This window comes from Rhododendron vialii, chromosome 2a (assembly GCF_030253575.1).
Source record: "Rhododendron vialii isolate Sample 1 chromosome 2a, ASM3025357v1".
Lineage (NCBI taxonomy): Eukaryota > Viridiplantae > Streptophyta > Magnoliopsida > Ericales > Ericaceae > Rhododendron > Rhododendron vialii.
In genome coordinates, this window is record NC_080558.1 from 31,986,437 (window position 1) to 32,058,331 (window position 71,895).

Here is a 71,895-nt window from a genome sequence, read left to right on the forward strand (position 1 = left end):
TCTGTCACGTTCAGCGATTTGTCTCTGAAACTCGATTGAGGTCGTTTCCGGTGAAAGACGTGTACGGCGAGTTTTCATTTCTGGTGGCACACGTCTTCATCATCGATTGTTAAGGTAAGAAATGGATTCCATGGAGTAGAGCAGAACCAAAAATGATAATCTCTTACGTATAGTTTGCACGTTGTTGTAAATCCTCTGTATCATGATTTGTTGTTGTGATTTTGTTTTGTAAAATTAGAAGGGAAACCCTTCTGAAGCCGGACTGAAATGTGTGGGAGGTGGGTTTGTAATGCACAAAAAAGAAACTGAGTTTGTAAGGTTTTGGACCTTAAAAATTCCTATTTGTATGAGAAGCATGAGAAGAAATTAAGATTGGGAGTGGTACAAATGTACAATTAGTAAATGAAGTTTTGAATCTCACAACAGTTACATTAATATGGTGCTTAGAGTTGTTTCCCCATTGTATGCATGCTGAGTTCTCAAACAAATATAAGGAAACTGAAAGATTCTCCAATGGCAAGCTGTTTAGGTTGCTATAGTTAAAACGTAGCAACAAGTTCAAAAGCTGGTGTTCCAATGGTATGCTATTTGGCTTGCAATATTTTAGCAATGGCTATACTTGGTGCCAAATTTGGCACTAGGTTTAGCTATTATAGCTAAATCTACTAGTGTCCATCTCACTGTCATAGTAAAAAAAAGTTAGTCCAGCATTGAAGCAACATTGCATTTATTTCTGTTTCACCGTAGGCAGGTTGCTTGCCGTTATTTCTGTTTCACACCTAAACTGTTTTCCTGCACTATTTCTTATTTGTTCATTTACTTTGTCATTGTTCTTTGAACTGCATTCTGCAAGTGTATGAACTATGAAGCACCTACTAGTAAAGCACCTGCATTCTTATGATAGGCTGCTCAATGCTAAATCCTTGGCGTAAAGCACCTTAAAAACTAAGGAGGATGGGTATGGGATTGCAGCCCTACTAGTAATTAGCCTTTACTAGTAAATGGCGGTTGGAAAAGGCTTATTATGCTGAACGGTAGCCCTTGAGCATCAATTTCTTCATTTTGGTTGCTTTAACATGCCAGATTTCAAGGCAGACTAACACTTCTATATCTAACAGTATGGGAGTACGATGAAGGGGTGCAAAAGTGATCTAGTTTTAGAGTTTTAAATGTTTAAAAGAGAAAGTTATTAATAATAATTCCTCTTCTTATCTCAAGTCCATATCACACCTAGGATTAGAAGTGCATCATTATTGTTGTAATAGAGGTTAAAAAGTTTTCACGAGTATCTAAAACATGGTTCTAATTGCATTGGGATATCATGGATCTTTGTAGGAACTTTACAAAACTGATGTATTAACTCTATCAATTATTGTTAATTCTTGTTTGAGCAGTTTGTTTTGATTTTCCGAACTTTTGTACTAATATTCTAGTGCACTAATTTTCTCTGTTTTGTTTTAAGTTTTTTATAGGAGATGGATCCTGAAAATATTCATTTTGACTATGAGGGTTTACACCCGGACTTGGATGATGATGGACGAACTCTACCATCGGAAAGGGAGTCTGTAGGTGAAGCTGCTTCTAACATTGCATCAGCTTCTAGTCCTATGGGCGTAGCAGGTGGTAGCCAATCAGCCCAGTCAGGTGATAAAAGGCGTCGCTCTTGGGTATGGCATCATTTAACCATTGTTAAGAAGTTTAAAGATGCACATGGAATTGATATAGGACCTAGAGCTGTATGTAATTATTGTCCAAAAAATTTTACTTGCGCAAGTGGTGGCGGCGTAGGTCATCTTCAACGACATTTAGAGAACAAACATAAAAAATTTAAACATACCTTAGTTGGCCAAGTCAGTGGTGAATCTGGTGGTATTGATACCGTAGATGGTACATCGAATTTCGTATATTCTCAATCTAGTATGAGAGAGGGATTGGCCCGTTACGTAGTTGCAGCAGAACAACCGTTTACTTTTGGTGATGATATTAGATTTGAATATTTTGTCAAACATTATCTTAATCCTCTTTTTTCGAAAGTTTCTAGAAATACAACCAGAAGTGATTCTTTGAAAGTTTTTAATGAAGTTAGAAAAAATTTGATAAGTGAAATTGCGGAACTTGGTAATTTAATCTCTTTTACTTCTGATATGTGGAGTGGTCGAAATAATCTTGGTTACATTTCTGTGACAGCTCATTATATAGACGCCAATTGGATTTTGAATAAAAAAATTATTGCTTTTCGTTTAATGGAGTATCCTCATAATGCTATGAACATTTTTCAATGTATAATGGGTGTTTTTAGGGAGTTTGAAATTGTTGATAAAGTTTTCAGTATTACTTTTGATAACCATTCCGCTAATACCAGTTCAATTGATTTGTTCAAAACGAATTTGAGTACTCCTCATGCCGGACAATTTTTTCATGTGCGATGTGTATGCCATATAATTAACTTAGTTGTGCAAGATGGTTTGAAACACATAGGACCACAAGTGGAAAAAATTAGAGATGCTATTCTTTTTATTGCTACGTCCCCAGCTAGGCAACAAGAATTTGAAGGATTGTGTGTAAGTTACAACGTTAAACAAAAACAAATCAAAACTGATGTTAAAACTCGTTGGAATTCAACATTTCTTATGTTAAAATCTTGCAGGAATCACGCTGATGTAATTTCTGCTTATGTTAATTCCAAGTACACGCGTCCTGATGGTGGTTTAACTCGAGTTGATTGGAAGATTACTTTTGAGTTTATGAAATTTTTGAAAATATTTTACGTTGCTACCTTAGCTTGCTCAGGTGTTCGTTATCCTACTACTTGTCTTGTACTTAATCATTTGTATAATATGAGTCACAATCTTAAAAATCATAGAACGAAACCAAATTTTGTAGCTGCTTGTAAGTCTATGGAAGATAAATTCAAAAAATATTTTGAGAACATGCCAACAATATTTATTGTAGCTTCTGCAATGGACCCAAGGATTAAGGTAAATGGTGTTGAATTGCTCTTAAAAGGGATTGGTGAGAATTTAGGGATTACATTACCTTCTACTTCTACTGTGACTGCACTGTTGACTTCAATATATGCTTCATATGAGTCTAAATTTGCAAGCACTATTACTACTACTGCTGGTCCATCTTCAAGTATTGATGACCCATGTTCTACAAGTAACAATGAGAATGACCCATCTTGGTTTTTGATTTCAGGGTCGGGTAGAAGTGAAACTTCTTCACGCTCTGAACTTAGTCAATATTTAGAGATAAATTTACTTACCAAAGATGAGTTACAATCATTTGATATCTTAGCTTGGTGGAAAAAAACTGAAAGGACATTTCCTATTCTTTCTATCATGGCACGTGATTTACTAACACCACCTGTGTCTTCAGTGGCTTCCGAATCTGCTTTTAGTGCAGGTAATAGAGTGTTGGATGAGAGGAGGAGCAGACTAGCTCCTGACATTTTGGACTGTCTTATATGCTTAAAAGATTGGGAGGATGCACGTCTTGGAATTCAAAAATGTCATCCTAGAGATGAATTCAGAGCTTATTTTTCGGACTCAGATATAGATGCTGATTAGGGAGAGATGCATTGCTGATGCTGGTAACTTATAAGGTTTTAAATGGCAACTTAATGTTGCCACATCCAGGTGTTATTCTTTATATATCTAAGTGTGTGCTATGATGATATAATCTGATCTGAACCTTTAGTGTTTAGTGTAGCTGTGATGATGTAATCTGAGCTAAATTGGTGTTAAGTGTGGCTATGATGATATAATCTGAGCCTAATTGGTATTTAAGTGTGGCTATGATGATATAATCTGAGCCTTTGGTGTTTAGTGTGGCTATGATGATATAATTTGAGCCAAATTGGTGTTTACTGTGGCTATGATGATATAAGCTGAGCCTAATGGGTGTTTAGTATGGCTATGATGATTCATGATATAATCTGAGCCTAAACTGCAGAAAACAGCATGTCAAACAGCAAGTTTCATAGGTTTTGGTGTTTGGTGGTATGCAAAAATTATGAACATGGGTGTTATCTTATTTGTGGGCAATGATGAATTAAAATTCAATTTATAATTAAGGTGGATACCTTGGCGCCTTGGCGGGGTATCATTAGATGCAGCCATGAGTACCATTCTAATTCCCAAAATATATTTTTTCTGAGCCCAATCATGTTTTCATTACTACCTTGATGCCATGCCTATGTTTGGTTTAGCATGTTGTTCTTCTGCAGTTTTGATGCTATTTTCTGGGCCAAAATGCCTATATTTGAGGTTGTCCTGTGTGTGAAAGGGGCTGTTGTTGCTGCTTGTGTGAAACTGTTGTTGTTGTTGCTGCTGCTGCTGCTGGTAACTTAATGTGCAAGTGCAATGAGTGTGTGCAGCAGCAGGTGTGGTTTTGGGCAGTTTTCAGCTAGTTTGGCAGGTTTAGTTTGTGTTTTTGGGGCATTTTTTACGGTTTGAATGCTACTCTAAGTTTTCTGGCTATGATGCTTAAAAATCTGAGCCGAAATGCCTATATTTGAGGCTGCCTATGTGTGAAAATGGCTGTGTCACATGTGTAGCAGGTTTTACTTTCAGTTTTCTGCTGCTACTGTGTGAAACTGTTGTTGTTGCTGCTTGTGTGAAACTGTTGTTGTTGTTGTTGCTGCTGCTGCTGGTAACTTAATGTGCAAGTGCAATGACTGTGTGCAGCAGCAGGTGTGGTTTTGGGCAGTTTTCAGCTAGTTTGGCAGGTTTAGTTTGTGTATTTGGGGCATTTTTTACGGTTTGAATGCTACTCTGAGTTTTCTGGCTATGATGCTTAAAAATCTGAGCCAAAAGGCCTATATTTGAGGCTGCCTATGTGTGAAAAGGGTTGTCTCACGTGTGTAGCAGGTTTTACTTCCAATTTTCTGCTGCTGCTGTGTGCAACTGTTGTTGTTGTTGCTGCTGCTGTAGTGCTGTGAGTGTGTGCAGCAGTAGGTGTGTGCAGCAGCAGGTGTGTGCAAGTGCAATGAGTGTGTGCAGCAGCAGGTGTGGTTTTGGGCAGTTTTCAGCTAGTTTGGCAGGTTTAGTTTGTGTTTTTGGGGCATTTTTTACGGTTTGAATGCTACTCTGAGTTTTCTGGCTATGATGCTTAAAAATCTGAGCCAAAAGGCCTATATTTGAGGCTGCCTATGTGTGAAAAGGGCTGTGTCACGTGTGTAGCAGGTTTTACTTTCAGTTTTCTGCTGCTGCTGTGTGAAACTGTTGTTGTTATTGCTGCTGTTGTAGTGCTGTGAGTGTGTGCAGCAGCAGGTGTGTGTAGCAGCAGGTGTGTGCAAGTGCAATGAGTGTGTGCAGCAGCAGGTGTGGTTTTGGGCAGTTTTCAGCTAGTTTGGCAGGTTTAGTTTGTGTTTTTGGGGCATTTTTTACGGTTTGAATGCTACTCTGAGTTTTCTGGCTATGATGCTTAAAAATCTGAGCCAAAAGGCCTATATTTGAGGCTGCCTATGTGTGAAAAGGGCTGTGTCACGTGTGTAGCAGGTTTTACTTTCAGTTTTCTGCTGCTACTGTGTGAAACTGATGTTGTTGCTGCTGCTGTAGTGCTGTGAGTGTGTGCAGCAATAGGTGTGTGCAGCAGCAGGTGTGCGCAAGTGCAATGAGTGTGTGCAGCAGCAGGTGTGGTTTTGGGCAGTTTTCAGCTAGTTTGTCAGGTTTAGTTTGTGTTTTTGGGGCATTTTTTACGGTTTGAATGCTACTCTGAGTTTTCTGGCTATGATGCTTAAAAATCTGAGCCAAAAGGCCTATATTTGAGGCTGCCTATGTGTGAAAAGGGCTGTGTCACATGTGTAGCAGGTTTTACTTTCAGTTTTCTGCTGCTGCTGTGTGAAACTGATGTTGTTGCTGCTGCTGTAGTGCTGTGAGTGTGTGCAGCAGCAGGTGTGTCCAAGATCATTCCACCATTCTCTTGTCATGTGGAGTTCAGTTTGAGGCATTCTGAAGTTCAAGCATTCGGAGGCATTTGTCCATGTTGGTTCAAATGAATGCTTTTGGAGCTTTTGATTTGATTTCAAGGTTATTTTGGTTTTTTGCTAGAGTTTCAGTAGGTGTGAGCTTCAATTGTAACAACTTCTAGTGCCCTACTGCCCTTTTGGAGCTTTTGATTTGTTTTCGAGGCTTTGAAGGCCCTTGAAGTCATGTAACTCTCAAGTGGCTTACTTGGTTTTGTTAATGTGTCGCAGTTCTAGTACATTCCAATTAAGACCATTTGTAATGTTATTTTTTTAATTGTTAAATTTTACGTCATTTTGCATTTGACTGATCAGGGTCTAGGGACACCATTATCATTCTTATTGAATGGGTGGAATTGGAACAAAAATAACATTTATATTTGAAAGTCACATTCTCATCATTTTTATCATTCTTAGTGTGGAATTGGAACAAAAATTGGAAGTCACATTCAAATAGACAAGAATAACATCTATATTCAAAGTTTCAAACGGAGCGTAACAACCAACCAAGCTTCCATAGGACCATAGCCATTATCATCCGTATCCTGGGACTATTTCTCATTGATCAACCTATACACGACATTATCATCATCCATCATTGAAGGAATTCATTTAAAACGGTACGATTTAAAACGGCACACTCCGACACGATTAAGTAAACAGGTCGGCACGTCTTGACTCGATTGAAAATGGCATGACAAGACACGATTTAAGAAAACGGGCCAGCACGGTCCGACACGATTTAAGAAAAAGGGCCGGCACGACACGACACGACACGATTTAAAAAAATGGGCCGGCACGACACGACACGATTGGCAAGCGGGCCGGCACGACACGACACGATTTAAGAAAATGGGCCGGCACGACACGACACGATTGGCAAGCGGGCCGGCACGACACGATACGATTTAAGAAAACGGGCCGGCACGACATGGCACGATTGACAAACAGCACGGCACGGCACGACACAATTTTAGCAAAATACTGTAAATTGGCCGGCACGGCACGGCACGAAGCACGATTAGCACGGAGTTAAACGGGCCGTGCCGTGCCATTTGACACCTCTATTGCCATGATCTTCCATGATCTTCTTGCATCTTTTCAAATCCATGGGTGTATATTCTTCCTAGCCAAAAATCTACCTCTCAATTGTCCTTTTATGTTTGTTTAAACACCAAATCTTGTACAACCCCTTCTTCCCTCCACCAAATCTTCCATAATCCAACCCAAGGTACAAAAATCTAGCCATGCAAGCCTAGATAGCCCCATGGCTTAACCCATCAAGCTTTCAGTCAAACTTGACAAGTGAAAGAAATCAAAGATGTAGAAAGAGAGAGAGAGAGAGAGAGATTCGGTTGAGAGAGGGAGAGGAGGAGCCTTGACCTATAAATAGCAAGCCATTCCAAGCTTAAACTCACACCTTCACTCCTTTGCTCTCACTTCTCTCTAGAAACCATTTCATTTTCCAGACAGCTACTGTCCCTTCGCAAATCCTCATTTTTCTCCTGCTTAAAGTAGTTTTTAGAACCAACTCCTTCAGGAAAGTTGTAGAGCACTTCAAGACCTTCAAGTTAGGCCCTAGAACCACCCTAATCGGTCGAGAAACGACAAAGATACTGACATCCGAAGTTTAGTAAAAATCTCGGATTTTCAGTTCCAGACAGCATACTGTCTCTTCCTTTATCACCATTTTTCTCCTACCTAAAGTAGTTTCTAGGATCAACTTCCTTCACAAAAGTTGTAGAGCGCTTCTAGAGCTTCGATTTCGACCCAAGAACGATCGTATTCGGCTAGAGATTGACCGAGTTACTGCCATCCAAAGTTCGGTCCACATTTGCGAGTTTCACCACCTGTAGGATTTTCCAACTAGCTTATTCGGCCCCGACTAGTTTTGGATCAAGGTAGATTAATCTCTACTCATTCTCCCTAGCATAACTTTCCTAATCATTTTCTTTAAAATAGATAAGGTTTACTATCGTTTATAATGATTGGAATGCATGATGAACTTAGCTTTGGCGAATGGAAGTATGAGCATGTTGAATAATCGATATTTACATTAATAAACATATGTTGTTTAGAATTTTCCACAAAGGAAGAAAGTACGAATTTTTTTAAAAGATTGGAATGTTATCGCTTGAACGGAAGTATTCGGAATTTGATCTTTAAAAGCGTTATGTGCATGCTTACGTGAATTGCTTGCATTACTTGTGGTATAATGTTGAGTTGGATGATCTTGTTAGTTTAAAGATTTCAATGAATGATATCGTATGTGAAAAGTCCTACCGCGGAGCCGATGCATGAAAACGAGACACGGAAATCGAGAAAGTAGAAACATGACACCTAGGGTGTGGTTAATGAAGAGATTTGTTTTGAAACCGCAATGCGGCCGGACTTGGTAGCCCATTGTGTGTATGGAAACCCGCGATGTGACCGGACTTGGTAGCCCATCGTGTGGATTGTGAAAACCGCAACGTGGCCGGACTTGGTAGCCCGTTGTGTGACTGAAAACTCGTAATGTGGCCGGACTTGGTAGCCCATTACGTGGATTGTGAAAACCACAATGTGGCCGGACTTGGTAGCCCATTGTGAAGATTGCCAATGCGGCCGGACGTGGTAGCCTCATTGGTAATATGGCTTGGTTATCCGCGGAGAGGAGCCAATGCAAGTTTTGTGTGCCAATGGGAACCCGGTGCGGCGGAACCATTGTGAGGATACTCGGAAACCCGGAACGGCGGAACCGAGGTTGGGTGTGTTGAAAAATGATTTTGGAAATGTTGATCGGTATATGAAAAATGGTGACACGGTCTACGATGAGTCGCGTAGGAGAAACTCAAGAAAATCATGGACACCAACGATAGTTTGAATAGCGAATGTGAATGTGTTATTGTTACTGTCTGTTGTATATAACCTATTGTTTGTAAGTCATGGGTTAGCGGGTATGGGATTGTTCTGTTGAGCTTTTGTAGCTCATGGTGTTACCTTTGGTGACCCTAACATATTATACTGGTGGCGACGCTGGTATAATGTGTCAGACTTTGTAGATGAGCAGGGTAAGCTGTACACCTTGGAGGCTTTTGGAGCCGAAGAGCTGGCAAGGATGGAAGAGCAGGCGGAGCTATAGTTAGGAACCTTAGATACCCTCCCTTGTGTATTAAAAGTACTCATATGAGAATTATGATGTAATAAGAGCCAGACTCTATTTTGAGGTTTCAATGAAATTGTCTTTTTAACGTACCCAAAATTGGGGGCATTACAACTGTCTTGCAATACACTTGACATGGGGAGTACATTTTGGCTTTAGTCCGGGGAACCCTGTTGAGACCCAAACCGACCTTTGCACTTGTACATAACCATAAAACCATCCCAACTAAGACAGGAACCCGTGGTTAGGACTTATGTGATATATCCTATTTATGTGCTTTTCATTTCTATACATACATATCATTCATGCATCATTGCATTTTGCAGGCTAGAGGGTAGGACTCCCTTAGGATTCGGTCAGTCCAGGAGACTTTAAATCCATGGAGTTTAAGATACCTTTGGTGTTTGCCATGCTCGAACGGCTCCCCTGGTCCAGGACTAACCTTAAGTGTGTACGTATTTGGATTCCAGCAATCATATTGCTTTGCCTTGGATGGTCAAGGTAAGGAGATTGGCTCTGGTTCCGAAACATTCAGAATTTAACTTGCCTAACAGCACCTACCCGGATTGTCGAAAATCATTCGGATCACAGTAGGTCTTAGGTCTAGTTTCTAGGAGGCACGAGGAAGGGTAGGCTAAGTATCCGTGATGAGTCATGAGTTTTTCCTCTTGCTTTGTTGCCAGTTCTGAAACATTGGTCGCCTACAAGAAGAAACTGTACCCAATTGGTTTCGCCCCCTCCAAAGACTGGTTCGCAAAGACACCCTAGAAGGCACTCAGTTGTTTGAGGTTCAAGTAGTACAGGAATAGCAACCTTCAACAAAAACACCACAAGAACCGTTAGCAAAAATACCACTTGAAAACCCTTTACTGATGGCTAACCAAGGAGATGGGGTAGAGGAGCTTAAGCAAAACATGGCCACCTTAGATGCTCAGTTTAAACAGTCCATTACCAATGTCAATGCACAGCTCAAGGCTTCCGTCATGTCCATGAAGAATGACATAACCATGGTGATGGAGGCCATGCAAGAAATTAGTGATAAGCTTCAAACCAAACCTCATCCACAACCCGAGCAGCCCAAAGAAGAAACGCCAGCTATGGATCCTAAGCTGGCCGCTCTCGTTGCCAAGATCAGCAAGCTAGAGGAGTCCGTTCAAGAAACCAAGCGACTTGGGAAATGAGAGGTCGACATGAACAAACTAGGCTTATTCCCGAACGCCAAATTGCCAGAAAAGTTCAAAGGTGTGGACTTTGCAAAATTCGACGGCACCGGTGATCCAAAGGCGCACCTTCAGGGGTATGTTGGATCCCTTACCATGCAAGGGATTGAAAAGGAAGCCATGACACAACTATTCCATGAGTCTCTGTCCCGTCCAGCCTGCAATGGTTTCTCACTCTCGAGCCATCTAAGAAAAGGACTTGGGAAGATATTGGGATAGCCTTCGTAGCTCAATATGATTTCAATATGGATCTAAAAATGACCATGAGAGAGCTGGAGAGTACTAAGATGGGCAAGAAAGAAAGTTTTGCTGATTTTGTGAAACGCTGGAGAGCCAAGGCTGCTCAAATGCAAAACAAGCCAGATCTTAAGGAACAGATACAAATCGTAACAAAGAACCTACCAAGTTCCTTTGCCCCATACATGGTTCTTTCCCAGGCTGCACCAAATTTCAAGACTTTCTATGACTCTGGATTAATTGTGGAAGAAGCCTTACAAAATGGTACTTTGGAAAAGAAGGAAACGGGATCGAAGTCCAAAAGAGCGTACTCTGGTAACAGCAATGTCCTCTTCGGGAATACCAATCAGGCCGGAACTTCTTCAGCCGAGCCCGTAGAAGTTAACCAGATCTCTGAAAAACCAAAATCCCAAAATCAAGTCTTTACCTAATTCAGCACCCCCAGGTCTACTTTACTCAAGAAACTCGCAGAAGCCGGGGTAATGAAACCTCTCCCGCCACCACAAACTATTCCACCAAACCTAAACCAAAGTGTTTATTGTGAATTTCATCAGATGCCTGGCCATACCACCGACAACTGCATTCGCCTTCGTCATGAGATCCAAAACCTCATCGACAATAAGGTGATTGAAACCCCTCCTCCAGATAAACCAAATACCGTCTCAAACCCATTACCACAACATAATACCCCTTTTCATATTAGCCAAATCTCCTTAACCCCGGATAAAACCACCCAAGATTTTGACCCAACCCTCTTAATTACCCATGATACCGAACCTAAGTCGATTGTGAAAATTCCCGAGGAAATTGCTCTTTGCTTCCTAAGAGAATGGGAAAATATGTGGGGAGATCTCATTTTTTATTGAGAGGAATTCAAAGCAGTCAGCTTCCAGAGGGATGCTGAACCACCATTCGGGCCTGCATGGGAAGTTGATTGGCAGAATGTTTATGCTGACCCCCTTGATGGGTTTTCTCTATATATGATGTTCGAAGGGCAAAACGATGACTACCAGATCCCTCAAGAAGTTCCAAAGTGGGAATGGGATCCAACCCCGAGTGAGTATCAGCTTTTAAACAAGGATGACCCCCTGGATATGTTTTCTCTACCCGCAATGTTCGCTGAGGAATACCAACCCTAGATGTCAGCCTATGGTTGGCTGGAGCCTGTCCCCCTTTACCCAAATTTTTACAATGAACCTCCAGAACCTGAGGAAGAGGTGGCTAGTAGTGAGTTTAACCCCATGGATTACATTGTGGAAGAAACGGAATCAGAACCCTCGGTCACCTTCCTGAAAGATGTAGATGTCACCATGATGAACTTATGGGAAGACGAACCAGGAGCCAAACCATGGGCCAGCTCCGAAGTTATCAACATAAAAGTAGGAAATGAGGAATGGACTATGAACAGGGCAATAATGGAAGCTGAACAATGGAAACCAGAAGATCTTTGGGAAGATTTGGTTATCGCCGATTTAGCATCCAACCTTCAGGATACCTCCATCGGAACCAAGCGCAAGGCCCCGATCGACTTATGGAGTGAAGAATCAAAGTACCGCCAGATCGATCACTTGATTAGGAGTGGCTGTGTCTATCAACCTCCTAATCTCCAAATTGGAGAGTCCTCTAACCCCGCAACTCCACCAGCCAAAGAGCCCTCAAACCCTTTCACTACCCCGACCAAAAACACTTTCCAACCTTTCGCCCCACCAGCCAAAGAACTTTCCCGTCCGGAGAAAAACCCTAAAGGGATGGTCAAGCAACAACTCGAACAGAGTCAAGCTAAAATGTTTGTTTGGGATGTGCTCGTTCATTCCACTCGACATCGAGAAGGACTCATCCAAGCCCTCTCCCACCTGAAAGTTCCCTCCGGTATAACCCCAGATGAGCTTATGGCACTCATTAAAACCATACCCATCAAGCATGCCATAACCTTTACCGACCGAGATCTGCCTGCCGAAGGGACAGATCACAATAAGCCGCTCCATGTCACTCTAAAATGCCATGGCAAATGGGTCCCAGTGATTTTAATTGACAATGGGTCAGCCATCAACGTTTGCCCACTTCGCGTTGCTTACTGCTTGGGGTACAAAAATAAGGACTTCTCTCCATCAGAGGTCAAGGTCTGAGCATATGACAACACTCGTCGCGATGTGGTTGAAACTCTCATGCTCCCTATGACTTTTGGATCCTATCAAACTGAGGTTGAATTTCATGTGGTAAGTATCCCCGCTTCTTTCAACTTGTTGCTAGGAAGGCCCTGGCTGCATCGACCAGACATTACAGCCGTACCCTCTACCCTTCACCAGAAAATCCGTTTAGGGCTTGAGACCGGAATGCTCACCATTCATGGAGACTCTGGGATCCACACACTTATTGAAGACAATGCCCCACTTTTGGAAATCTAGCACGAGGAAGAAGACATTGCCTTGGGAGGTTTCTTATTGGATACTTCCAATACTGTCTTTTCGGTCAGGATCGATGATGATTTCGTCATTAGCAACGTTGCCATAAAGATAATGAAAAAGATGTCCTACATGCCAAGTCTAGGATTAGGAAAGAACTTGCAAGGGCCTGCGAAGTTTGAGGCCCGCGGAATCCTCATACGCACTACCTGTCTTGGTTATTCACCCTCAAATGACAGTAAGACGAACAAGGGAGACAGACTAGAAGACTATTTCGTTAAAGAAAAAGCAAAGCAGGTTTACCAAGGTCAGCAAGAACCATTTTAGGATAAGGAAACTAATAGTCTGCTGCTATTTGAGATATTCGCCAACGATGTTTGGCCAGAAAGCGAGGAAGAATATAAGGCTGAAAAGGTACCAGGGAAGCCAACTGATTGGATTAAGGTCTTCAACATGAGGAGTCTAGCGGTCCTATTCAAGGAGGACGAACCAATGGGTACAGTCATAGAAGCTGAAGTGTTGATGCTGGGACAGGAGGTCCCCTAAGACCCAACTTCGCTCATCATGGATGCCATAAGAGATTACAAGAATTGGACTTTCATACCAAGTGTAACATGCCAAGGGTCTGACGCTGAGTCCAAATCTGAGTCCGAGTCTTCCAAGTTTGTTGAGTCAGAGTGTATGGTGCCCCAGAGGCATTCGCTAGCAATGAAATAAATGAATCTGATTCCGCTTACTTTCCTGACTTTAGAATAAATTGTGTCGATCCTGATGATGAAGAGATCTATTTCGATAGGGATGTCCCTAAAGAAATCCGTTCCCTAGTCGAAAGGGAAAAAGAAAGGCATGCTCAGCCTATAAAAGAAAAAATTGTTTTAATAAATTTAAGGGACAGGAGGGATTCCCAAATGGTTCAGATTGGTTTCGCGTTGTCTGCCGAAGAGCGTTAAGCTCTCACAAGTTTGTTGAAAGAATTCAAAGATGTTTTCGCATGGTCACATGCGGACATGCCCGGAATCGATCCTGAAATTGTGGAGCACCGGATTCCCTTTTACCCCGATGCAAAACCCGTAAAGCAGAAACTGAGGTGTATGAGACTTGATTGGGTGCTTAAGATAAAGGAAGAAGTCACTAAATAGATCGAGGCAGGGTTTCTAATGGTAACTGAATACCCTCAATGGGTCGCAAACATTGTACCCGTCCCTAAAAAGGATGGTAGGATTAGGGTCTGTGTTGATTTCAGGGATCTCAACAAAGCAAGCCCGAAAGACGACTTCCCATTACCACACATTGATGTACTGGTCGACAACACTGCTGGACATCCCTTGCTTTCCTTCATGGATGGCTTTTTAGGGTACAACTAGATCCTAATGGCCCCAGAAGATCGGGAGAAAACCACGTTTGTCACTAAATGGGGAACCTACTACTATAGAGTGATGCCTTTCGGACTAAAGAACGCTGGATCCACCTATCAGCGAGCCGCCACGACCTTGTTGCATGACATAATCCACAAGGAAGTGGAGGTCTACGTTGATGACATGATCGTTAAGGCCAAGGAACGAGAAGGGCACCTACTTACGCTCAGAAAGTTCTTTGAAAGAATCAGAAAGTACAGGATGCGCCTTAACCCAGCTAAATGCACGTTTGGAGTCACAGCCGGAAAAATGCTCGGATTCATGATTACCACCTGGGGTATCGAGGTTGACCCGACAAAAATCAAGGCGATTCTGGAGATGGAGCCACCACGCTCCGAAAAGGATGTGAGGAGTTTTCTCAGCAAGGTACAGTTTATCAGTTGGTTCATTGCCAAACTAACTTCGACTTGTGAACCAATCTTTCGTCTGCTTAAGAAGGGTGTGCCATTCAAATGGGACGATAAGTGCCAGAAAGCTTTCAAAGCAATCCGAGCTTATTTACGAAGTCCGCCAATGTTGACACCCCCCGTGTCGGGAAAACCTTTGATCCTATACCTGTCAGTCACTCCATCCTTTATGGGGTGTATGCTAGCGTAGGAAGGAGACGATGGGGTTGAAAGGGCTGTCTATTATCTAAGTAAAAAGATGGTGGGATGTGAAAAGCGTTATACTCCGTTGGAGAAAACGTGCTGGGCACTTGTCTGAGGTTCTAAAAAGTTAAGACATTACATGCTAGCCTACCCAGTGAGGCTGATTTCTCGAATGGATCCTCTTAAGTAAGGGTCATCATTTGGCCCGAAGGCTCGTGGCCCACCCTAAGCCGCCCGGCCCATCTAGCTTTTACCCGGCCCGAGCCCGTGAAACGAGCGGGCCAGCCCGGCCCATAGTTTGTAATGGGCAGGCTCTGGCCTATAAATTTTTACTCGGCCCGGCCTCGTGAGCCCGCCCTGTAGCCCCTCCGTGGTACCCGTCCAAAAGCCTGCCCCGGGCCCACCCATTAGCCCTAAATCCACAAAATCCTTTCTTTTTTCCCTTGCCCAAGGAAATTTAAGCCTGCCCGGTGGCTCGCCCGGTTTTTGGCCCGCTAGCCCGTCAATTGGGCTAACCCGTGGGCCAGGCTTGGGCTTCAAATTATAGTAGGTAGCCTGGCCCGCCCAGCCCCCAAAAAAGAAAAAGCCCGATTGGCCCGGCCCGGCCCGATGATAACCCTTACTCTCAAGTACTTGTTTAAGAAACCAGCTCTCACCGGGAGGATGGCACGATGGTTACTAATGCTAGCGGAATTCGAATTAAGGTATGTGACTAGGAAATTCGTAAAAGGAAGAGCTGCTGCTGAATTCCTGGCCGACTGCCCAGTTGAAGGAGGCGAAGATGCCGAGTTTCAGTTTCCCGATGAAGACATAATGACTCTAGCTGAGGATGTTTGGAAGTTATACTTCAATGGCACTGTGAATCAGAAAGGGTTTGGAATTGGCGTGTTATTAATAGCACCCGACGGGTCTCACATCCTTCTTGCCTTCAAGCTAAATTTTGAAGTCACCAACAATCAAGTGGAATATGAGGCTTGCATTGTAGGTATGGAAGTGGCAATCGAAATTGGTATAGAGAAATTAAAATTAGTGGGAGATTCCAACTTGGTAGTGTCACAGGCCAATGGAGACTGGAAAGTCAAAGAGGAAAAACTAAAGCCATACCATTAGGAACTCGAAGACCTCATCCCCCATTTCAACAAGGTGACTTTCACTCACGTACTGAGGCTTGAAAATTGATTTGCAGATGCTTTGGCAACTTTGGCATCCATGGTCGAAATCCCTCTCGGTGTGAAGCTAAGGCCAATTGTGATCGAACAAAAGGAGACATCGGCATACCAGCATGTCATGGTTGTGGATGAGCCCGATGATGGTCACCCTTGGTATTACGACATTTGGAGATTCGTGGAAAGAGGAGAATACCCCGTTGAGGCAAGCAAGAAAGACAAAATCGCCCTCCAGAGGATGGCAGCTCAATACATCATCTGCGGAGGAAATCTATATCGAAGGTCGCATTGCGGCATGCACAAGTAATGCATCCACGGAGCGGAGACGAGAAAGGTGATGGAAGAAATCCACGAAGGTGTGTGTGGCCCTCACATGAATGGCATAATGCTTGCCAAGAAGATCCTAAGGCCGGGATATTTCTGGTCTACCATGGAGACAAAATGTGTGGAATACGTATGACGATGTCACAAATGCCAGATCCATGCCAACCTTACACATATCCCACCATCCGAACTACATCAAATGACCTCACCATGGCCTTTTTCGGTATGGGGAATTGATGTCATCGGGAGAATTGTGCTAGTTGCGTCTAATGGTCATAAATTCATCTTGGTGGCTGTCGATTACTTCACGAAATGGGTAGAAGCTGCTTCTTATGCCACGCTGACCGCAGTTCAAGTTGCGCACTTTATCAAGCAAAACATCATCTATCGATACGGAGTCCCTCAGGCGTTTGTATCTGACAATGGGGTTCATTTCAAGGGTCTAGCCAGGGAAGTTTTGGATGAGTTCCAGATTCAAGTACACAAGTCAACCACCTATCGGCCGCAGACCAACGGAGTTGTAGAAGCGGCTAATAAAACAATCAAAGCCATCCTGGAAAAGACCATTCAATCCGCAAGATATTGGCATGAGCAGTTGCCACTAGCTTTATGGGGATATCGCACGTCTGTACGCACACCAACAGGGGTAACCCCTTACTCTTTGGTCTACGGTATGGAAGCTGTACTCCCCATTGAGTTGGAAGTTCCGTCTCTTCGAACTATGGTTGAGTGTGAGGTCTAAGAGGCAGAATGGTTAAGCAAATGATTCAAAGAGCTCATGTTGGTTGACGGACGTTGGTTAAGGGCTCTCTATCATATTCAAGGGTATCAGAGAAGGATTGCTCGTGCGTTCAACAAGAAAGTAAAGCCAAGGGACTTAGCAGAAGGCGACATGGTCTTAAAGGAAATTCGGGCACCAGTTTACGATCTGCGTGGAAAGTTCCGACCGAAGTGGTCCGGGCCATACATTATCAAGACCACCCTATCTGGAGGAGCTGCGTAGCTTATTAACTTGGACGGAAACGAATTTTCAACTTTGGTCAACCTGGATCAACTCAAGCACTATTATCCCTGAGAAAAGCTCGCTAGGCTGAAAACTGCAAGGGCGGGCAGACCCAGGCAAAAGTTAGAGCAAAAGCCTGTTAGGATGAAAACCCGCAAGGGCATCCTAGGCAAAAATTAAGGCATGCAATAAATGAGCTCGCTAGATCGAAAACCTGAAAAGACAGTACTAGGCAAAATTTAGAGCACAAAAGGAGAGTGTCAAAACCAGAGCGAACCCTAACCTGAACTACGTTATGACCTGATTCTTTTGCCATAAAGATATGTAGGCAGCTTTACTCTGAGGCCCGGTCACGATCAATCAAAATAAAAATCCAGGTTGCGAGAGTTCAAAGCACTAAATCAAAAAGAGGAAAGCCCTCCACGACTCATTTTATTACAATAACTACTTATAATACATAAGGCTGAGCATGATTTTCAAGAACAAAAAGCACAACATGATGAAGATAGGGTCCACAATTTATTCCATGGTCAGGGTAGTAGGATTGAGTCAGTGTCCTTGAGCTCTAGCCTTCGCGACAATATCTCCCCTTCCGGTAGCTCCCTCGAACCATCACAGACGGATAAGGGTGTGCATCGATCACTTCACGAGTTCTCCAGAACCGCTGATAGTTGCAAAGAACGGAATGGTGAAACAAGGGCAGAACAACATCGACCATAACCTCTGCAGGGGCCTCCTGTCTAAGGCCGAGTTGGCGCTGAATCCGGTATGGGATATAGAAAGTAAAGGCCTCCAAACCAGCAAGGACGACCCACTGGGGGCCCATGAAGTGCACAATCATAGGAGGAAGATCTAGCTACGAATGCCTCCTCGAAACGGTCTCAGCTCACAAACGCCTAAAAAAGTTGACCCATTCAGGAACTCGTCTGTCCGTGAACTCAAAGCATCGGAGAGACAACAACCTAGCCTCATATGCCCAATTGCCAGGAGGAATGGTCAGCACATTCACCTTATCACAGAGCCAGATCTACAAAAGAGAGAAAAACAAGTAAGAAACCATAGGAAGCTGAACCGAGCATTGAGGTAAAATGAGAACGTGTGAAAGACTCGAAAAAGGAGAGCTGAGTGAGAAGCTAACCTATAGGAGGAGATGACTACCCCCGTAAGTCTTAGTCTCTCCAGAACGAACTTTATCCAAACCTATCAATGTCTCAGCCAAAAACCATCGGAATCACGTCCTTTCGAGCCTCGATTTGAATGACAATGTTAACCAGAGCTGAGCTAGCATGACCAGTGGAGGGTACCAAAAGATAGGCCGCAATAAGGCACATGCAAAGGGCAGTCATGCGCCGAGTTTGATAAGTTATGTCCGCAAGATCACCGGGGGGAGAAAACTTCTCGATAAGTTGCATCACGTTGAGGCGACCCTCGCTAACTAAGTAGCGGGCAGCGCCGCTACTAAACCCAAGGGCCGTGGATAAAACCTTGTGGATGCTCTCACGAACAGGAGGGATAATGACTTCTCCCGAGCCGAAACCGCTGAGGTACGCATGGAACTCCTCTATAGTGGGACAAAGTTCTTACTCGCTGAAATGGAACACGTGAACCTCGGGATCCCAAAGATTCGCGGCTGCCCTCAAGAGCTCGGGGCGAAGACGAATGTTGCGAAGGTATCTCATGGAGTAGAGGCCATGAGCCCGGAAGTTGAGCCAATCAATGCCCTCCATTGAAACCAGTCATGTGCGGAGCGAACCGGTGAGCGAAAAGGGCCATTGAGAGGAGGAGTGAGCTTTAGAAGAATGAGAGTTGAGTGGGATAGAAAGAATTTGAAGTAGAAGACCTGAACTTATAGGAAGGATGGAGGAAACAACTTCAACTTTCAAGGAGCCTTGGGTTCCAAAAGTGCAAATTTTCCATGGGTTTTGCATGGGAAAAGGCTTGGTCATAGCATGGAAGCATAATGCAGGCATGCACTGGCTCAGAAATGCCATTGCACAGGTCAAACTTCAACCATCGTGCAATCTGTCTTGGAAAACAACGAAACGCTGACTGTCAAAAAAACAACCACGTGCGGCATAATGGAGCCACGCGCGGTATATTGAAACCAGAAAGTCAGCACGGTGTCATACTAATATACCGCGGAATCTTATGACATAACGCAAGGTATTTTGAAGACCCGCACGGCATATTATGTCTGCATTTCTATAGTTTTTGACAACAAAAGAATGGAATGAATTGGAGGCATCTTGGGGCACCATCGACCACCAGAACACACTCCAACAAGTATTTAGGACTTCAGGGATGTCGAGATGTCAAATCACGTCTCGGATCTTTTCAAGTTGTTTTCTCAAGTCTCACAAGTCACGTTGGTCAAAAGAAACTTGGTCCAAGTTTCGGTTCGGGTCCCGAGACAAAGTTTGAGATTGTCATCCTTTAAAGTCAACTTTTTCCTAGTTTTTGAGTATATTCCAAGCGTGAAGTTAAAACTTCCGAGTCGCGTACCAAATCTTAAAGGTTGACGTAACCATATTCAAGCCCATAGCAAGGGCATCTGTGTAAATTCTCAGATAAAGCCTCAATTTCTCAAGATTTGATCAATTGCTTTTTTGATTTCTCTTCCTTTGTCCATATGATTTTCATTTCAAACCCTGTATCAGAATCATTTTTGCGATCATTGGTTAGTTGCACATTACGGTAATAATCTTGGTTGTTCAATTTCTTTAGTACTGCAATAAAAAACGAAATTGAATAACAAAGACATTGAAAGAACCATTTCTATACATAAAATCCTGGGCATCCATGAGTCGAAGTACATAAGTAAAATAAGGCTTGCAAGCCTGATGCACAAAATCCTATTTACCAAGGGTAAACAGGCATCCTACAAAGGGAAGCACGTCGGCTCCGTCAAAAGACAAAAAGCAAAAAAAGAGTCATCTCTATCCTCACCCTGCTCCTCGTCCTCCTCAGAGACATCCTCCTCTACCTCGGAGCTGACAACCTTCTGAGTGCGAGTCACCCTAGGCACGGTACTGCCGGAGGTGTCCTCCAGATCAACGTCTATAGGCTCCTCGGTCTTGTCTGAAATGGTAATAGGCTCCTCCTCGGTGCCACCAGAGTGTCGCTGTCTCTTTGATGGACGCTCCTCTCGAGAGCCAGCAAAGGAAGCCTGTTGCATAGGCATGCGAACAGACTTCCTGCGTAGTCCTTGAGCAGCCCATCCTCTAGCCTGCAATAACACAACATTCATATAGCATTCGCATCATAATCATGAGTAAGTGTAATGGAGAACGACTAAGATTTAAGGGTTTACCATCGTCCCTCCAACGCGAGTCAGTACTGTCGGGGGATGACCCATGACATATTGACGCACCAGCTGCTCCAGGCCCATCATGGCCACTGCCATTTCCCTGGCATACTCCAGAGTCACCTATTTGTTGAAAGGAAAAATCAGAACGTGCAGTGACAATAGCAAGACGTACTAACGGAACAAAAATAAGATATACCTGAGCAAGAAACTTTAGAGGCTCGACTGTAAGACGTGGCACTTCCACCAGGCCAGGGACTCCCTAAGTGGTCACCACGTCCACTATCCTGGAAAACGCAGGCAACTTGGCCCCGCTCTGACCCACGTCGTCACCACGGCCTCCACCTCCTCTACCTCCATCTCCTCTCCTGCTACCTCTTCCCCCTCTTCCACTTCTACCGCCTCTACCACCTCTGTTGCCTCGCGCTGGCTGCGTCACCTCCCAAGCATCACGTATCCCAAGGCTCTGCATCAGGTACTGAGCCTGGTACTCGGTGTAGTCAGCAGTACAACCAGTGCCCGCCTGAAAGAACGGCTCCAGCTCGGGGTCTGGTCTCATGAACCGCTCAACCTCTCCCCGAGTGTACTGACTCGTCCTCTGCATCAGAGGAGGGAGTGGCCCAAGGACTCGAAAGCATCCAGCCTTAGCGACTGACGTGATACCTGGTCACCCAGGTTCCACTGCCAGCCGTAAGGGGACTCGAAAAGCACTTTCCCCCTCGTCACCTCCTTGCTTCGCGTGACGTAAGGGACCTCGAAGCGATCCCAGATCCTCCAGTAGACCTGCCATAAAAAAAATGAGCAACATCGACATACTTTACGAATTGAAATGGGTATGATGGATGTAAAGGTGTGTTCGTACCTGGTCAGGACGCAGCTCATCCAGAAAGAGACGGAAGGCATTCAGATTGCCCTTCCCCTTCTTCACCCCTCTATACTCCTTCGACCAATGCAAGGCTCGAGGGAGTATTGTGTCATCCGAGCACATGGTCTCGGGAGGGTACATGCCTAGTACCTTTTACGTCCAAAGCTGCAAGTCAAGGCATCGAAAGTCAGTAAAAGACAGAAATATATAATAGAAAGTTGACTATTCAAAGGAAAGGGATTGAGATATACCTCTCAGACCCTCCAGTACCCATTGAGGCTCACTCTTGCCCCTCGGGAGAGAGATCCCATGAAGGCATAGCACGTCCCCAGGGCTGCACCTCCCCAGTCAGAACAGGCAATCTCTTCGACGTCCCTCATGGCCGGCAAGAGCGAAAGGTGTACTCGGTTGCGCTTGTTGGGAAATAGGGACGCACCGAGCATGTACAGCAAAAAGCACCTCGCCATCTGCTCCTCCTGTTCCCCGTCCGTCGGGAGCTCCTCCATCCAAAACCCCAAAAGCTGTGCTTACTGGGCATCATCCATCTCCGCCCTCAGTACATACCCCACCATCAGCCTCTGGAACTCCGCACTCCTCCCCGTCGCGGTGTCAAAGGGGATAGGGTCACCTCCAACCGATGATCGCCGCAAAGTCCAATGGCGTCACCGTCATCTCGCCAAAAGAGAAGTGGAACAAGTTCGTCGTATCCCACCACCTCTCGGCAAATGCCCTCACCACCTGACGATCGTTGCTCGCCCTTGTCAACACCCCAACGAACTCCCCGAAGCCCGCCTGCCTCACTATCTCCCTCACTGCCTCGGGGAGCCTCTCCCAAAACTTCAGCACATGCATCTACCGCACCATCGTAGCAGAAGATCGGGATCGCCTGTTATAATAAAATGGCCATGGTCAGCAAACAGGTATAGCATGCAAGACAAATACAATATTCAAAGTGAGGAAATGAAAGTACAATGCATTGGAATTTGAAATGCAAATATTTAAAGTATGCCTCGTCTCGCTGCAGAGAAAGGTGCCGCTGAGGGTCCCTTAAAACTAGAGCCTCGTTGTACGTAGGCCTCTCCGGCTTGTAAGCGTCCAAAAGAGAAGGCACCACTATGTGCTGGAAGGGCACGTAGGGCGCCTCGCCGTAAGCTCCTCGCCCCTGTAAGGCCTTGGTCGCCTTATCTACGACGCTCCTGCGAGGGACTGCCTCGCCCTCAGCCTCCTCCTCAGCCTGTGGCTCCCTGCTAGCCCCAGTCTCAAGCTCAGCATGGAGCTCTGACTCACGGGACTCAAGCAAAGCCCCAGCCAGCCTAGGTACCCCTCACAAAGTTTCCACCAGGTCCGCGAGGGACGCTGTCTCTTAAAAGGCCCCTACACCAATGTGTCGCGACGACCCTGCACCCGCTCCACTACCTACGAACATGGCCGGTGTCTCCCGTTCCCCGGCTGGCTCCTCCTCGACAACGGGGGCCTTCCCCAGGTCGGCCCGAGGCACCCTCACGGGAGAGGCGTCAGCCTCCTCCTCTACCCGGTCCAAACCGCCATCACCCTCGGCCTCCGCGCCCTTCTCCTCCAAACCGATTGCACCCTCTGATCAGCCCGTAGCCTCCTCCTCATTCCCTCGTACCATTGTACTCGGACTCTCCGTGCTCTAGCCATAGCCGGCCAACACCCTACTGCCATCGTTGCCACCACCATCGCCAGCCACCACGGTGGCCCAGGCCATGGCATCTTTGGCCAATGTTGTCCAAACCGAGACGCCCACAGTCTTCGGAGCACCCCCGATCGTTGTACCGCCCTTTGGAGTGATCGGAGGCAGTGTAATCTCGACCCTCGATGGATGGTCACCACCGGGTACTTCCATGATCAATATGAGAGGGAGAGAATGATCAGGAGAGAGAGAGAGAGAGAGGGAAATTCGAACGGTGGGGCGTACTGTGTACGCCTCACCTATATATACCTCCCCCATGAACCGGTACGTCTGGAATAAAACCTAGACCGGGTTCATAGCCTAAATGCCGCACGGCATTTTGGCTGAAATGCGCGGCGTAATGATCAAGCATGCAGAATTCTTTGCTTTGTTACCCCGCGCGACCCTCTGCAAGCTACACGCGGCATTATGGGTTATTTTGACAGTTCGAGTCTTGGACAATTTCTAGACGTTCGAAACTCTGTTATTTGGGTTTGCTTAAGTTCGTTTGGGGACAGAAGAAAGATAATAAACAGTAAGAAGAGAAAGGTAACTTTTCATTCATAAAACCCGGGGTTACCCCCGGGATTTTTCATTACATTCAAAAAAAAAACTCAAAAAGAAGAAAAGAAGGAAAATCCTACTACCCCCTGCTTTTTCTTCTTCGTCCTCCTTCTCAATCGCTGCCCCCACCGGACGCATTGTTCGCTCCATCCGAACGGTCGTTAGAACCATTCGGATTCCCCTCAGAGTCCTCCGCGGTATCATCGAACTCGCGCTCCGGTGCGTACTCCGGATCGTGCTTGTCATCCAGTTGGTCGAAGGCAAAGTCTTGAAGGTTGGAGACCGCACAACGAAGGGTACGTATGGTGGAAATCAACCTCGCAATTTGCACATTGAGTTGCTCGATCAATTCCCGGTATGAGGCCATTTCGGCCTCGAGGGCAATGACGCGTGCAATAAGACCGAAATCCGCCATTAGATTGCTTTCAGAAGTTGGATTCAACATGTTCTTTGAAAAGATAGAAGAATGTGGAGAGAATTGTAAAACTTTTGATGGTGGTGCATAGAATGAGGCACCACCATCCTTATAAAGAGGCTCCAGTCGACGAAAGGGCACGCCTGCATTAATGGGCACCCTTAAACCAGCCGACTGTTCTCGAAAATCAAAGAGTTGCATGGAAAATTGAAATACCGCGCGGTACCCCTATAAACTGCACAGCATTCTAGCTCCAGAGGATTAAATTATTCTTCTCAAAAATTGTTTAACCTAGCCACCAAAATCCCCTGGAAATCAAATATTCCAGTCGTTTTGCAGAAAAGTCTATTTAGAATGTTGTGCTTGGATTAAAGTAGGGCTGTCCAGCAACCCGACCCGACAGTCAAGCCAGCGGACGGTTTCAAACAGAACATTTGGTCGGGTTCGGGTTAAATTTTTGGACCCGACCAACAGTCGGTCGGGTTTCGGGTGAATGATTATAAAAGTCGGGTCACCCAACCCGACCGAATTACACATTATATAATGACAACTTTTACTTATTCTCATCATTTAGGATTTTCTCATTTCTTTCCGCCCCACCCCAGCACATTCCACCCCACCCCACCCTCAGCCCCAGGCACCCAGCCCCACCCCACTCTCTAGTCTCTCGTTCTCTACAACCGGCGATCGGCGATCAGACTGGCCGGAGAATGACCAAAATCAGATCCTTCTCTGAGTTCTCTCCATTCTCCACATTCCACCGAGTCACTGACTCCACTCTCCACACTCGCAGCCAATCGACGACAAAACCCCCGCCTCTCCTCCTAACCCTAAATCGCCTCACCCCTCGGCCCTCACTCTAAATCGCCTCAGCCCCCTTTCTCTCTCAATCGATTCGGAAGAAGTGAAGAACTGAGGAAGGCCAGAAAACCCTAAATCAAGACCTACTACAGTGTACGTCTCTCTCTCTCTCTCTCTCTCTCTCTCTCTCTTTGTGCTCTCTCTCTCTGTGATTTTGTCTAGGACTATGATTTTCTCTGAGATAGGGCTACGAGCTACAACTGTGATTCTCTCTTTCTCTCTCTGTGATTTTGATTTTTGTCTACGACTGTGATTTTGTACGAGTACTCAAAGTCTCAAATTCACAAATTGTGTAAAGTTTGCTTCCAGTGTGTACAAATTTGCAACCAGAGTGTATAAGTTCGTGACCAAAGTGTAATCTTTTTTACATATTAGTTTTGGAGAGAGAGTTGCATTGCCATTGATTAACCTGTTAAAAAATTCATTTTAGTTAAATGATGGTAGAAAAATGATCAAGTTCTCTACTGATCTGTTCATGTTATTTCATTCAGAATAGAGATTTGTGAATTTTGTGTAGAATAGTGATTTTGTAATGTGACTGTTATTTTGTTCTCTGCTGAGAGATGTTCATGTTGGTACTGATGTTCATGTTTGTACTGCTGTGCTGTAGTGCTGCCTATTAATCGAATCAGTGCTGCCTATTCAAGTTCGTTTAAAAATTTAACTGATTGAAAACCATCTGATCGTTACACTTGATTGTTGTAGGTGATGGATCCAGTTTTTGATTTCTATCCTGGTGGGGAACTTGAGGATGATGAGGTAGATGCTGAAGTAGTTGAAGTTGAAGGTAATTCTAATCCTCTTGTATCTACCAATGCCGATGTTGTCAATATTCAAGATAATACGTAGTTGAAGTTGAAGAAAATAGACTGAAAAGAAAGCTTCCACCAAAAGCGCCTAAACCTAAAAAAAAAAGATATAGGTCTCCTGCCTGGGATCACTTCAATGAAATTAAAGAGGGGGGAGTTACCAAATGGGCTGAGTGTAAGTATTGCAAGAACCAATATAAGGCTAAAAGTAAAAAACATGGCATTAGTAATTTGAAAGCTCACATCCCCGCTTGCCTGTTATATCCTAATAGAGACCAACATGGACAACAAAACCTTTCATTCAAACCCGCAGATGGGGGCGGTGTCGACGTTGTCACTCATGTCTTTTCTTTTGACGATTATAAGAGAGCTCTTACTGAAATGGTCATCATTGATGAACTACCCTTTAGGTTCGTTGAGGGAATTGGGTTTAGAAAGTTTTGTAAGGTCATGCAACCGAAGTTCTCACCGGTCCCTTCTCGCCAAACGATAACTAGAGAGGTTGGTGCAATTTCATAACTATGAGAGGGGAAAACTGAAAAAATTATTGAAGGGTCGTAGGATTTGCCTCACCACTGATACATGGACATCAATTCAAAATCTTAACTACATGTGTCTCACCGCACACTTCATTGATGATGATTGGAAGTTGCAAAAGAGAATTTTAAACTTTTCTCAAGTTATAAATCATAAAGGAGAGACCATTGGCAAGAAGATTGAGTCTTTGTTGCTTGACTGGAACGTTGATGGTATTTTTACGTTGACGGTAGATAATGCTAGTTCAAACGACACGGCTATTAAGTTCTTGAAAAGGAAAACAAAGGATTGGAAACGGACAATCTTGGATCATGATTATTTGCATGTACGATGTTGTGCACACATTTTGAATCTTATTGTGGTTGAGGGGTTGAAAGACAGGAATGAGAGTATTCTCCGTGTTCGTGATGTTGTGAGGTATGTGAGATCTTCTCCACAAAGATTGGAGAGTTTTAAGAAGTGTGTGGAGAAGGAGAAAATTATTTCGAACCAAACTGTGTGTCTTGATGTATGTACTCGGTGGAATTCCACTTACTTGATGCTAGAAGTAGCCGTTAAGTTTGAGAAGGCATTCCAAAGAATGGCATAAAGGAAGGCGATGATGGGGAGCTTGTGTCATTTGAGGGTGGGGAGGCCATAGAGTTGATTAGTGAGGGTGGCCAAGTTAGGAGCCATAGGGTCCAAAGAATTCCAACAAAGCTTGATTGGAAGAATTGTACGATGTTTACTAAGTTCTTGAAACTTTTCTATAATGCAACCAAGAAATTGTCGGCTTCTCTTTTTGTAACATCCAATGTGTTCTTTGATGAGATGTATAATGTTGAAGTCCAAATAGAGAAGTTAATTGCCAATAATGATCCTCTCTTGTCTAAAATGACATTTGACATGGAAAAAAAAATTGACATGTATTGGGGGAAGGGAGATAGAATCAATTTCCTATTTTATGCGGCGGAGGTACTAGATCCCCGGTTCAAGTTAAGGTGGGTGAAGTTTTGCTATATAAAAACCAAAGGGAAGGAGGTGGCCGAGGCAATGGAGAAACGTGTGAAGGGAGTTTTGGACAAGTTGTATGATGCTTATGCAAACGAGGGTGAATTTAGAGTTCAAGTGGCAAGTGCAACACTGAGTGTAGTGGTGGATGAGGATTGTGATGATCGGTTGAGTTTAGCAAGTGAATTTGACACTTACTTGGAGCAAGAGTATTCTAGTGTTCGTTCGTCGGAGGTAGACAAGTATGTGAATGATTTGTGTGAACGTAAGGATATTCCGGATTTTGATATCCTTTTATGGTGGAAGAACAATTCCAACAAGTATTCGATCTTCTCCCAAGTAGTGCGTGATGTATTAGCTATACCCGTGTCTACCGTTGCTTCCGAGTCGGCCTTTAGTACGGGTGGTCGCGTACTTGATCCATTTCGAAGTTCACTCTCACCATCAATGGTTGAGATTCTTGTATGCACCCAAAATTGGCTCCTAAGCAAGGTTCCAATCTCTCTTCGACAAGCTATGAATAAAGCTGAAGATCTTGAACGAGGTAATTTAATGTAAACTTGATAGTTGTTTGGCATTGTCGGTAGTATTTAACTATTTACATTGTATTGAATTTAATTTCTTTTTTTTTTTCCAGAAATCCTACAAAATGATGCAAGTTCGGAAGTTCCTAAGGATTAAGTGATGGGGCTTTGGACGTTGGTACTTCGTAAAATATTTAAAGTTAATGTTATTTTGTGATCTTTAGAGTTTTTTATTCTCATATATTTTTTTATTTGTATGTAACAGGTTTGAGTCTTTGGACACATGGGAGAGGAGCAATTTTTTTATTGCATCTGGTTACTGGTAGTTGTGACTTCATTGACTTGTGAACTTTAGAACTTGTAGTCTTGTATAATCTGGTGGTCTCTCTGGAAAACTTGTATTCTATTGTCTGGCGGTGGTGGTGAACTTGTAATATCATTTTAGTATTTTCTGTTTTGTTTTTGTTAGTGATTATGGTGTGCTATGGCTGGAAATGATTATGGTGTGTGGCAAGTGTGCTATGGCTGCTAATTTGGTTATGGTTTTTGTTAAGATTATGGTTGGAAATGTTAGAAAGTGAGATATTGTTGCTGGAAAATTGGAAATGGAACTGGAAAATTGGAAATGTTGTTTAATATATGGCCCAAAACGTGGATATGGGCCATATGGCATTGGGCCTGATTAGGCTTGTTGGGAAAGTGAAAAATAAGTCCAAAGTAATTAACAAGTCAGTCAAAAAAATGGACCAACAAAATGGATAAAGCCCAAGATAAAAGGCCCAACAAAAAAGCCCAATCTGAGAATCCGACCGAATCTGACCCGACATGTTTAATGGTCGGTTCGGTTTCAATCCGACAATTATTTCGGTCGGGTTCAGGTGTGATATCTGCTATCCGACCAAATGTCGGGTTGGACCCGACTCAAACCCGACCAAATCCGACCCGTGGCCAGCCCCCTAGATTAAAGGGTTCTCTGAGACTCGAAGAATTTTTCGTCCCCCAAGGAATCGCCATATTCGCATTTTTCACTATATTCAATTTAACGAGCTCTGTAGAAATTCTTAACCTAGTGGCACTCAACACTGTCACACATTAGGAAAAGTACAGGTGTATCTTTTGGCACGAGTGTCGAAATTTTGCATCGTTTCTTGATTTTGAAATTAGACTCATGTATCTTTCAAAATATGTAAAGATTGTTCCTTAAAGTTTTCTTAGCAAATTAGTTTCTGATTTGAAGTTGGTAGAACTGCAGAATCCGCAACTCTGTCTTTCCAAAGCTAAAAGTCCAACTTTAAACAAGCATAGCTATGTCATCCGAACTTTTTTTAACCTATGACATGTTGTTTCGAAGCTCTTGAAGCCTAGTTTTTATTGAAGCTGGTCTTGCTACCGAAATGGGTGATTACGTTACTTTTAAGTTGACTCTAGAATCTTGTTAGTAAAATATGGAGTAATTGCGAAGATTATCTTAAAGATTTGAATGACTATTGATGCCTAATAAGTTCTTAGATTACTTGTTTACCATATGAGACTTGAGTGGAAGCTTGAATCGTGGTGAATGACTTATACCTAAATTATGTGAATTTTATACAAGGTCTCAATTCAAGACTTTATTGAACATGTTTTGTACAATGATATGATCTCTATGGAAACCAATGAAAGTTGGGATATGTTTTCCTATTTAGCAAAGGCATTCCAACAAGGTGACACATAAAATGCTAAGAGTAATGCTAAGACGTCGAAGCTTATCCACTATTGGGGACGCCTGGTAGCTACACATGACAAGGGAAATGTGCTTTATATATCAAGGCTATGTTCGATGATTTGAATCTCTATGAAATGTTTTTAACATTGTCCATGGAAAAGCGTGTAAATTATGTATTAGTCACTCATACGAGCGTTAGCGTATGTGTTTTCTCCACCTTTCAGGAATTGAAGAGTTAGATGACATGGCACTCGTCTTGTAAAGTTGGGTCATATGATTAATTTGTGGCTAGAAGATGTGTTCTGATTAATTGTTAAATTCTGTAATCATTATAAGTAGCTTGCCAAATCTTATTAATAAGCACAACTTTGAGGTGTATTTGGGGATCTTAGCCATTTGTAAGTGTAAGTTGTCATTTTATTAGATTGCACAAGAAATGCTTTTGTTGGTTACGAACTCTTGTCCCTTATGATTATACTGGGGATTGTGCCCGTGCCTGAAGGCACTTACCACTGAAATCTGACAAAAACCTTAACTATCACTACAGTTTACCTGCAATACTCCCATCATCTAATAATCTGACTAATGCAAGAACACCTGGTCAAGAAAACACAGAAAGAATTGAAATAGGTAGCAATCTTTCAATCCAGCAACTATGTCAGTGCTTGAAGGCATGATGCAACACATTCGCAACAAATAAGTCTGTGCCCGAATGTACTTTTTTTTTTGCTCATCATGAAGACACTTATTCAAAAGCATTAACCTAATACAAAAGTTTAATGGACTATCCACCAAAAAATTGCCTACTCTCAAAATCACAAAGCATGCACTAAGTCAATCAAAAGAGTTTTCAATATCACTTAAAATTATTAAATTCAGTACATAGCGGGGGCCTTCCCACCAAAATTTGAAGCCACTACAGTTGATGTAGCACTTAATAGCAACCACCAAAAAAGATAGAATGGTAGCCAACAATCCATATAAAAAAAGAGAGAGGACAGAATGGAAGTCATTCGGGAAATAAGGGTATCAATATGAAATACCTGCCTTAATAGTCAAAAACTCCTTGAGTGCACTCACACGCCAATGGAAGTCATTCAGAAGACCGAAACGATTAGGAAGAGGATAGCCAACAATATATGACCTCCACCACCACCTTCCATCTATGGATACCTGCATATCAAATCTAAATGCCTGTAGGAGAGACATTTGACTTCCTAGATATATGGAGAGAGAGGAGAGACAAAGAGAGAGATAAGGCTTATTGGGATTGCTTACGTGAAAAGGAGAGAATAAAGTCCAAGAAGTTGAGCATTGATGGACTGAAAGCAACGGAAGTGATCGACGGTGGCAAAATCGATGGTTCGCCAAACACCCTATTAACCACCAAAGAGATTTCTGATCAAATTCATTTTTTTCTATAACATCACGCCAGGCCGGATGTGAACGATAAAGCTCATTTAACTGAAAGAAAGAGACAGAAAATAAGGGGCAGAATTCAAACCTCACAAAAAAGCCAGGGCTTCGAAACCTCAACCGTGAAGCCTCCCAGTTTCGTCTAGAGAACGATTTGAGCAATTAGGGCTCCGATTGAAAATAGAGAGATCGATAATAGTTCTACATCATTTCGAGATTCCATTTCAGAGGCCATTGGCAAATTAAGAAAACCTGTACTGAAGATGGTCGAGAGAGCTTACCTATAATGACAATTGCAATCAAAAACCCCTTAGATGTGGTCTTTGGCGGAGGAGCATAATCAGTTTCGTTCTACAACAGAGAACAAATGGGTTCTTTAAAATGTTGCTTGCAATCTAGATTGTGAAAAATAACATCATGCCTGAAGAAGAAAATAAATGATGTGAAAAGAATAAAGTTATGAGGTCATTCATTGAAAATCTTAACAATTATAATTTACTGAGTAAAAATAGATCAATAGGCAAGGCTCATTTCAACAAAACGAAAACAACACATGGCCACCAACAAACGTAGAAAATGTGACACCATAGTTCAAGATCATAGCAGCAGAGTAGTTCATAGTGTATAATTCCTTACAGTACTTTTTGGGCTGGCATAAAGCTTCCCCTGAACCTCGAAATTAACTGCTACATAGAGATAAGAATTAAATTGTGAGTCAATCGGAATTGGAGTCATAAAAGTGTTACAAATTAACATCCACCACACTCTATAACACATCCAACATGCATTTGAGAACTGTGTCTTTTGGAACTAAGCTCTGAGACCAATTCAAATAGAATAAAAGTTGGAACCAAAGTTCTAGGCAAATTTAATTCAACTTTCAACAACTCAAACATAAAAATTGATCATAAATTTTTAATGACCAGATGAAACAATTACCTAACACAACTCACAATCACTAACCATTGCCTCCTCTATCCTACAAATTAGTCCGAAATGACTGCTTACGGCATGCATAATAAGTAAAGGACACATAATAGAGTTCCAAACACAAAATGGGATTCGGTAAGACACAAAAAAAAAAAATTTTCATTGCTGATTAATGCATTGGGCTTAAGCCAAAAAACTTACCAAAGCAAAATGGAGCGCTGTCCTACCTCCAACATCCTTCACTTCCACAAACGTCTTCGTTAATCCCTCCCCAAAGTCCAATTCTTCTCCCAGCTCTGACCAATCGTTTCGAAATAAGCATCAAACGGACAAAACATGTGAAAAAACCGTCACAGGCTCCACCTAGTCAAACACTGTGTTAACAAAACCAACAACGGAAAAACACTAAGATCACCAGTTCTTACCCTTGAGGAGGTTGAGTTTTCCGTCGAACGCTGCGTCGAGAAGACGACGCTTAGGACTTTCAACTGCAAGTACCAAAAACACAAAAATTCAAAAACAATGGAAAAATGCAAAGATCACTGGTTCTTACTCTTGAGGAGTTTGAGTTTTCTGTCGAACGCTGCTTGGAGAATACGATGCTTGGGACTTTCAATTGCAATTACCAGAAACAAAAAAATTCAAAAAGGCCCAGATTTTGCCTTAAAAATCCTAACATCTAGTACCGAAATGAAGAAGAAGAAGAACTACACATAGATAGATGGAAGTCGAGCTGCACAACATCGGGTATTTCACTCACACCGGTTCGATCGATGGTGGAGCTTTTTTGATTTTAGGGCCATCGATGCACAAACCTTCCACGACTTTCTCAAAATCACATTAGAATAAAGTGTTTAAGGGATGAGATAGGACCAAATTTGTGGGTGTTGACCGGTTGATACGTCTTAGAGAGAGAGAGAGAGAGAGAGAGGAGGGGGTTGAATGATCTGGTCGATAGAGAGAAGGGAAAGCAAGAGAGAGAAACAAAATTATATCCTATTTCAAATTCTGAACCCAAATCATTGGTAACCATTGGATTGTTTTTTATCTCAGCCCTTAAAACACTTTATTCTCTTGCCATTAAAAATACAAAATATTTACAAAAATGCCATTCAAAAGTTAGTTTGTGAGAGGGATAATTTTAGACCGTTGGATGTGTGAAAATGAAGGGTTAAGATGGCAGAAAAAGGAATATTTTTTTGGCATCTTTGAGATACCTCCCCTCCCTTGTTATATGGATGTTGTAGACTTAGCAAGAACTGAAGTGAGTTGCTCATGATGTTGCTAGGGGCGGCTCTAGCGCTATTTTAATGTTTAATGTTTGAATGAATGGGTTGTTAAATTCCAGTTGGAAATTCACGATTCCGATTTTGTAGAAGTAGAGACTGAAGGAAAGCAACTGATCTTTCGTGGAATGCAGATGGTCCTAGAGTATTTTGGAACCGACAATAAATTCCACTTTGATAAAGTATCAGTGTGGAGCATGAGAAGAGTTCAAAACTCAAATTTCAGAATGAAATCTGGTGAGCTTCGCCTGTGCATTTTGTGCATTTAATAAAATTAGCTACAATTCCATAATCTTCGGGCATGGGTGAATGATGAAATGGAAGTTAATTAAAGTAGGATATTTTGAAAATGTAAAACATTATTTTTGAGTTTCCTGTTAAATAAATTATTAAATTTAGAGCACAGTTTTCTCATACTTTTGTTTAGTTAGAGTCCCATTTGTGTTGCAAGGTTTTGGGGTTTGCATTTTTACCATAAAGTCATAAATAGGCACAATTTTATAAATTCCGCTTGCACATGCATCGCATGTGCCCAACCTCTAGTAACTTTGAACAGTATAGTTCGGATATAAGTACCTTTCTCTTGAAGCTTACTGAACAGGCTGCACCTGTTTTCCTCACCTTCAAACCAAATGTTATACACGATACACATTGCATAGCTTTTAGGCAATTTGTATAATGAGAAATTCTAACTAAAAATAGGCTACAAACAATCAATCCCATTCTCTCTAAAGAGATCAATGATACCGGAAAACTGGAAAAGTCAATCACATTTAGTCCGCCTTCTACCAGTTTCCGACCAAGAAAGAAGCTTTAGATTCTCACGCTATATCTCCTTAACATACAAAATTGCCATTCCCGTTGGAATAAACAGAAAATTCCAAAGTATTTTCCATTGGGTTTTTCAGCGTGATAAGAGTTGATCCAGATCAACTGCACAAGGAAACAATCAAAGGGAGGGCCCCCGGTAATGGTTTTGAATATAATGGCCAGACTTCCTCGGCTTCCACATTGAACATTAAAAATGTGACAAATTGTTGCTCATTTTTCATTTTGTGCCGTACACAAGTGGACGGTTATGCTTCAAACCGTAAATATGCTTCCGCAGTGGTAAAGGTGTCATTCCATCCCACTACTTCCTTTAATAATAGGAAAAGGATGTGCTTCTGTGTTGAAAACAAACTCATCCAAAGCAATGACTGTCTTGTCCCCAAACAGGAGGTATAGATACTTCAACGTCTCACCCAAGAAAAATGTCTCCATTTTATCTCTTCTTCGAGGAGGAAGCACAGTCACATCGTCTAGAGAAGTGTAACCTCCGGAACCAACCTTTGTGTATTTCTCAAATGCCTTGAAGATCTCCCAACCCCATTCACGGTATCTACATAAATACATGACAAACGGTCAAAAACCTTCAAATATCAGAGAGTAAATGGAACTCTTACGCCGCATTTGGATCATGGATTTGTGGAAGAGTTTATGAAGAAAAATAAAATGATAGGTAAACGGGAAGAGAAAAAAAAGAAAGAGCATCTTCTGCACTTCATAGGAGCATATCCAATGCATATGCAAACAGAGCTTTCAAAGCCAACAAAAAGCAGCTACACTCTAGGGTAATGCTCCAATGCACATGCTAGTTGGACTTCTAAATTCTGGCAATGCCAGGCCTTGTGCTGATTTGGCAAGGCTCTGCTTTCGTTCTGTGTTATTGGTACCCACAAAAATGCCATTCAGCTTTTGTTGATTTTGGCATTTTGGGTATGAGTGTGCCAAAACTCAACATTTGGGTGTTGTGTTAGCTATTGCAATGGAGATGCTCTCATTTTGTGATAATTTTCTCCACATTTTCCTCTTCTCCCGTATCCCTTACAGATCCATGATCCTAAGATAGCCGCTAAATTGAGCAAATATGGGGTAACGTACTTAGGATCTTCAGTTACGCGGTACAAGACAAACAATGATTCAACAGTTTCAGGTCGCAAAAGATTGTGGCGATCAGCGTGTTTGATTACTATGTCATGTACATATTTTGAACTCTTGTTCCCACCGTCAGCAGCCCCTTCAGAATTTCCCTGCTTAAAATGGAACCTGATATCAGATTAACTGTACAGCATCACAACTCAAAAGAACTGCCAAAAAGTAACAGCTTGCAACGGGGTAAATAAATAATTTAGTAGTTCATGTTAAGAATTTTAGTGGTAACTTTGAAAAATAGGAAGCATAACTGACCTCGACATTAAAGTAAGCGATTTCTGGAGCAAGACCAGTAGAAGTTACGGAATACATCTCGAAGCATGTCTTGGCCAGTTCTTCTGCAAGCTTCAGATGTTCCAGATCTTCAAAGGTGAGTAAATTTGCTTTCATAGCAGCTTCCTTTGTAATGCCTTTGGTGGCACCGAGGGCCAGAGTACCAGAAAGAAAACAAACCTAAACAAGAATTAATTTTAACATGTCGGGTGTGGTCTGAAGACACAATGAAGGACATTGAAAGTGAATAGGCTTGTTAACATCCAATCTAATAAAAATAGCTGCTTTACTGAGCATATAGAAAGGACCCAGTTTTTCTCATATCTGATATCTTCCTCAATTACACAGTAGGATGTATCAAGAAATCACATATAAGCATAGCAGTCCAGGAACTGGGTTCATGGTTAACCTCTATGTGTATCTAAATGGAAAACAGAAACCATCGATAAAAAAATTAAAATTCTGTGGATAATAAAAATTGTTTTGAAACTGTTGAGTTTTCAAGTAAAATTAACTGTACATTACCTTCCTCAATCATTTTGAGGACAAAAGATAGAACATTTCAAAGACAACAATAGTCTTAAGTACTAGCATTATACAAAACTAAGTTTCTAGGGCAGAAATGGAACAACATTGTTTCTGGTCTAGGGAGTGTTACCACATTCATCAAGGATGCTGACAGCATTTAGACAGTTGTAAATGAAAAAAAAGAAGCCCTTTTAGCCATATACCCCGGCAAAACTGCTTATATGAGCCACAGCCAATCGAAGGTCAACAAAAGTCCCAACTGATAGAAAGAACCCAATGTATGAAGTTCGGAGTAAGTAAATCTATCAGTTCTACTCTCGAAATAATAAGCTAATTCCTAACTTCTGATAGTTCATATCAGCAAACCATGGTGGGGAAAAACAAATTTCTAGAACACATACCAGGTGATCCATCTTAGGACTGAAGGCACCATTAGGTCCATAAGGCAGTTCACCCACAAATACCAGTCCATTCGGACTGGATTTGCGAACAAGGAGGTGCCTAACACCCTTCATTGCTTCTTCGTACATGTCATGTAGATATGTGAGGTTATTTTCTCGGCGCTGCAGCCATACTTTAAGGAGGTACTCATAATAGCTGTCACCACGAGATCCCAGTCGAATGTTTTCGCCACTAAATTCACCATTGTTAGGGCTGCATATACGAGGAGAAAAACAACAACAGTGAGTAGCAATGTAGCATTAATAAGCCCACATGACCAGCAAACGTCATTAAACGACACTAAGATTTAAGGTTGATTCAGAAGAAAAGAAACCATGAACTCCGTGCCTGCCTTGTTCTTTGGAAGGGAATCCACTTCTCCTCCTGCTGAAGTCTGAAGAGTAAACCTTGCATTCATTCTCTAAGGATTAACAAGGTTAGTAATAGGCTATAGGCTCGACTGAAAGGAGAGAAGGAAGCAGCTTGACTTTCATGACTATCAGGGCACCTACTGAACTAGATGCAACTCAAAAGAAAGCTCCAACTCTATCTAGTGAAGGTTTAGGCTTTCTTGTATTGTTAATGAACATGTTAATATAACTCTAAAAGTCAGGGATTTACTGCGAGACCCATTTTCATCAGGGGCAGAGCAACCTTTCAAACCCAGGGTTCAACTGAACACCCTCAGTTGTGATTATCTAGCATATAGAAAATGTTTTAACACCTCAAACCACTAATGGGTTCATATGAACCCTCTGATTTCTTTTCTTGGACTCTCTAATCTGTCCGATAAGAAGATGAAGAGGCTGGCGTGGTACATGGTGCAGATGAAACATACTGTAGTTGTCTCCTTCGGCTATAATCAGGTGTAGCCCTGTATTTCTACAACTTGCTACTCTAACTTTGAGGTGAATCAAGCTACGTTCTGGACTTCTAGACAAATGGCACTTAGCATCATAAGAGCATGTGAGAGACCAAGGATTCACTGACCCAAAACTTGACAGATTTGTCCACAAGTAGCTGAAATTAAAATAGACTAGGGATGATCCATGAATGCATGTCGAAAACTGTCTTCAAATATGAAAGTGATAATTTGAATGGCAAATCTCATTGCCAATGAAGCATTCATTTTTCCTCTCAAGTGTAGGAAAACTCATTATTTGCTTGATGCAATTGCAAATTAATGTCAAAGTCAAATGAACAAAGAAATTTCACCAGCTCTACAGATCTCAACAACCATCCAGACAGATGGGCATTCCACGAGTTAGACGCCGAAAAAAATGACCCACTTCAATATTTTATTCTTTTCCTCCTTTTCCGTGTTTTGAAAGGATGCTTTTTTTGAATTTTTTCTTCAAACACAAGTTTTGAACTCCAATTGGCTGAATGTAAAGTAATGATTTCGGCAAGGGGGATAAAGGTCATCAATATCAAGTCAATGGTCTACAGTGTAGATAAAGAAATATGAACGAGGAAGTTATCATTGAGGGAAACCATAATACGATTTATCAATAAAACCTTTAGACATAAAGCCCATACCTTATGTAAATAGGAACCAGTCCTTCCACCTTTGGGAGAGTCTTCAAATGTTCCAAGACCTTCATGGATTCTGTACTATACTTTGGATCACCAGTGAGAGAGCTTAGATAATTGAACTCAAGCTGTAAAGTGGAAACTTCAGAAGTGCTACTCAAACCATCGGGAGCAGGGTGAGCAGTGTTATCACGTAGAATGACATCACTAAAGGGAATAGCAGTTGGACTTGAAGTAAAAGCAGTTAGCAGTCGATCAGCTAAATTCCTAGCATTCTCTAAATAGACAACTGGTTCAGGACCCTTGTGTGCTAGGTTCTTTCCTTGTTGTCCCCCGCTCAAATGGTAAGCACTCAAAAGGCCACCTAGAACACGTATGGTTGTTTCAAATAAATTAACTTGACCTTTCTCGTTAATTCTCTCTGGAAGGTGCTTTTCGATCCAAGAACCTGCTTCAGAAACTATTTCATCAATTCCCATTATCATGGCTGTATCCAGAGCATCCACAACAGTAGCACCTAGACCTCCTAAACCATCAACTCCCCTCTGGCTCAGTGGCATAAGCTCATCATGACCCATCGCATAGCTTTTATACCCAGACCATGCATGGATAAACGCGTTTCTAACACCTTGTTGCCTTGCTCTCCACTTAGATGCTACATTTAACTTCTCAGCTTCATGCTGAGAACTATTATTAGTACCCATTTCATCAGGTGATAATCTAGGAGGAAGCCTAGGTGGTTTTCTCCAAAATCTAGCAAAACTGCTACTACCGTTAGTGATGAGATGATCTCCTGCTTCAGTACCCATATCTTTTGCAATTCTACCAACAGAGTCGCTCGAACTTGCATGAGTTAACATTAGATATACCAAGCCACCGATCATTAGTAGCACTAAAAACTTTCCCGTGCTACAGCTTGTACAATCATGCTTTTTACTGGTAAGCACACTCTGGGTAATCAACTGCATATACAATGAATAACAACTGAGAACAAAGTTAAAGAAAAGTATGTGCACGTGGATAAACGAGCAACTATAACATCTAAGAATTCAAGATTTACAGAGTGAACTAGTAGCAGATGACTGTTAATCTTAATTTCTGATCAACACTTCGAAGCGATATAAAGCGTCTCACACACAGTATTGTACAACAAGTCAATAGGTATCAGAAGCTCCATAAAATTAAAGTTAAGAAAGCACCCCAAGGAATAACATTAACTAGACAGCCAGCTGTAGTTCCCGATACAAAACACCAATTGACTTGCAATCAGTAAACACTGGTGAACTGGCGAAAGCATTGGTCAAGATTTGCAATCAGCAAACACTGGTGAGCATCTTCTTGAAGGCAAAAAGACTTTAAACTGGGAATATGTGATAAATTACATCATCAAAAAACTTAATTCCACAAACACTGCCATTTTTTACAGGTTACACAATAAACTAGCTTTGTTATAACAACTCTTTCACAGTTAGCATAAGTGTAATAACAGGATATATTTTCAAGACAAAAAGTAACAAATTGAATCGAAAGAGATACCGAGTTTCATTAACTTTGCACCCAACTTATGTATTTCCAATTTCCATAGTTCAAGAACAACCAAAACAAGACCTAAGCAGTCATAGGGAAAGTTCTACAACCTTACCCAAGAAAGGAATTTAAAAATCCAATCATAAAAATGTCACGTAACTAGACTATAAGCTCTGCCATTCTATTATGGTAACGGCATATGAATAAATGTTAGGGAAGCAAAAAATGTTAATTGGTCATGAGCGAGGAATCGGGACCAGTACCAGAAAATATACGCATATCTATAGCAACGGAGAGCATTGCAAATGTTCCACCCGTTCATTTTTGTTCTGCTAAAGCATCTAACTCAAATCCAACAGAAAATGAATGGATAAGCCACACATGCTCATCTATGACTGGTTATAAGTAACAGATGTGGGCAAACTCTAGCATTCTCCCACACGTACGGCAATTGACTCGGATGTGGAGGAACTAAACAAAGAAACCAGATTACAGGAACCATAATGACTGAAAGTGGACTAATAGCACAAATAAACGGCCGTCAATTGTCAAAATAGAATTACCAATAAATGGAGAGGAACCCAGAATCTATACTAGTTTGTTTGGGATGTGATAATTTATTTTTTATAAGTAAATATAATTATATAAAAGAAGGTACAAGGGAATGCCGCCCGTATACAAATATCGACAAAAATGCCCTGTATACTTTTAAGAGAAAAGAAAAGCTCAAACCAATCTAAAACATCTGGCGTAAATTTCTGAGCCAAGTCACTCCAAATCTCCGAACCACCAAAACCTACTAAGACAGCCATATACAACAAAACAGAAAGAGCGAAATTCACATGCACCAATGGAAAGTAGAGAAAGTTGGCGATCTAGTTGGTGTTGTTGCGAACCTTGAGGCACGATCGTTGCCGGAATTTGGCGTTGTCGTAGTGGACATCTTTCATAGAGTATGGCAACGATTTCGACATACTAGAGAGAGTGAGAGATGTGGAATCGGATCTGACGGAATTTTTAAGAGAATTCGACACAGAAAGAAAGATGTATGTTCTGTTTGGAACAGATGAATCGGGGCGGAGAGGAAAGTGGGTGCAGGGGCGGTCAACAGTTAACTGCGGTCAAATTGTGGTCTTTGACCACCACCAATGGGCGACATATGTTCCAAACCACTCCGGAATCTGGTCTTGTTTTCTAAAACTCATTTGTATCTCTTCGTACACTTTAACATATACTTTAACATATGAGTCAAACAGTAATCCATCTATGTAAAAAATAAATTTGATCGAATATCGATAGGAGTATTAAAAATTAAATTTTACTTTGTAAAATAAATAATTTATCATAATTATTTTTGACAGGAATCAGATTGTCCATTTTCTAAATCAAAATTTAAGTTTTGATATAACTATCGACTTCCCGATCAAGTTGATTTTTTCTATGGTAATACTATATTGCGGGTATTAAAATATAAATGATTCAGATCACAACAATACGCTCGGTGGGGCTCATAATAAGCGGTGGTGGAAATATGGAGTTTTACACCAATGATGAATAGGACCGATTGTAAAAATTGATCCTTCATGTAATCCATTGTCTTAATAACAATTTCTTCGTCAGAAAGGGTTGAAAGGCTTCAACTTCATTTCTATAGTATATTAATAAAATAGATAGATAGATAGATATGACCCCCCATGCAGCCTTGTGCGAACTCACGTAATCTGTTGTGGCGTATCGTTTTTTAGAGATACCAATTATGGCATATCTATTAACTAGTTTTTGTCCGTATCTACGGCACTACGCACTCCAGTTGAAATTGCCTGTGCCTATGACACTTGCTAGCTAGTGGCTCAAACACTAAAATCAATTCATTAGTGTGTAATATGTGATCATCTTCTTAATGGCACGAAAGAGAATTACCCATACTTACGGCACTCCTCCAACTAAACTTTTAAGCAAGATACAAAGAATTATCAATTTGCTTATGGAATTTCAGTAAATACCAAGTAAAAAAGTTAAAATAGCACTATTATGGATCCCCCACCATATACATTAAACCCATTTGCAGAAATGAAAGAACATATTATAACTCAGAAATCAAAAATCTCAATATAACTTCAATCACTAATAATTATCAAACGCCATAAACTAACCATATAAAGAGTAAAAAAATATTAGTTCAGATCGCGAGAAAAAAACAGGCTATTGAAAAAAACTACAGAGAACTCAGGCTTTGGTTGAAATACCTCAGTGTAAGTGATCACTGGAGGCATAGTGTTTGCCCGTGCCTACAGCACTACCAACCCTGATTGGAATTGGCTCAATTTGCTGAAAATTATGTACCAATAGAGTTACTATTCTGAAGTTCAATTTCTGTCAAGACTTGCATCAATTTCTACCAATGTAGGCATGGGCAACCCGATGATAACAGAAAAGGAAGGGAGAAAAAGAAAAAGAAGGGTCTGAAAACACATGGATCTGGGCGCAGACTACACTACTAAACTATCATTCAAAACGGAACGTCAAGATGACTCAAAATAACAAAACTCAATTATGTGTAACATTTAACAACACACACCAAAAAAATCACCCAAATTTCTTGAACACTCGGAACAGACACAAATTCCACTCGGAACAGCAGCTAGATTGAAATTTAAACACTACTTGCACCTTGAAAAGAAACAAATACCAAAAACTCCCAAAAAAATCCCAAAGGAATGTTTCACGGCTTTCAAAAAATAATTTTTTTGTTAGACCCATTACCTTTTCTTTCACGGAGCTTTCTTGGCCTAGGTTTCACACAACTTTCTTCAACCAGTTTCGCCAGAATATTTTTTACTTTTTTTACTTTTTTGATAATCGAAAGGAATGTTTCTTAGCCTAGCAAAAATCTCAAAGGAATGTTTTATTTTTTTGATAATCGAAAGGAATGTTTCTTGGCCTAGCTTCCGACGGGATTTGTAGACTTCGGTGGGGATTCGAAAGATGACATGAGTGAGAGAGAGAGAGAGAGAGACGCCGGGGGGGGGGGGGGGGGGGGGGGGGGGGGGAACCCAAACAATAGGAGTTGGATTTTTATTTTTTATTATGCTAACGATAGAAGCTGGGTAAAAAGAAGAATGACATTTTTGTGAAATATCTAAAAGATTGTGGGCACTTTCTTAAGAGAGTTGGAGAAAGTCGGGCTATGCCAGCGGCCAAAAGCATTGCAGAATGGTCTGCAAAGCGCTGGTATAGTCCAACACGACCTATACCAACGCTTGGACAATGTGCTGGGATAGAGGCGCTACTATAGCTCTATGCCAGCACTTTTTGAGAGTACTAGTATAGATTTATTTTTACCAACGCTTTCTTTCCCAGCAGTTTTAAGCGCTGGTATAACATAATTTTTACCAACACTATGTTCCCTGTTGGGGATTCGAGCGCGCAAACCCTCGATCAACACACACACACAATCAAAGAACAAACCAACGAAGAGAAAACAATCACAACTAGAGAGAAAAGAGACACAGAGATTTTTACGTGGTTCTAACTTGAGCAATGAACTCAATTGTACATCCACCGGGTGCTGGAGTGTTTCATTATGAATGTTTAAATGTTACAGTTACAGTAGAATGGGTGCTGCCCTTTTGCTTTTATATCATAAGCATACAATAGACTGAAACCCTAAAAAGGCTGGCCCGCGCGCATCTCGGTTCGGGCTCAGTTTAAATAGATTTCATCTCAACAATTCTCCCACTTGAAAATTGCTAACAGCGGCACCTCCAAACATCAACGGTCGTCTTCAGACACCACCACCACCCAGTCTCTCACTTAAGCTTGGAGACCCACGGAAGCTGAACAAACCTTCAGCTTCCCCACAGTAACCACCTTTGTGAACATGTCTGCCAAATTTTCACTTGTGTGAATCTTCTCCAAAGTGAACTATCCTTCCTCCAACAGAGAGCGAATAAAGTGATACTTTATGTCGATATGTTTGGTCCTTGAATGGAAGGCTGCATTCTTCGCCAAATGTATAGCATTCTGACTATCGTTGAACAATTTGCATTTGTCTTGCTCTTTACCCAACTCTTTCATGAAGCTCCTTAACCATACCATCTCTTTGCATGCCTCCGTGGCTGCAACATACTCTGCCTCTGTCGTGGAAATAGTCACTTTTCTCTGTAGTCGTGAGACCCAACTGATTGCTGCACTCCCTAAAGTAAACACATACCCAGTAGTGCTCTTCTTGCTATCAATGTCCCCTGCCAAATCTGAATCCACAAAACCTTGCAGACAAATATCAGAACCCCCATAACACAAAGCCAAATCCGTAGTACCTTTTAGATAACGCAAAATCCACTTGACTGCTTCCCAATGCTCCTTATCCGTATTTGCCATGAACCTCTGACAACTCCCACTGCATCGGCAATGTCTGGCCTTGTATTAACCATGGCATACATCAAACTGCCTACTGCTGAGGCATATGGAACACTCGCCATGTAGCTCTGTTCTTCATCAGTTACTGCATTCCTTTCACTCGAAAGCTTGAAGTGACTTGCTAAAGGTGTGCTAACTGGCTTAGCATTCTCCATGTTAAAACGTTTCAGCACCTTTTTAACATACTCTTCCTATGACAACTTCTACTTTCCCCTTGCTCTGTCCCTACTAATTCGCATCTAAAGGATTTTCTTCACAGAACCCAAGTCCTTCATTGCAAATTCTTTGGACAGTTGTGCCTTGAGATTCAGAATCTCATTCATGCTTGAACCTGCAACAAGCATATTATCTGCATACAACAAAAGTATGAGATACATGTACCAAACTTTTTAAAGTAACAACAGTGATCCCCATGACACCTACTGAAACCCATATTAGTCATAAAAGTATCAAACTTTTTATACCACTGTCTTGGAGCCTGTTTCAACCCATACAGGCTCTTCTTAAGCTTGCACACTTGATTCTCCTTTCCTTCCACAACATAACCTTCTAGCTGATGCATATAGATGTCCTCCTCCAAGTCCACATGAAGGAAAACAGTTTTGACATCTAACTACTCTAAGTGCAAATTCTCAACAACCACAATATTAAGAACACATCTGATAGTACAATTCTTCACAACAAGTGAAAAAATTTCAGTGAAGTCGATACCTGGTTTCTGCTCAAAACCTTTCACTACCAACCTTGCCTTGAACCGTTTGCTACCATCAAATTCTTCCTTAATCCTGTAAACCCACTTGTTGTGCAAAGCTTTCTTCCCCTTGGGCAACTGAACTAATTCCCAAGTCTGGTTTGATGAGAGAGAATCCATCTCATCATCCATGGCGTGCTCCCACTCCTCTCTGGTCTCAACCTGCAATGCCTCTTTAAAACATTCTGGTTCACCACTGTATGTTAACAACAAATAATTTAAAGATGGAGAATAACGTATTGGAGGTTTAGCAACACGTGTAGACCTCCTGGGAGGGGGAGTCTGTGGATTTTCCTGTGGAATAGATTCGGTATTAATATCCTGAGGATGCAGGATTTTGCTGTTTGGGATCCCTTCAAACTCTACCAAGTCTGCATTTTCCTCAGCCTCCTCGGGTTGACTGTTCCTGTTTCTATACAGAGCAGATTCATTAAATACCACATTCACACTCCTGCGTGTTTTTTGATTTTCAAAATCATACAGCCTATAACCATAGCTATCAGTACCATAGCCTATGAACACGCACTTACGAGACTTAGCATCAAGTTTACCCCTTTCTGCCAGTTCTATATGCATATAAGCAATGCAACCAAAAACTCGTAAATGAGATAAATTTACCTCTTTACCTGTCCAAGACTCTTCTGGTAATCCACAATTCAAAGGAACTGACGGTCCCCTGTTGATCAAGTACACGACCGTATCTACTGCATGAGCCCAGAACTGCTTAGGCAACCCAGCATGTAACCTCATGCTTCTCGCACACTCTAGGATTGTCCTATTCATGCGTTTAGCAACTCCATTCTGCATTGGCTTTCTTGGGACCGTTTTTATCATACGAATCCCTTTCGCTGCGCAATGAGCCTCAAACTCATCGCTACAATACTCACCATCGTTATCTGATTTCAGGCACTTCAATTTCTTTCATGCTTCATTCTCAACTAGTGCTCTCCAATTCTTACAGACACTAAACACATCAAACTTATGTTTAAGAAAATAAACCCACAATTTTCTAGTAGTGTCATCAATGAAAGTAACAAAATAATTAGCACCACCACGAGAGGTTACCTTAGAAGGACCCACACATCGGTGTGCACAAGCTTCAGCTTCTCTGTTTTCAGGGTCCTAGCCACCTTCGTAAAGCTGACTTTCCTCTGTTTCCCGGGAACACAGTCTTCACAAAACTCCAAGTCCAGCGACTTACAACCCGGTAACTTTCCCTTCGACAACATTACTTTCATCCCCGTTTCGCTCATGTGACCCAGTATACGATACCACGTAGTGCAATCAATCCCTTTTGCTCCCACCGCGATGCTACTATATGTACCTCTAGATACATAGAGGGTTCCATCTTTCTTATCACGAACAAGAGTCAAGGCCCCCTTGCTCATCTTTCATGCATATGAAGTAAATGATGTAACAACTCCACCCTCTGGCAATTGACCAACTGAAATAAGATTCCGTGTTAAACTAGGCACATGTCTAACATTCTTTAATTTCAAAATTGTCCCGTCTGTCTGAGTAATCTGTACATCTCCTTTCCCAACTATGCTTCAAGTTTCATCATCGCCCAAATACACTTTGCCGAAATTTCCTTGCACATAATTTTGTAACACATCCATGCATGGAGTAGCATGGAATGAGGCTCCAAAGTCTACAATCCAAGACTCACTGCGAGAATCCAGCGAACAAATCAAGCAATCATTATCAGACTCATTAGATACATAGGCAGTGTTCTTACCCCTTTGATTTTTCCCGTTCTGCTATTTTGTCGGTGCCTTACAATCTCGCCTCCAGTGCCCTTTCTGACCACAGTTGAAGCACTCCTCAGCCTTCGTATATCCTCCTTGAGATTTATTACGGCCCCTGTTCTTTGAAACCGCTCTACCCTTATTTTTATTCTTGTTGTTTCCCTTATTCGCAGACCTGCCTCTATCCTCTGTACTCAATGCTGAACCCGAAGCAGTATCCTCACCCGATACCCTCCTTCGAGCCTCTTCGCCTAATATCAAACCAGCAACATTCTCCTGTTTTATCTTTTCAGATCCAAAAGAATTGCTTACAGCCACGACAAGTCTGTTCCAACTTTCTGGCAAACTTGATAGTAAAACAAGAGCTTTAATTTCATCATCGAAATTAATACCCACGGATTCTAGTTGATTCGTGACCGTATTAAATTTGTTGAGATGTTCAGCAACATTAGAATTTTCAGGCATCTTTAGGTTAAACAACTTTTTCATAAGATATACCTTATTAATCGCTGAAGGCTTTTCATACATCTTTTCTAGGGTTTTGAACAAATCTGCTGTAGTCTTTTCTTTGGCAATATTTGACGCAACTGACGGCGCAAGGGTTAACGCCGCTGATTGCGATCCAAAATATCCCAATCTGCTTGTTTTATGCTTTCTGGCTTAACACCACTGATTGGATGATATAGATTCTTCTGATATAGAATATCCTCCATCTGCATCTTCCAGAAAGCATAGTTCGTACCACTGAACTTCTCGATCTAGACTTTGTTTTTCTGCCATTGTGTGAAACCCTAAATCTTCTAACCCGGAGCTCTGATACCAGTTGTTGGGGATTCGAGCGCGCAAACCCACGATCAACACACACACAATCGAAGAACAAACCAACGAAGAGAAAATAATCACAAACAGAGAAAAAAGAGGCATAGATTTTTACGTGGTTCCGACTTGAGCGATGAACTCAATCGTATAACCACGGGGTGCTGGAGTGTTTCACTATGAATGTTTGAATGTTACAGTTACAGTAGAATGGGAGCTGCCATTTTGCTTTTATATCATAAGCATACAATAGACTGAAACCCTAAAAAGGCTGGCTCGTGCGCATCTCGATTCGCGCTCAGCTTAAATAGATTTCATCCCAACATTCCCCAACGGTTGCAAGCACTGATGTAGACCTGAATATACCTAGCCAACTCCACACTTTTGCCAGCGCCTAAAAACGTTACTGTAGGTTCATTTTTTTTTCCATAAATAAAGAATTACTACAATTTTCAGCTATATCCTAACTATAATAAATTATACTAGCTACTTTCCCGGCCCATCACATATCGGTTCACTAACTTTTTCCAAATAACTCAAAAACCAAAATAATTCATTTTTCATTGGAGAAATTAATACTCCATATATAAAATGTCAAAAGTAGTTCCATAACATTGTCAACATTCAAAAGTAGATCAAACATGCCAAAATATTACAATCCAACTACATTGCAGAAAATACATGGAATAGATAATTAATCAAAAGTTGACGATGCCATCCTTAACAAGATCTTCCCGAGAGAGCTTTCAAAATGACAAGTTGAAATCATGGTTTTTGCTAGAACGTCCTATTACCTGCAATGCAAATGATGAAAAATAAGAACCAAGTTTATCTTTTAACTCCCATGACAATTCATTCAAGTAAAAAAGTTAGATAACCACAACTAAGTTAATGTAAAGAAAATATTGTTCCTGGTAAACACAAATTTAGAGTTCATATCTAAGGAAACTAAATTGCGTTGCAAAGCCTATCAAATACTATTTATGGAAATGAAAAATCTTTAAGGGTCGATTCAAGTTCCTTTTCATGATTCTAAGGAAGACCCCCTGTGTTTTTGGTTCCCAAACCATGGATTAAGGAGGGCCCCACAGTATTATAAGGGGGATAATCCAATACCTCTTTGCAAGACCTCATCCAAACGAGCCCTGATGTTACTTTTCACTGTTCTGTTTTGGTCTACCAATGCACGAGAACAGTCAAAAGCATGACCCCTCGCTGATCGGCATCCTCATCGTAGGCAGTAGCTTAATGTCAATGGTTTTACTTAATGTCATCTACTATGCTGTTTTGATCTGGGTTTCTGGTGTGCAACGAGGACACGAACAAATGATCACTATACTCTACTAACGAATGGATAATTTATATAATATGTTATCTTTTACCCTTCTAGTTCTAACAATCTGATTATATGCCCATGACTAATAGAATCTCTTCTAATAAAGCCAATAATAAGCAAAATTTTCATTTGAAAATGGATGATCACTGGCTTTATTGTCCACCATTTGCAAAATTGGAAGAAAAAGAATTACAATCACACAGCTATGCACTCGGGAGTGAAGTCAACAGAAGGAGAAGCTATGCAGATAGAATAGAAATGGGAGCTGCTATTGCTATATCATATGAAGCACCAACACTCCAAAAGGGTGTTGTGTCCACGTATTGGACACGAGGACATGGCGGGGACACACGAGGACATGGCGGGGACACGCCCAAATACGTATTGGACACGCTAGTAACTAATTTTCAGTTTCCAACAATATGAACTCAAATCCCAATTCTTACAACCATATATATTCTAGGCAAATCAGATCAGTTTCAGCCATTAGAGTTCAATTTCAGCACCTACAAGGGTGATTAATGCCTCTAAACAACATTTCCAACAATTGAGTTCATATTTTCAGCATATACAGTCAGTTTGAGCATATAATGGGTTATCCAATGCACTTAAAGCACACTTACAGCAGATAATGGGTAATCAACCAATCAGATAGCATCAAGCCGATGATCTTTGATTCAAATCTTGCAAAAGATACAATTGTAGACTTACAAGGGCACTATGATTTCAATTCCTATACAATGTAAGAATGTACCTCGATCAGAATATTCGATGTCATGACTTGCATGTGATGATCCTTGATGTGCTTGTGGAGAAGTCTGATCTAGGGGGCCATTGCAACTGTCTCGAACCTAAGATATGCAATGGAAAATTTGCATAAGCATCTAAACAATACAACTATACGCTATCTTAAGTGGTAACAAATTACAGATTTCATCAAGTGAAACAAATGTAATAACCTGTAATCCAGCATGTCTCATCACAATAGCCATTCGTTCTTTTAAAGTGCTCATTTCAGCCGCTTGAGATTGCACCTTATCTTGTAGTTCACGTATAGTTTGTTTGTCTCTCATTTTCTCTTCTTCATCAGCCACATTAAATTGCGGGAAATCGTTGCAAGTTGAGCCACTACTTTTAGGAGTAGGCCCAAACCCACAACCACGAACACGACCAGACCACTCTTTTTTATTAATCATTTGAGAATAAACGTCATTCGGGGACCAATATATGCTGCCCTTAGAATTTCCTTCCAAGCTATTTGGAAGCAATTCCTTAATTTTTGCCTAAAAAATTGATACAAGTTTAACTAGAGTACAAAAGATGAACTAAAAACTACCAAAAAAAATGAAGGAAGAGAGAGATGAGCATAGAAAAGGAAGAGAGAAACGAGCACAGAAAAGAAATGTCATTTAATGCTAGTCATTATAAATTTTAAACTTGAAAAACATGATAACTCATACAATATTTGCAGCTGCAATGTCATTAATAGCAAGATGGTTGCTTTTATCTAATTTAATGGCATCTAACAAGATAAGGAACATGTGGAACAATTCATACAGAATTACTCAATCACTTTACCATATTATTAAACTAGCTAGAATTAAATTAATCCTTGTGAAAAGTACCTTGAAACAATTCATTTGCTTGTACATCTAAGTCCCCCTCTGCCTAGTGAGGTTGCGAAGAGCTACGTGAGTTGGAAGGCCGTGAAGTTCCAGGCAAATGGTGAGGCTGTGAAGCTCTAGGCAAATGGGTAGTCTGCGAAGATCCATGTGGCTGAGTGGGTTGTGAAGCCCCACATGATTGGGCACGATTTGGAGATCCATGTGAGAGACTAGGTTGTGAATGTTGCTCTATTTTGCAAGTAGTAAATCGTCTTTTCTTTGCCATGCCTATTCAAACAAACAGTAGAATAATAAACAATAATGGTCACTAATGCATAAGAGAGCATAAGCAAATTTCATGTAGCAAACTCATACTTAGCTAAAACCCAAATCACTCAATCGTGTCAATGCATATTTTAGCCCGCTATAGCGCTAAAAACCCTCAATTTGGCAACCGGCAGCAGCCATAGTCTATTCTTTACCACGATCATTCATTTGTTCAGTTGTCAATGTGCAATCCAATGGTGTAGTAAAAAAAAAAAGGTTGGTTTGTATGATTTCATTACTCAGTTTTCTGAACTTCATTGTAATGTTCACAATAATCTGATTGGACACGAGGAGGACAAGATTAATCTGTAAATGTGATATTTGTCATTTAGAATGCCTTCAAATGATGCTATAGTCGGAGGGAAATTCTAACCATGCTTCCATGCCCACAATAGCAAGATCCATAACTAAAACCATCTTTATATGTTGTCCTGTGTTTCAAAAAAATACAATTTGCTAATTCATATCTAGCTATATATTTCCCAGCTAATTGAACACATTAGTATTACTGTATTACCACAAGTCCAACAATAGTTTTGTGACTAGCATACTCATTTCAAGTGAAATCATACTGACAAGTGGGTATTAGCCAAAGTGGAAGAAAAAGGGAGAATTCAGCTCAATCACGACAACTTATCAAGACAAGGAATTCAAACTATGACTACATTGAAAGGTGAAAAACCAGCTTAAGACAGATAAATGAAGAGAATACTACGAGATGGGTATTGTCAAAAGTGAAGGAAAGGAGCAGAATTAGCTCAATCACAGAAATTAATCCACAATTAAGGGTAGTCAACACAATCAAATTAATGACTACACTGATAAGCAAGACTGAAGAGAGAAAAAGTAGAAGGTTACTACATAAATGGTTAATGCCAAAAGCGACGGAAAGAAGCATAATTAGCTCAATCACAACAGTTGAACAAGAGGCACTAGTCAGATCAAGGCAGCCATCTTTTACGTCAATGCTGGATCAACCGACTTCGCTTTGAATTATTTTTAGAATGATTTCAACAATCAAATAGCAGCCCAATAATAAAAAAACCCAACAAATCTCTGGCTATATATACATACACAAGCCAATACAACAAATCTCTAGCTATAGAACAAAAAACCTGGTCATTTGAAACAAAGATAAAACAAGATTCGTACATGCAGAGCCGAAAACCCACCGGAAGCACTGACTGTTTGTCTTAGTGTTCGTATAAAACTCTAAAAAGAGGTTGTCTAAAGTTAGCTAGACCGAACGTGACGCTTGCTGATCGTGGAGAACAGCAGAAGCAATGAATAGTCATCTGACTCTATCAATTCCCCTTTTGAATGGACATCGACCTCCTTAGATTAGATTAGAGAAAAAGAATTTCTACTGAAGGGGGATTTGGCTCTTCTCAAATCAACTTCATGTTTTACCTATTAATGTTGATTGAACTATACTATGATGTCAATAGGGCAAAAATAAAATCAAGGAATAAACAAGAAAGCTAAAATAGGGGTGTTCGGCTCCAAGAGCGCTGGCCGAACACGGCGTGGTTTGCGACCGAGGCCTGTGGGGTGCGTGCGTGCTTGTGTGTGTGTGAGAGAGAGATGCATGACTAACCGTTGGGAACGGACGAGGGAGGGCTTGGCGGACTGTGACGCACGGAGTGGTGGGGATGGAGGTTGTTGAGAGAGACGGAGGAAGAGCTACAGGCAGGAGAGAGCGAAAGTGAAAGAGAAGTGGAATTAATTTGGGGATTTCTCTTCAACGCCCTTTTGAGAAAGGCGGGAACAATTTTACGGATTTCAAGTTTTGGGGATTTCCTTCACAGCGCGCGAACAGATTGTATTTTGGACAATTAGGGCCAAAATAATTAAACGCCCTAGTATCAAGTAATACGAATAAATTCCAAATTTAATAAGTCAACTATATTTTAATAGTGGTCGATCTGAACCATTAGAATTTCACGTCATACTGATTCCTTCATTATCACCAATATCGAAGATCATCAAATATCGGTGACTACCTGATCGGACAACATTTGATACATCCCAAGGCATTAATTAAAGTATTGGATTGCAATACCCGCTCCCACTTGAGTCTTTTTTTATCGATCGGAGCTGTCCATATTTTACATATCATGGAGTACATAAATCGTATACAAAAACGAAGTTAATCGAGTATCGTTACACACTTGATCGGCCATACAAACTCATTTTCTTAACGAAACTGTGTCTCAATAAAGAAGCTTTTTAAATCCGATCGAGACAATTTTTTTTATGAGAATGCTATATTCAACAAGGAAAACAAAAGCAACGGTCTGGATCGTCGTATTTGTGTTGCAGTCGAATGACTACCGTACATTTAAGTATAACACAAGATTTAATTTGTTAACAATTACATTGAACGTATAGAATTTAAAGGCCATTACCAACTCAATTTTTATCGTGGTCGATCTGATCCATTAGAATTTCACGTCTCACTGATTTCATCGTTGTCGGAGATCATCGGATATCAGCGACCACCTGATCTGACAACATTTCATGCATCCCGAAGCATTAAAGTATTAGATTGCAAGACCCGACCCCGCCAAAGTCTTTATATTTCGATCTGAACCATCTATTTTTTTGCATATATATGAATTTATCATTCGTACTAAGAATTAAGTTGATTAAGTATCTTTACACATTTAATCGGACGATAACTATCGTCCAAAAAATAAATTGCGTTGTAATCAATGAGCTTTCTAAACCTGACCTAACCAAATTTTTATTATAATAATTTAATCAATAAGCACAACGATGATCAACAGCCTCGACTATTAAAATAGTTTTGTTTTATTGAGATCTGCTAAATAATCATATCGAATGGTATTAAAAATGTATAACATTTAGTAATATTTTTATTTTTAATTTTTTGATCTGGTGTAGTAATATTATTAGATATAGTTTTGTTCGTTCATAGGGTCTATCCCAACACTTCTTTTGGGTTGCTGGCAAAGGGGGTGTCTATTCTAATGCTTTCAGTAGGCGCTAGTAAATGGGAGGTCTATTCCAGTGCTTTTGATTGGGCGCTAGGAATTAGTCGATCTATTCTAGCGCTTTTGCTTTGGGCGCTGGGAAAGCCTTATTCTAGCAGCGGCTAAAAAAACGCTGGTGTAAACCTCCTATTTTAGCGCTTTTTGTAAGCACTGGTAGACAAAGCGTTGGCAAATCCCAAATTTCTTGTAGTATCAACCCTTGGATCAAACAAATTTGAGCCATTGCAACAATTTGTCCCCACACCCTTCTATTTTATAATAGAGATTTGTAGTCGCCACGTAATTTTAAAAACTAAAAAACTATTCATGAGGCTCTTAAAGTTCGAAAGTTAGCGGTACAAAGATGAGAAGTTAATTGTCGGGCACCCTAGAAGAAACATTGGAAAATTGTAGGTGGAGTTATTTGTTGTACACAAAGTGTTGTACCATAACAACTTTGGTAGAAAAACTGATAAAATCCGGATCGATTAGAATTTCTTTTATGAAAAATGCTAAAAGCAACCCAAAGACTAATAAGATCTGGATCGAATCGAATTTCTTTTATGAAAAATGCTAAAGACAATCCAGTGGGTTATCGTTAAGGTTCAAAAAATGTATTGAAATGTATGAAAATCGTATAAAAATGTGTGAAAGTGTATTGAAAAGTGCAAAAAATGTACTGATGTGAGGTGATCGGCCGCTGCGGCCGACCTATACTCATCGTTGAACTTACAGCCCGTTGGGATTGAGAGATTTGATGAGAAAAGGAAATGAAGGATTAGGTTTTTTTTTGGCCAAATCACTCGTTTGAATTGAGTAATTGGCGAGAAATGGAAAGAGAAATACAAAAAGTGTATTTTTTGATTGGCTCATTTCCCTCTGTGATGAGATTTGATGAGAAAGAAGTAACACCAAAACCCTTTTTCTTCTCGTTTTCCTTGCTTATTGACAGCCCACTCAATAGAAGGACCCTTCTTTTATATGCATCTAGATCCAGTAACTTAACTCATTTAAACCCATTTGAACCGTTCAAGTCTTAACCCCTAGGCCCTAATCTTATCCTAACACAAAAACCCCTATTCGGCTATTCCCTTGTCTTTTCATATTGTTATTTTCTGTTTTGAATGGAAAATAAATAAAACAAACACAAAAGTACAATTGGAGCCAAGTATTTCAGCTACTATTTTATGGTACAATTTTTTTTGATAGGCAATAAAATTTTATTAAAAACTCGACAAAGGATATATCGAGTGGAGGAAAGGGGGAGGGGAGTCCAACCAAGGGTTAGATGGGAAAAGAAAAAAAAAACTATTGGAACTAAGCCCAAACACACCCTAAGGGCTAAACCCCAAGAAATACAACCCTAAATCACATGGGCTTGGCCCAAATCAAGAACCAAAACTAACCCTAAACTCAACAGCTTCTGCCACCACCACCATTAGACCTACGTTGCCACCAACACCACGCCACCACCAACACCACACCCTCAGCACCTCCAACAACCAAACCACCCCACAACCACAACCGCAACCCCCACCACCAGATTCACCATCGCAGCAACCCACAAACCCCCCCGCCCCCTGCCATTTGAAGCTCCACCAAAACCAAAATCGCCACACCTAGGCAATGAAACGAGCAGCCCTGCGTCACTGTAAACCCAGTGAGCAACTAGATCCCAAAGAAACCCACCGAGGAGCCGTCAATTCGGTCCTCACAAACGGAATGAGACCTTGAAGCTAAGCACTTCCCTACGACATCAACAACGCCACCGAAATGTCGACACCACATAAACCTCCACGGCCACACCTCCAACGGTAAGAACCCCAAAGCACTGTTAGGCTAGAATCGCAACCGTCCAACAACAAAAGCGATAGGAACAAACGGCACCTCTACATGTGGTAGCCAACGAAAACAGACGGCGATCAAAGGGAGAAGAGGAAAGAAAGAAAATGGCGAACAATGAGAAAAGGGAAAGGGGAGAGAAAAGAAAGGGGAGAGAGAGAGATGCGTCTGGGGGAGGAGGAAAGGCCTCTTCCCCCCGACAGAAACCCTAGATCTACGGCGCTACGTGTTGTGGAGAGCGAGAGGGGGAGGGGGGGGGGGGATCATACGTATAGTTTATGCTATGGTTGCTACTGTTTATTTTCCTTGTGATGTAATTTTGTCCTTTTTTGGTTGTGTTATTGAGCCTCATGTAGCCCAAATGAGGTATTTCCTCAACTAAGCAGTGGGCTTTTGGCCTCTATTAAAAAAAAATAATTTAACTTGTAAGTAGCCCAAGACCAATTCAAGTTTTTGTCCCAATCCAGTAGAAGCCGAGCACGTTTAGGTGTTAGGCTAGGTAGGTTTGGTCCTCTTTTGGGCTGGGCTTGGCCGGCCTTTGTGCTTTTGTTGTAGATTTGGGTTTAAGACTCATATGTGTCTGGGGCTTGGCTCAATGGATATTATGGGGCTTTGCCCTAATGGGTGTTCTCTTGGGTTGATTTCTTGCTAACCTAGGGTTTGTGTCCTGGGTGGGCAGAAGTTTTTAGCTTAGTTTAGGATTTGATGTCATCATCCCATCATTCCTTGACCTTTTAATCTTTGTAATTCTCAATGATTAATAAAATCTTTCTTTTGCCGTTTAAAAAACAAACAGTAGAAGCCGAGAGAACCGGCCGAGAGAACCGACCAAGTTGGTGATAGCTGATGTAGAGACCCGTATTTTTGGAAATCGTTTAAAGAATTTATTATTGTTAGAATATGGAATAAATGAGAGATTTATTGAATTTATTTAATTTGGGGTCAATGTGAGAAGGTTGTTTGTAGAGGGGTGCTTGTGCAATTTATGATTGTGTGAGTGTGTGTGGAGGGGAAAGAATTCCCCAAATTCTCTCTCTCTCTTCACCCGATCTCTCTTCCCTCTCTCGGCTCCTCTCCCTCTCTCACTCCATCACTCAAAAACTCCACCCCAAACTCAAAACCCATGTCAATCAACCTCCAATCCATCATCTACGCGCGTATTGAAGCTCGTACATCGTTGGCTAGCGCTCGGTGGAGGTGTATTTCTCTCAGTGTCGATTTTGGAAGCTAGGGCTCGATCTTTCCTTGGGTTTCGTTCTTCAACGTGAGGTAGGTTTCTAACTTTCTCTATATGTTTATGAGTTGATTCGGTGTCTAAAAGTTGCTTTGGATCGTTGTTTGGAAGCCTTGTGCTTGCCCTTGGAAGCTGTCAAACCGTGCTGAAAAACCTAGGTGCTACATGTACTAGTGTTTACCCTGGTACATGTACCAAACTCAGATTTCTCTGATTTTGTTCGTTGGGTACATGTAGCGCCCTTAACTACTACATATACCAAAACCCAAATTTCATGTTTTATTCGCTGGGTACATGTAGTGCCCTTAACTGCTACATGTACCAAACTGAAAATTTCTGAAAAGTTTCTTCTTCCATGGTTTGGACCCCCGATCACTTCTAATATCTCCTCAACACTTCCAAACCACTTCCTAACATGGTTACTTGTATCTCGATGGTTGCTTGAGTCGCTCTTATGTCCTCGGGCCCTTGTTCTTGGAAATTCAAAGTAAGAAGTTAACTTGAAATAATGTCAAATGTTGTTTATGCATTAGAGTGATGCTTCGTCATCTCCGATATAAGGAATAACACCCCAGGCGTAGGGTTTAATACGTTGAGATAAGCATAATAATCCGAAAGACCGGGTATCGTACCCAAGGGAATATTTGTTATGGCTTGGATGAATTTATAGATGTAAGCAAGGTTTTCGGCCTTTAGACAACGAACTTTGTTTTATTTTAAGCGGTGGAAAATAAACGGCTAAATTAAATGAACATTAACTAAGAAAAAAGGTAGGCTAGGTCTAGGAGATCCTAACACCCATGACTCAAGTCAAATCACTTTTCTCATCCATTTTCTCGGGTTGAGATACACAACTAAGGTTCTCAATTTGGAAGATATATGGTTCGATTACCAAGCGAGCTCTAGGATTCATTTGGCAAACGCCTCGTGCGATAGAGTTCCAAGCATCATGTGTGGCAAGTAGCAAGCTCTTCCCTACACATGATCAAGGAGGTTAACACCTTAGCAATTTGACAAACAAATCCGAACTAAACATCTATTTTCGAACCAAAAATTCAAACTTTATGATGAAAAAAGTAATATCAACTCAAGCCATGAGGTGCTAGTCACCCCATGACCTAGCCCTAAAAGACTACTCACTCATATCTAGAGAGATAGAAGTAAGACAAAATCTAGCTAACATATTGAATCAACGAAACTTGAAATAAACTAGAGATTATGATAGATCGGAAGCGTAGCTACAACTTTAATGAAGGTGAAAACAACAAAACTGTAACGCCCCCAATTTTGGGTACGTTAAATAGACAATTTTATTGCAACTTCAAAATAGAGTCTGGCTCTTTATTACATCACAACCTCCGTAAGAGTACTTTCATAACACAAGGGAAGGAAAACTAAGGTTTCTAACTACAGCTCCGCTTGTTCTTCCATCTTAGCTAGCTCTTCGGCTCCAAAAGCCTCCAAGGTGTACAGCTCAACTTGTTCATCTACAAAGTCTGACACATTATACCAGCGTCGCCACCGATATAATATGTCAGGGTCACCAAAGGTAACACCATGAGCTACGAAAGCTCAGCAGAACAAACCCATACCCACTAACCCATATCTTACAAACAACATATAGTAACAATAACACATCCACATTCGCTATTCAAACTATCGTTGGTGTCCATGATTTTCTGAGTTTCTCCTACGCGACTCATCGTAGACCGTGTCACAAATTTTCATATACCAACCATCATTTCCAAAATCATTTTTCAACACACCCAACCTCGGTTCCGCCGTTCCGGGTTTCCGAGTATCCTCATAATGGTTCTGCCGCACTGGGTTTCCATTGGCACACAAAACCTGCATTGGCTCCTCTTCGCGGATAACCAAGCCACATTACCAATGAGGCTACCACGTCCGGCCGCATTGGCAACCTTCACAATGGGCTACCAAGTCCGGCCACATTGTGGTTTTCACAATCCACGCAATGGGCTACCAAGTCCGACCACATTGCGAGTTTTCATTCACACAACGGGCTACCAAGTCCGGCCACGTTGAGGTTTTCACAATCCACACGATGGGCTACCAAGTCTGGCCTCATCGCGGGTTTCCATACACACAATGGGCTACCAAGTCCGGCCACATTGCGGTTTCAAAACACTTCTCATCATTATCCACACCCTAGGTGTCATGTATCTACTTTCTCGATTTTTGTGTCACGTTTTCATGCATAGACTCCGCGGTAGGACTTTTCACATACGAAATCATAAATCATTCATTATAATCTTGAAACTAAACTAGCAAGATCATCCAACTATATATTGTTAATCATACTCAATCAATACTTAAAGCATAACGCCATATGTACGGATGCCTTTGGAATGAAAATCACTTATGCTTTATCACACCACAAGTAATACAAGCAATTCATATATGCATGCTCATAATCATCTTAAAGATCAAAATACAAATATTTCTAAACAAACGATAAGTTCTATCCTTCGAAATCCGTTAAGGATAATCTACTTATACTTAGGGAAGTGAGTAGAGGTATTCTACCGTTCTTCTTGGCGGTAGTGATGACTACGAAATGTAAGTTGATAATCGGACGGAGTGACTTCCTACAGTAGGCTTCCGATAGCTTCGAAAGAGAAAGATTTCTTTTAAAACTAGATCTTGACTAAACTACTTAAACTTTTTGGATCGAAGGGTGGTTGAGGAGCAATTTAGTGGCGGTCTTGGATGAGTTTTTTGAAGAACACAAGAAGAACTCAAGAACACCAAGAGCAAGGAAGAACAACACAAGCTTTCTAGAGAGAGAAGTTGAAGAATGGAAGGTGTGAGAAATGACTTGGGCAAGGGTGCTATTTATAGCAAAAGTCTTAGCTATTACCCAAGGGATAAAATTTTCCCTAACTTTTATTGTCCAATGGGTAAAATTTTCCTATTAAAATAATCCAACTTGGCTCATGTTTTCTTATTAAAATAATGAATTTTGTACCTAGAGAATCCTAGGGTATTTTTGAAAGGATTAACTCTATTATCCAAGGGGTAATATTTACCCTAGCATGTATTGACCAATGGTTAAAAAAAAATTTGAATAAGACTTGAATGACTACATGTCCTTTTAATCAAATATATAATAGTATTATGAAATCTAGTAAGATTTTCAAGTATCCAATAAAAAATTATAAGATCAAAATTCTTTATTAAAATAATTCAATTTAGCACATGTCTCCCATTAAAAAAAATAACCTAGTGTACATAGGAAATCTTAGAGCAATATATAAAGTACATACATATATGTATATAAGTATGGCTAAGGGTACAAAATACTAGATTTTCAAATTCAATATCCCATTAAAGAATTCCAATTAGGCACATGTAGAATTAAATAAATAGATTATGTACCTTAGGAAATCTAGGCTTTTATATAATATGATACATAAGTACACATGCCCATATATTTAAATATATAAATAAGTACCAAGTATCTAATAGAATATAAGGCTAGGATTCCTTTATTATTATAATACAAAAAGTACTAGTACTTAAGTATTATTAAAGTACTTTAGAAATCTAGGGATTTGATTTACCCATATATTTTAATGCATATAAGCACATGGAAAATCTATGGAGGGATTATTTAATAGATCATTGTACTTATCAAATATTCTAATGGAAGGCCTATTGTCCAATGGACAAAGATTACCCTAATGTTTATCGCCCAATGGGTAATAGTTAAAGGTCCAAAAGGTTTCATTAGGATTTGAAAGGTTCAAAAGGTTCAAGGAGGTTCAAAAGGCTTATCTAGGGTCAGGAGAAAGTAACTAGATGAATTGATAGTTAGGTCCCTCTAACTAATTGGTTAGAATCTAACTATACTTGCCAAGTAGAATCTTTAGCCAAAAAATATAATTTTAAAAGGCTAAAATTCTAATTATGACAGATTTTTAGTAATACAAAAGGAATTTTTCGGAAGCAAATCCAAGTATTAAAATAAAATTCAAATTTTTAACGAAATTTTTACTTACTAAAAATCAGGGTTGTTACAAAAACTAAATTATCTAAGGCAGAAAATTGAAGTTTCAAAGCTGAAAAATGAAGAACAATTCAAAAAGCAAATAAATCCTGTTCTAGATCTAGAAATGAGTACTATTACTGCTATATCCGTGCAATGGTGACATAACGGGGTATTTATACCGCCTCCAACTTACGCACACAATTCGTACAAAGATGCCCTAATTTTTTGCTAAGAAAGCACCTCGGTACCGATATCTCTTCTGTCTTGGTGTCGGTACCGAGCTCAACAAGCAGGCTCTTCTAACCCCCTCGGTACCGATACGTCTTCTACCTTGGTAGCGGTACCGAGGCCTTTAACTCCAGCACTTGCTCTTAGGTTCTTATCTTGGCCTTTCGTGCCGTCGGGTCTTCCCGGCTTTAGCTTTTGGAGTTTGGCTACCCTCAAGAGTCATCCACGGCATTGAAAATAGCTTATTTGCATGATTTTCCTGAAATATCTTAAAGACAACCTTTCGTGCAAAAGTAAGTAAAAACAACTAAATTAACGATGTAAATAAACAAAATTAGAGACTTAGTGCACCCTCGATGGCAATATCGGGTGCTTATCAAGTGAGTATGGGGAGCTTTGAGACATGCTTATATGATGATGCAAGTCTGATGTATATATTGCTTAGTGTGATATTGAGGTTTGTGAATTGAAGAATATTATGGGATGACGAATTAGACGTTGTGGACTTGTTAAACACCATGTGTGATGACGAGGTTGATTGCTAAATAGAAAGTTGGATAAATCATGAACGGAATACGATAAGTTTACACTTGATGCTATGTAGTACGAGGGATCAATTTAGATAACGAGTTTGGGAACAATATGGAAGTATGAGTTAATATGTGAACCGTCCGCTTAACATCGATATATTACTCTTATCTACATTCTTAAAATTAGAGTCTTGAAAATGCATAGGATGAAAAGCGATACAAATGATGTGAAATGAATGTATGGGGTCATGACCACCCGAAATGCATTGTGGGTATATGGGGTCCTAAGACTTGGAATATGAAATGGATGTACGGGGTAATGAGCACCCGGCGGAATATATTGTGGGTATATGGGGCTGTAAGACCCGGAATGTGAAATGGATGTACGGGGTCATGAGTACCCGGAATGTATTGTGGGTATATGGGGCCCTAAGACCCGGAAAGTTTCTTAAGTTCCTTGAGACCGTAGTCGTGTGAATTGAAACTTTGAATAGAAAAGAATTAGAAAGTCGACTAATGGGTTGACTAATGACAGTGAGGTGCTCCTTGAGCCTTGGATTTCCGGTACGATGTTGCTGTCCGATTGCATTCTCCTCTGTTATCTAAGACTTCACTTCTTTATGTTCAAAACTCCTCATTTGTACATAGTTTGAGCATAGATTTCTCTACTAGGCGCGTGTTTACTCAACACTTCATTTTTCAGGTGTAAATCCAGAACAGTAGCATGGAGTGCAGTGCATGTATTGGTTAGAGATCTTTTGAAAGTCGATATGGGAGAGTTGCATTGACATCTTTGTAAACCTCTTGAAAGGTGTAATCGTAACTTATTTTGTTTGACAAATGGATAATTGTAAACTATATAACTTTCTTTTCATTCTCTGTGTTTAAGAAGCATTGGGCTAGTGTGCCATGAATGAAAACTCTTTTGGGTATGATGTATATTATTGTGAAGATTTTAATTATCTAAAGTGATTATTATTTATGTTGAAAATTGAGGGCGTGAAAGCCGAACCAACCAATCCAACTACCAATTGGTCCGATTTCATATATCTCAAACCGAGCGGTTTTGATGCTTCAAAATGTTTGAAATCGGACCAAACTGGATCGATTCCATCCCTAATCTGAATGTAATCTCGATGTTCCATTTATGTCAAAGCCCTTTTATAACTACTAATTATTTTGGACAAAAAAAAATTTTGGTAAAAAATTTGGACACATGTTAAAGCACTTTTTATGTGTTTGTTACTCCCTTGGCCTTGTATTGCTTATCCGTGAAACGGAAGGGGGGGGGGGGGGGGCGCACTTTTTTGTGTGTTTGTTACTCCCTCGGCCTTGTGTTGCTTATCTGTGAAAATAGGTATAAGAGGCATTTTTTGTGCATATTGCCAAAGGTTTGGTTTGTCTCGAATTCTCCTCCATCCATACCCCCAATGATTGGGGACTACATGAGTTCTATTATTGTTGTTGTTGTTATTGTACCCATATAATTGATTCATGCTTCCATAGAAAATTTGATTAAGTTGTCAGCATTACCCATTATTGTCTACATCTAAAACTTCATCAAACCATTACCAAAGTTAATTAGTTTGTACAAATTTACACACTTTTTCTTTTGACTTTCAGAGTGGATAAACATTTTGGAATATCCAAAATAAAATACTAGATAAACAATATAAGACGAATGGAGTAAACATTGTGAGTAATATATAGCTATTTAAAAGGTGAAATATTCCGTAGAGATGTCAAAAAGCGTATAAAAACATATAAAAAGAAAGGAAAAAAAAAGAGAGGGGTTAAAGTTCATATGTAGTTCTAAAGTTTTCTTTGAATTGATTTAGTCCTCCAAGTATTTAGCACATGTCAATTAAGTCCTCTGTTTAATTATAAATTACAACTATTAGGACAAAAGTATTATCCAAAAATATAAAAGCCACTACAATTCCTAACAATATGATAATAGGTCATAAACAACAATTTCATTTTGTAGACATCCTAATTTGGATTCTTAAATGTCTAAGTCTTGCCTTGGGTGAATCCTTGTAATGTAACGATTCTCGTGTGCCTTGATTTGAAGTACAAAGGTTTGATTGATCGAGCTTTGACAAGCTTCAGATTGTTTGAAATGTTTAAGAAGCTTGTGGACATTTTCAGTGTATCTATCTTCACTTGGAGTATCGATCGTCACTTCCTGTAGTGTTGGTCATGGTTATATGTGTCGATTGCTAGATCCTCTGTCGGTCGCCAATTCTTTTGCAAATCTGCTACTTGGCCTCTGGTTCGAAACCAAGGCCGTTACTTCTAGTGATAGCCACTCCTTCTAGCGGTCTCAGTTCTTATTTTGCGATAGAAGCTTCTGGAATCAATGGAGCATATTGGATTCACTCCAAACTCTTTCAATCCGATCGTTTGCAGTTAGTTATGGATCAAGGACTAATCTCAAAGGACTTGTAGCCGGATTTATCTCTATTTTTTGGGGTTAAATTAATTCTTTTGATAACCTTTTAAATTTATCCCTTAAGCCCTATAAAACATTTAACTTAGGAAAAACATTTTACACATGATTATCTAACCAAACAATACAAAATGGGTTAAATATTTATAGAAAAATATTTTACGTCCATACAAATGGATTCTTACACCCTTTTGTTTTGTGTTTTGAAATTATGGGTTGTGTAATTCCACATGAACCTATACCTTTTCTCTCTAGGCCCAAAAAAATCATAGTTATTTCATTTAGCACTGGGTCCCTTTGCCAAATGGCAATTTGGGACAAAACCCTAAATCTAAACGTTGATCCCTGAGTTCATTGCGATACCAGCCGGCCATCTTCAACCTTTTCCCACCTAGGCGTACTACAGAAAAGGTGGTTGAGCGTAAGCTATGGTGGTACTAAGGATAGAGTTGGTACAATGCTAAGGTTGTGTGGATATGTTATTGCATTTCTTAAATGTTTTTTAGGATTATTCATTTGTCTCAACGGGATGAATTTGAAAAGTAAAATATATAAACTGAACAAAAAAATTGTGAATACAAGAAAATCCAAACAAACATACTTTTCAAATCATTCTTGTCTTTATCTACAAAATTTTAACTTTGAATCGTAATTTTATTACTTTTCTTTCTAATTCCTTTCATCGAGATGAGCTAATAATCTACAAAAATTTGACACAAAACTAACAATGACAAAAAACCAAAATAAAGACAAGAAAAAATCCAAGTGACTATTAAGCCAAGCCACCCCTAAGCGAATAAAGCTTATTCAAGGGCATAATTTTTTTTTTTGGCGAAACGTTCATGAGTGGGGTTCACAAAGATATCTATTTTGAACCCCAAGAATTAGTCTGGTTGGTTAATGGGTTTGTTCACCACACAATTGATCAGAGTTCAATTCTTGGAGTTAGACTGCAAGAAAGTAATTTCTTGTGAACCCCTTAGTCCCAGCATGGATGACCTGCCTTTGACCAGACCGGTAAGGGTATTAGTTGAGGTGCGTGTAAATTGGCTCGAACACCTGATCTTAGAACAAAAAAAAAAAATTCTACTTTTGCAATTATTGATGATCCGTCACCTTAACAAACAAGTGCTAAAAAGCCCAAGGAGTTAGCCTAGCAGTCAAGGCCTGAGACTTGGAGTTTGCTCCATCTTAAAGTCTCAGGTTAGAAATCTCTTAGGTGGTATCAATCAACTCATTTAGAGCCAATCCACAAAGAGCTTTGCTCTGACTTTAATTTAAATCTCTGCAAGTGGACGGTGAAATTAATTCCAGGGTTAGTTGAGGTGCGTGTAAATGGGTCGATGACCCATTAAAGATCTAACCCACTTAAAACTTACCCAATTTTGTCCGAACCCACTCATTTGACTCCCCTAGCTGACCCGGACATATGCATTATGGAAAAAAGCCCAAATAATAAAGACGGAGAATCATGGGCGAGGGTTGAGCGTTCCAACTTTGACATTGTCTGACAACGGTCTACTCTAATAATTTGATCCCATCAATTTTTTTTCATAAGTTATAGTGTGAAGATTATTTGATTGAATGATAATTTTCTATTGGGGATTGTAAGGGTTAGATTTCTTAGAGGGTTTCAACCTAAAATTAATTGGCTATAGCTGGAGTAACCTCTAGAATATATTAACCAAGTTTGGGTGGCTTAGATGAGCAATGTGGGATTAAGTCTAACACTCCCTCTCACGTGCAGCCCGGATGCACGTAGAGGTATGAATTGAAGAAATAAGAGATTTGACTCGGGCGACCCCTCACGTGTAGCCCGGATGCACGTGGAGGTATGAATTGATGAGTTGAGGCGATTGACTCGGGCGATAGAGACTTGACCACGCGAGGTGAGGCCACTCAAAACCTACCTTTGATGCCATGTTGAATTTAGGAGAATGAAATATTGAGAGAATATTGGTTTATTTCTGAATAAATGTTTTACAAAGATACGAAGCTCTTTATATATATACAGAGAAACTAAACTAGGAAAGAATAAATATACAATATTCCTATGCTACAATCAAAGATGTCCAGTCAATCAATTAGACAACCAATCAGCCAGATTTTCCTCCAACAGTATGGTCTTTAAAACAATAAATGATCTATTTTTAATTGAAAGTTGTCATTTGTTTTGAGACAAATAAAGGGTAACTGAAATCTAAGTTATCCTTCAAGGGTAATTGAAATCTAAGTTGATACGGATAAAAAAAAAAAAAAAATTCTAAGTGCATACAAGTGTTATTAATCCAATTCTTATATGAATAAACTTGGGGAAATGACAGGACAGTGGGGCTTGGGGCAAATTATTACCAGGTGATGGACTACCTTTTTGGAAATCATAAGTCATGAGAAGGAGAATATTAATTCCCAATACATGGAATTTATAATTTATCAAGACAAAAATATCCCTGATTGATATTAAAAAATACTTTTCAAGACACCATTGATTATTGTTTGACGTATAAAAGAGCAAGTCATTAATTATAATGGACTACATTGGGTATTAGTAAAGACCAATATTTCTGTTAACATCGACCAAGTCATATTTTTTTAGAAAACTTTGTCCCAAATAATTGACTATTGCTTGACATATAAAAGAGCAAGTCATTTATTATAATGGACTACATTGGGTATTAGTAAAGACCACGTGAACACTACTAAATTTGGAACACTGACACACGTTTTTCTCTCCCACTACACACAGCCTTCTCTCTAAAATAAATTAAGTGTTTCAAATTTTAATCCGTTTGAATGGGTGAGAATATTTTATTTTTTTGATTATTTAATTCTAAAGGGTCATAATTAAATTTTGACTATAGGGCTCTCGTTGATTAACTTTAAGAAAGTCGTAGAATCAAATATCTTTTAGGACTAACCAACGAGAGCTCTATAGTCAAAATTTAATTATGACCCTTTAGAATTAAATGATTAGAAAAATAAAATCTTCTCACCCATTCAAACGGATTGAAATTTGGAACACTTAATTTTTCAACCTGCAGTTTATATATTAAAAAATATGGTTAAAAAATTAAGTGCTCCGAATTTCAATCCGTTTGAATGGATGAGAAGATTTTATTTTTCTAATCATTTAATTGTAAAGGGTCATAATTAAATTTTGACTATAAGGCTCTCGTTGATTAACCCTAAGAAAGTCGTAGAATCAAATATCTTTTAGGACTAACATATTATATTGGTGGTGACGCTGGTACAATGTGTCAGACCTTATAGATGAACATGGTGAACTCTACACCTTGAAAGTTTTTGGAGCCGAAGAGCTGGCTAGGATGGAAGAGCAGGATGAAAGAGCAGGCAGAGCTATAGTTAGGAACCTTAGTTTTCCTCCCTTTGTGTAATTATGAGGATTATGATGTAATAATGAGCCAAACTCTATTTAGTTTTTCAATTAAATTGTCTATTTAACGTATCCAAAATTTGGGGTGTTACAACAATAGTGTATTGCCATGTGCCAATTGTTGTTTGTCAGCTTTTTCTTATCTTAGAGAAAAAATTAAATATAAAAGTCCTTCGTTGGTTGGTCTAGCTTCTAATAAATTCTATCCATTCACAACCCGTAAATCAAGAAGAGTCAAGAGTGATTTACATTCTTTTCTATTTATGCATTAGATCTTATTTTGCTTTATTTATGTAAATTCTTAACATTTTTTTTATGAATTAATACCTGAAAGAATACTTCTATGGTTCCACGTAATAAAACAGAAAGTACGCGTATTTGCACTAAAAGTGGGTGCGAAAAACTAATTTTCATTTGTCATACTAGTAAAATAAGAAATAAGTTCTATTTGTACAAAAACTGGGTGCAAATTTTTATATTTTTCCTAACGTAATCAAAAAATGAAAGATAGTTCACTTCCTTAAGTTCTTGTTTAATCTCTCTCTCTCTCTCTAACCCTAGCTGTCACACCTCTTTGTTTCTCCCTTCCTCCCTCTCCCTCTCCCTCTCCCTCTCCCTAGTGCTTCCACCCTAACATGGGCAGTGGGAGGGGAGGGTGATCTTCCCTGTGGAGTTTTTCTCTTCGTCGGCCTCCGATCGGAATCTATTTTCACCTCCTTTCATCACTCTCCACCCTCATCCTCCCCTTACGCCTCCCGACGCCTTGGCCTTCCCGATTCCTCTACCGTCGGACCTCCTCCATATTCACCGTTCGCCGGTGACTCGTCTGGTGGTGGGTTCAGATGTGCGGCTGTGGGTGTGGAGCTTTTTGTGCATGATTGGGTTGCCGGAGTTGGAGATCTTTGTTAGTGGATAATGATGGCGAGGTTTTTTCATTTTGTTGTTGGTTTGCAATCTTTTGCTTTTTCTTCTTCTTTTTGTGGAGGTTTTTCTCTTCGGTTTCTTGCCGTGAGCCTTTCTCTCGACTGTGTTTCTCTTAGTTGGGTTGTTTCTCGTTTCCGCAAGAAAAAAGGTTTAGTTGGTTTGGGGTATAGTCTGTGGGATGAATCTCCGCCGTCTTGGTTACTTGATCATTTGTCCAAGGACGAGTTTTCATTTTGATGCAATTTTTCGTTGGAGTAATAATATTATCTGTTATTGTTTGGCAAAAATAAAAAAATAAAAAAACGAAAAAGCAATCAATCATGAGATTCACCCCACATTGTTAAAAGGTGCCCTTCACACCTTCTGCTAGAGCTACCATTAACAAACAAATCAGAGGTTGCCCTCTTTGTCTTGGAGACTTGTGCTGCGCTGGAACTTGGCCCACCTTGTTTAAGGTTGTGTCTGTACTCCACTGCCACCTGTTCAAACACTTCTACATCAAACATGTTCACCCTCAGCTGCTTTGTTGGCTTCATTTTGTCCCTCACATATGCAAATGCCAGTTGGTCTCATGGGTTAAATGCTTCCAATTCATTAAATAACAGGCAGGAGAAGTAGTTGCTTGCTATACTGTGCTTTCTCACTATTAGGGCACTGTCCGGTACGTCTGCTCATAAAACAATTTCATTTGGAATCATCAGCTACTAATATGACTACAGCAAAATTTCAAAATCTTATACGGATCGATACAGGAAACATATAACAAATGTATGTACACCTAACGTCGCTGGGATAATTTTTCAGCAACTTGAAGTGCCAAAACAACATATTGTTTGGCATTGTTTCTCATATGATAAATGGGGGTTAGGTAGAAATATTTAATTAGTTGGAGCCAAAATGAGTGGTGGCTTGACACAAGATTTTGTGCCAATTTTCACACAAGATTTAGAAAACCAATAATTTGGCTATGAATCTAGCTAACGGAGTCGAATTCATCAGAGATCATACAAAATTGTAATTATAGTTTGATAATGAATTTCGCCATCCATTAGAGACGCTCTAGGCTTCAAGAGAGAAGGCAAAATGAGTCAATTCCAAAAGTATTGCTCAAACAGGCAGTGACTAAATCATCAAAGAATTGAACACACTTTTTCAAGCATGTGTTATAAGTTGCATGTAAACAAGCATGTATTGTATTCCCTCCATCCCATTTTAGTTGCTTGGTATTCTATGTTGAGATGTCCCAAATCTTTTCCTCTTTTTGAAAAGTCACAAAAGGAAAAAAAGTGAAAATTTTAAATAACTAACCATCATGAATGATTGAGAACAATTTGAGTGATATAGAATAAGGGGGTAATGTTGGAAATCCCATGAAGATTTTTAGGGAGACACGCACTAATTGCATGTTATTTTAAAAAGTTGCAATGTACAAAGCAAACAAAATGGGACAAATTAAGGAAGTGACTTCAAATAAAAGCGTACAACATGCAATAATTTCAAAATCATGCAAAATACAAAATAAAAAACATGCAGTGAATTATGCCTCTACTTGGTATCATGATCTTATGATTTTCTTTTCAAGTTCTTTCCATCCAATTTGGTCACACTTAACACATAAAATATTGGAAAAAATTCAAAAAAATCGCTGAACTTACACCGTAATGTCCCATAGGTCTCCAAACTTAACGTATTTTCAATTTAACCTCCAAAGTTTACAAAAAAACTTACAATTAAGCCTTTGCCGTCATCTTCCGTCAGGTTAAAAACGGAATTGTGAAATGTGTACTGTTCATCCAACGTTTAATATTTATTTGGACTCATTACGGATCCTATAAGGATGATTCAAACTTCAAGTCATTCTTAAAATATTTTTTTGTAGGTTTCTTTAAAAAATTAGCCCAATCCGATACCGGTAAAGCTCTCATATGAGTTAGGGCTTTCTTAGGGTGTTCATTGAAAGGTCTTTGAGCCAAAAATTTACTATGACCATTTATGATAAAATTATCAGAAAAATAAAATCTTCGCACCGGTTCAAACAAATTGAAAATTGGAGAACTTAATTTTTTGTATCCGGTTCAATCTGTTTGTGAATTTTTTTTAAAAATATGGTTAAAAAATTAAGTGCTCCAATTTTCAATCTGTTAGAATCGGTGCGAAGATTTTATATATTTTTCTGATAATTTTATCATAAATGGTCATAATGAATTTTTGATTCTAAATTTTTTTAATGAGCACCCTAAGAGAGCTCTAACTCATATGAGAGCCTTACCGATATTGGATTGGGCTACTTTTTTTAAGGAACCTATAAAAAAATATTTTAAGAATGAGTTGCAGTTTGAATCATCTTTATAGGATCTGTAATGGGTCCAAATAAATATTGAACGTTGAAGATGACGGCAAAAGCTTAATTGTAAGTTTTTTTAAACTTTAGAGGTTAAATTAAAAATACGTTAAATTTGGAGGCTTATAAAACATTGCGGCGTAAGTTCAACGATTTTTTTGAATTTTTCCCTAAAATATTCATGTTTTTAAGTACTCTTGCTTTCAAAATGGTTTGAAAGATCCCATGCAATTAACTCTAATTCGTAAAAAAAAGTAGGAAATCACATAATTGAATGGTATTGCTCTTTTAGAGTAGTTTCCAAAACCTCGAGAGGCGGAGGGGTAGATTGAGAAATCGCGAGTAGCAGGAGCTAGGGTATTATGCATTCTTCAAGGCTCTCTCAATGCGCATCTTTTCTTATTGTTTTGAATTTTTTTCCCCCTTGTGAGGAATGAAATTTAAGAAAAGGAAGAAGGTAATAACGATGAAGATTAAATTCTTTCCACCGGCGGTGGAACATCCCACTTTTTCACCACATTTTTCGGTTCTACCGTGTATTTATTGTTGATATGAACCGTTTATTTTGTAGACCCCACATAGTAGTGTATCTATTAAAAAAATAAACTTGATCGGACATCGATAGGAGTATCAAAAATTGAATTTTGCTTTGTAAAATGGATAGTTTATCTTTATTATTATTGACAGAAATTAGATCGCCCATTTTATAAATCAAAATTCAAATTTTGATATATCTATTGACTTCCGATCAAGCTGATTTTTTGCATGGCAATACTATATTGCGGGTCTTAAAATATGAACAGTTCAGATTACAACAATAGATACTCGGTGGGGCCCATAATAAGCAGTGGTAGAAAAATTGAGTTTTACACCGACGGTGGATAGAATTTATTCTCATAACCATGTGTGAATACCTGAAGGATAGGGAAGCTTATTCGGAGTCCAAGGCTGCAACCCATTCTCACAATAAGTCTCCATCTGCCTTTTTAAAGAATCTACATCCCACCATTTCTTCCACCTTGCAGTTGCCATTGCTTCTTCCATAGTATGTATATAATACGGATGCCTAGAAATAGCCATATCCACATTTTCTGATATCACAAGTGCGTGGATTAAAAGCAACGGATCCACCACCAGCTGAAGCTTTGCATCTATCCACATACTAAAAATTGCGTTTGGGAAAAGTCTGTGCACTAAGTGTTTTGGTATCACCCCGTTCATAGCAGCATTTGCGTACAAATGCACAGTCGAGACACTGATAATTCTCCATACACCGATCTCTTTTTTTCCTCCTGAGTC

At 40.4% G+C, this 71,895-nt stretch overlaps 4 protein-coding genes and 1 pseudogene across 5 annotated transcripts; all 5 read right to left on the reverse strand.

The window, feature by feature from the left end:
• Positions 1-20,227: 20,227 nt before the first annotated feature.
• On the reverse strand, positions 20,228-22,522 carry LOC131315904 (uncharacterized). The gene is made up of 5 exons (XM_058345134.1): positions 21,888-22,522; positions 21,634-21,801; positions 20,971-21,554; positions 20,778-20,894; positions 20,228-20,693 (listed from the first exon to the last, which is right to left on the reverse strand). Exons 4-5 carry the CDS (start codon positions 20,868-20,870, stop codon positions 20,346-20,348), a joined length of 441 nt encoding a protein of 146 aa, XP_058201117.1. The 5' UTR covers positions 20,871-20,894; positions 20,971-21,554; positions 21,634-21,801; positions 21,888-22,522; the 3' UTR covers positions 20,228-20,345.
• Positions 22,523-34,110: 11,588 nt separating this feature from the next.
• On the reverse strand, positions 34,111-40,818 carry LOC131315863 (mannosyl-oligosaccharide 1,2-alpha-mannosidase MNS3). Of its 2 annotated transcripts, none has more exons than XM_058345078.1 (6): positions 40,539-40,818; positions 38,122-39,077; positions 36,543-36,795; positions 35,596-35,793; positions 35,290-35,438; positions 34,111-34,747 (listed from the first exon to the last, which is right to left on the reverse strand). In XM_058345078.1, the coding sequence occupies exons 1-6, from the start codon at positions 40,614-40,616 to the stop codon at positions 34,486-34,488; spliced, it is 1,896 nt and encodes a 631-aa protein (XP_058201061.1). In that variant the 5' UTR covers positions 40,617-40,818; the 3' UTR covers positions 34,111-34,485. The 2 variants fall into 2 exon arrangements, with proteins under 2 accessions (XP_058201061.1, XP_058201060.1); XM_058345077.1 differs by having other exon boundaries at positions 35,290-35,441.
• A 4,915-nt stretch (positions 40,819-45,733) lies between these two features.
• On the reverse strand, positions 45,734-46,200 carry LOC131317430 (uncharacterized mitochondrial protein AtMg00300-like). The gene is made up of 2 exons (XM_058346986.1): positions 45,878-46,200; positions 45,734-45,776 (listed from the first exon to the last, which is right to left on the reverse strand). The coding sequence occupies exons 1-2, from the start codon at positions 46,198-46,200 to the stop codon at positions 45,734-45,736; spliced, it is 366 nt and encodes a 121-aa protein (XP_058202969.1).
• A 1,732-nt stretch (positions 46,201-47,932) lies between these two features.
• LOC131315890 (uncharacterized) lies at positions 47,933-52,450 on the reverse strand. Its single transcript, XM_058345115.1, has 5 exons — positions 52,241-52,450; positions 50,338-50,604; positions 49,672-49,995; positions 49,467-49,563; positions 47,933-48,170 (listed from the first exon to the last, which is right to left on the reverse strand). The coding sequence occupies exons 2-5, from the start codon at positions 50,362-50,364 to the stop codon at positions 48,154-48,156; spliced, it is 465 nt and encodes a 154-aa protein (XP_058201098.1). The 5' UTR covers positions 50,365-50,604; positions 52,241-52,450; the 3' UTR covers positions 47,933-48,153.
• A 16,092-nt stretch (positions 52,451-68,542) lies between these two features.
• The window catches only part of LOC131316164 (alkaline ceramidase TOD1-like), a 3,777-nt pseudogene continuing 424 nt past the window's right edge, over positions 68,543-71,895 (reverse strand).

Excerpts from the sequence above, each read along its gene's own strand:
- LOC131315904 (XM_058345134.1), bottom strand. The coding sequence starts at position 20,870 with ATGGCAGTGGCCATGATGGGCCTGGAGCAGCTGGTGCGTCAATATGTC. Across the intron at positions 20,694-20,777 it reads CTCGCGTTGGAGGGACGATG|GCTAGAGGATGGGCTGCTCA; the intron begins GTAAACCCTTAA and ends GTGTTATTGCAG.
- LOC131315863 (XM_058345077.1), bottom strand. The coding sequence starts at position 40,616 with ATGTCGAAATCGTTGCCATACTCTATGAAAGATGTCCACTACGACAAC. Across the intron at positions 35,794-36,542 it reads GTCCTAAGATGGATCACCTG|GTTTGTTTTCTTTCTGGTAC; the intron begins GTATGTGTTCTA and ends ATTCTTGTTTAG. Across the intron at positions 35,442-35,595 it reads TCGCTTACTTTAATGTCGAG|CAGGGAAATTCTGAAGGGGC; the intron begins GTCAGTTATGCT and ends TTCCATTTTAAG.
- LOC131317430 (XM_058346986.1), bottom strand. The coding sequence starts at position 46,200 with ATGAGCAAGGGGGCCTTGACTCTTGTTCGTGATAAGAAAGATGGAACC. Across the intron at positions 45,777-45,877 it reads GATGTGTGGGTCCTTCTAAG|TGTCTGTAAGAATTGGAGAG; the intron begins GTAACCTCTCGT and ends TGATGTGTTTAG.
- LOC131315890 (XM_058345115.1), bottom strand. The coding sequence starts at position 50,364 with ATGTACAAGCAAATGAATTGTTTCAAG. Across the intron at positions 49,996-50,337 it reads AGCAAATGAATTGTTTCAAG|GCAAAAATTAAGGAATTGCT; the intron begins GTACTTTTCACA and ends TCAATTTTTTAG. Across the intron at positions 49,564-49,671 it reads TGAGACATGCTGGATTACAG|GTTCGAGACAGTTGCAATGG; the intron begins GTTATTACATTT and ends TGCATATCTTAG.